At 42.2% G+C, this 72,089-nt stretch overlaps 1 protein-coding gene across 2 annotated transcripts; it reads left to right on the plus strand.

Annotated features, from left to right (window-relative positions):
* The first annotated feature begins 16,809 nt into the window (after window positions 1-16,809).
* Window positions 16,810-47,758, plus strand: LOC123754902 (5-hydroxyisourate hydrolase). Of its 2 annotated transcripts, XM_045737233.2 has the most exons (5): window positions 16,810-16,988; window positions 20,111-20,259; window positions 24,355-24,490; window positions 41,710-41,909; window positions 47,344-47,758. In XM_045737233.2, exons 1-5 carry the CDS (start codon window positions 16,929-16,931, stop codon window positions 47,435-47,437), a joined length of 639 nt encoding a protein of 212 aa, XP_045593189.1. In that variant the 5' UTR covers window positions 16,810-16,928; the 3' UTR covers window positions 47,438-47,758. The 2 variants fall into 2 exon arrangements, with proteins under 2 accessions (XP_045593189.1, XP_045593190.1); XM_045737234.2 differs by lacking the exon at window positions 41,710-41,909 and having other exon boundaries at window positions 16,824-16,988.
* The last annotated feature ends 24,331 nt before the right edge of the window (window positions 47,759-72,089 follow it).

Genomic DNA, 72,089 nt, shown 5'->3' on the forward strand with positions numbered 1-72,089 from the left:
TTTTTTACCTTTTGCTTTAAAATTGCACTGTATCTATTGCTACCCAATCTTTATGTACCCAATCCGAACATCTTTACCATTGTGATAATTGCTGTCTTCTTATATGTGCTATCAATCTGATGTATGGTGTCTATTAATCTTGTTTAAATTACCAATAAAGTTGTCAATGTAATCAATCAGAGCTTTAATATACAAGTGTGCTTTAATATACCTACTAATCTCTCTCATCTCATTTTTTCTTGCAATGTATCTGTTATAATTTTATTAATTCTGCTTGAATTTACCTACTTAAAATTATCTGTTAGATTTAGGACCTGCCCGAAACGCTGCACGTACTAGTGGCTTTACAAGATTGTAAATACTATGCTATGTATTCTCACAAACCCAATGTACCTTCTTGTATATAAATAAATAAAATAAATAAAATAAATAAAATATCAACTTGTGGTCTTTTTGTGGCGCACTTGGCCAGCTCACCGAGCTAGCCAAGTTGAGCACTATTCCAACACGAGATGGAATTCCAAGAGTTTTACTTTGTGTCCTTTTAGCTTTATTTCACTTATCCTTTTCTTACAATCCACGACCATAGAGAGGCAGATTGGATTCCGAGTATCTGATGAATCAAGTGCTCTTGGGTTATCGATAATTATGAAAACATCTTTTTCGCCTTGAGCTACTTCATCCAAACCAGCCAGAATGACTTGCAGTTCAGCTTGTGTAGATGAAATATAATTACTAATTCGAAGTTCAATTTCCTATTCTAATTACTAATTCGAAGTTCAATTTTCAATGTGTGGTGCCCTTATCAGGGCACCACACCCTCCCCTGCCATCTTCCGCCCCCCGACCAGCTCTCCTCCTCGCGAAGCGAATAGAAACTCAAGTATTAGTGTCAAGAACTCTATAATAAACACTGTAAATTGAATTCCATTTTTCATACTTCAGTCATTGCATTTCTTTGGCACCCAAGAATAAATCTTCATAACTTCGTTGTCTCATTTCCAGCCTTTTTATATTCAGCCTTGATCTGTGTGAGATACAACGGGCACTGCATAGTCTATCAGGGATGTAACATAGTCTATCAGGGATATAACATAGTCTATCAGGGATGTAACATAGTCTATCAGGGATATAACATAGTCTATGAGGAATGTAACATAGTCTATCAGGAATGTAACATAGTCTATCAGAGATATAACATAGTCTATCAGGAATGTAACATAGTCTATCAGGAATGTAACATAGTCTATCAGGAATATAACATAGTCTATCAGGGATATAACATAGTCTATCAGGGATATAACATAGTCTATCAAGGATGTAACAGTGCTGGTGATACGCACTGAGACAGGCATCCCGACGCCATTTCCAGACAATGGTAGCATCTTTAGATGAAGCAGCCAATCTTACATAAGATGCTGATACGATTTATTTCAGCGTTTTTACTTTCGTGCGTGTATCCAACACACTTGCCCAGACACTTCTGAACGCTCTTCACTGTCTTGCCATTTGGAGTAAGTGTTATATTTTTTCGTTTTCTCCGAACATATTTGTTTTTTCTTCACTTATAACTAAATGTAGTATACTTATAGTATACTACAAATAAATACTAAGTATACTCAGAGCGGGTTGGCAATGATTCTTTGAATAATAACACCAGAATATATGATAGTCATGAATCCTTCTTGAGGTTATCTTGAGATGATTTCGGGGCTTTTTTTTTAGTGTCCCCGCGGCCCGGTCCTCGACCAGGCCTCCACCCCCAGGAAGCAGCTCGTGGCAGCTGACTAACACCCAGGTACCTATTTTACTGCTAGGTAACAGGGGCATAGGGTGAAAGAAACTCTGCCCATTGTTTCTCGCCGGCGCCTGGGATCGAACCCAGAACCACAGGATCACAAGTCCAGCGTGCTGTCCGCTCGGCCGACCGGCTCCCATATACCCTTGAAGATATATCCCCAATGTTTTAATACAATGAATAAAATGGGGCTTGGATCTCGTCCCTCGAGGAGTGCCTGATATAACCATTCTCTCCTCTGACGTATATCCCCAGGAACATGTATATGATGGAGAGAGTTGCCCACGATCACAGAACCGGGGCGGAGGCAACGACCGACCTGCCCACACCCACACGCACGTACCCACACATCCACACACGCCCATACGCACCCACACATCCACACACCCATACCCTGAGTCCGTATCCCATAAAGCAGTTATAGCACTCTTCCCGATATTCCCAGATTGGCTAATTCGTATAAAATTACGTCCCCATTGGCTTCATCAAATGCACCTTGCAGATCAACAAATACTCTACACGTGTCTGCCACATTGGACAAACACTTTTGGACATAGTCCGCAGTACTTTATATAAATATATATGTTATTAGACATGTTAAATGATTTAGATTCAGGTTTGAGCAGCACCATTTGCAAATTTGCCGATGGTACAAAAATCGGTTGGGAAGTAAACACGGAAAAAGACTCACTATCACTTCAAGGTGACCTAAATAGGGTTTTGAAATGGTGAAAAGATTGACAGATGCAGTTTAATGCTGATAAATGTAAGGTTTTGAGGCTGGGTAGTGATGATGCAGTTACAAGATACGAGCTGGATGGTGTTGAGATTGCTGGAAGTCCGATTGCGAAAGGAATCTGGGAGTTATCTGTATTTGCAATTATCGATTCAAGTAACTTTCCCACAATAGACGTTAGGCTAACTGGCCGATAGTTTTTTTGATTCATTTATTATTTTTATAAAAGAAATACACAATATACAAAACAAACAATAGAAAACAACAAATCATACATATAAACAGGACAAATATAACAAAGTACGGAAACACGGATGCAAACTGAACATACACAACAAAACACCAAGAAAGAAAATACAGGATACAAGGCACACAATGAGAAAACCCCGAAACGGGCACTGGTGTTTACACACACACACACACACACACACACACACACACACACACACACACACACACACACACACACACACACACACACACACACACACACACACCCACACACACACACACACACACACACACACACACACACACACACACACACACACACACACACACACACACACACAAAAAAAAAAAAAAAAAAAACGTTACAAATAAATAACACAAGACATAAATAACATAAAACAGTCACATCCACAAAAAACGTAAGTACAGAAATACAGAAAGAAAACACACGAAACAAGCCCATCCCAACAACCCAAACACAGGTGCAGATTAGTGCATAACAACAACAAGCCTCCTAAACCACCGACACAGAGGCAAAAGTACAAAGCTACAAGAAACAACAAAAAATAAATACAGAAACAGTTAAATACATAAACAGGGAAATACAAACAGAGATAACAAACACAGAAATGCCGCACACATAATAAAGCAATGTCACAAGGACAAGAAAATAAACACACGCACACAAGCGACATACACAACCACACCGCCCGCCACCCCAACACAATATACAGGGCGAGCGCAACGACACGAAAGAAATAACACCAAACACCCACAACCGCACACAACTACAACACAAACACAACACAATCAAACACACCAAAGGCAAAGCACAAAACATACAACAAAACAGGCCACGCAGGGGCAAGAACAACACCCACACGCACAGACAAGGACACCCACCTGTGCACGCAGGCACCGGGGAAACATCACGCACAACACAGACAGAAACCAAACACACCAATAAACCAATCACTCATACTTCTCCGGGTTCTCCCGAGCTGGAAACCGTAAGCAATAAGCGCCCCAAACAAGTTGGTCACTTTCAGGAATCGGACACCCAGGAGTCGCAGTAGGCCGAGGCATCGAATTCGGCACTCCCGAGACAAAACACTGCGCTCGTGGAACCCAGATGGTAGATGGGCACCAGGGAACAGGACGCACCAGGTCATCACATTCAAAAGTCGCAGTTGCCGTAGATCTGTCGAGCATCTCGCCGGTCGGGAGGACGAAAGGGATGGGTTTCCCCCTAGGAAGCTGGTCACAGGGCCGCACAATTGGAAGCACACCTGACTGCACGGCAGGCAGCACACCGGCCAGCCCACTAAGGCGTGCACTCCGTTCGGTGCCGGGAACCGCACCGAGACCCGCGGAGGGTGGCTCCGCAGGGGCCCCAGTGCCCCCACCAACCGGAACAGGAGCAGAGGCCCCCCGCCGCACATCCTTCGACAACACCACCACAAGGTCGCGATCACCAGGGGCAACTGCCCACTGAGGGGAGCCACCAGCAGGAGGCACAGCGTCCAACCCAGAAGGCACCACAGGATGCAACACAGCGTCGGCCACAGCATCATCATCCATCGCATCACGCTCCTCTGCCCACGACCGGCGAGGTGACGCACCCCGAGCCGAGCGACGGCGCTTAAAAAGAGGCCGCTGATCGTCGGAACCGTCACCCCCAGCAAGCGGTGTCCCAGAAGAACCATCGGCAGGCGGCCCCAAAGCCGAGGCAGCACGATCACGCAGAACAGCAGCCTCAACAACGTGGGGCAAAAAGCCACCACTAGGAACGGAGACCGGAGTCGGAGAAGGAAGAGACATAGCAGGCGGAAGGGTAGACTCCAGCACACGTGAGGTATCCAGTGAGGGCGACGGAAGCTGCAGAAGAGAAGAGGTACTTGGCAACGAGGAAACTGCCAGAGGCGACGAGGTAGAGGACGTGGGTGGAGACACACATACCACCGTCCCGCCAGCCCCGGGAAGCACATGGCCTCCAGCAGAAGATGCAGGTGCCACCCCTGCAGCATCCCCCAAGGCCACCGGTTGCGGATGCACCTCCACAGTTATCGAACGACGAAGGTCCGAAACAGGCGCCCCCAGGTCCCCCGAGCTCACCGGCGGGGCAGACACATCAGGTCCAGACGTAGCGACATCCGGAACCGCTGCAGGATCCACACCATGCAGCTGCACAGAGCGAGGATCCGCTGGGAAATCCACACGCACAGATAAGCGAGGAAAATCATCCTCTAGGAAAACTGAAGGGGCTTCAGCATGAGGAGCGTCGCAACCGGCCACTACGTGGCCTTCAGCCCCACACCGGAAACACGTGCGGGTTTGACCCTGATAGAAGGTCCTCAGAGACAGCCCACGATACGAGACTCTGGACGGTATAGGGCTCGTGAGCCGCGTGACAAGCGTGCGTGAACCTAGCCGGACCCCCTTCAGCCGGCCCACACTCAAAGTGTTGAACTGATGCTTCACCACCGATCCAAACCGCGTAAACAAGGACATGAGGGCCGTTTCGGGGAAGGTCAACGGCACGCCGTGAACACTCACAAACGACAAGGGCCCCCAGGGATCCAAGATCTCCACAGACACAGCTGAAGCCAGAAGAGGAAGCGTGCGGCCAGTCCAGCGAGCCACAAACTCCCGGTAAACATGTGACGTGGCGAACGACACCGCAACACGGGTGGGCGACAACTTCTCGAGGCCCAGGAGCTCAGGGACGTCAACACGGAGGACGTCCAAGAGGACAACCTCTACAACGGGCCAGTCCACATCAGCAGAAAAGTTCAGCCGCACTGTGTCAATCCTCCGAATGCGGCTAGTACCAGCCGCGTCCATACCGGCAGGAGGGGCACCGACCAGCGGGCGCTCCACACCCCCCAACAGCAACCATTGGCCGATAGTTTGATGCAAGTGATCTATCTCCTTTCTTAAAAACTGGTACCACATTAGCAACCTTCCATGACTCTGGCACTCTGCCTAACTCTATTGATTTATTAAATATGGTAGACAGTGGCTCGCAAAGCTCCTCTTTGCATTCTTTAAGCACCCTGGCAAACACTTCATACGGCTCTGGGGATTTGTTTGGTTTGAGTCTTATTATTTGTTTAATTACATCCTCCCTGGTAACTGCTAAACTAGTCAACCTGTCCTCGTCCCCACCCACATAGACTTGTTCGGCTGAAGGCATATTGTTAAGTTCCTCTTTAGTAAATACAGATATAAAATATTTATTAAAAATACTACTCATCTCTTCATCACTATCTGTTATTTGACCTGTCTCAGATTTTAATGGACCTATCCTTTCCCTAATCTTTGTTCGGTATAACTAGAAAACCCCTTTAGGATTTGTCTTTGCTTGCTCTGCTATGCGAACTTCATAGTTTCTTTTTGCTTTCCTTATATCTTTTTTTAGTATTTCTAACCAGTTGTACGAATTCCCATTCTAAACTGACTTCCCCATTCTTAATCCTTTTGTACCACGCTCTCTTTTTACCTAGAAGGTTCTTCAGATCCTTTGTTATCCACTTTGGATCATTAGTATTCGAGCTATTCAATTTATATGGTATACTACATTCCTGGGCTTTGCTTAGAATATTTTTAAATAAGTTATATTTTGAATCCACATCGAAAACCCCTTTTACGTCACCTATCGTTGGGTTCACGTCTAGCTCCAAGACCGGCCCACACCCCATACCCAAGACTTTCCAATCTATTTGACCCAAAAAATTTCTTAGGCTATTGAAAACAGCTTTTCGAAAATCAGGCACTTTAACAGAATTTTCTCTTACAGGTCTATTCCATTCTGTGCTAAATCTGATTTCTTTGTGATCACTGTTCCCTAGCTCACTCCCTATTTCGATGTCATTAATTTGTATTTCCCTGTTAGTTAACACTAAATCTAAAGTATTATTTTCCCGCGTTGGTTCCTTAATGTGTTGGCTAAGAAAGCAATCGTCAATTAATTATAGAAAATCTTCTGCTTCATTATTCCCTGTTCTGTTACACCAATTTATTCCACTGAAATTAAAGTTACCCATGACACAAGTACTACTAGATCTAGATGCTATACATATTTCATCCCACAGGTGCTTTGCTTCCATCCTGTTTAAGTTTGGTGGCCTGTATATAACTCCTATTATAAGATTATTTGCTCTTTCGTTTAATTCTATCTAAATGTTTCTGTATGTGGCTCAGTTTTGATTCCTTCTTTGAGACTACATTTCACATTTTCCCTAACATATATGGCTACTCCCCCTCCTCGTCTAATATATATATCTGTGTGAAATAGTTTAAATCCATTTATTTGATATTCAGCTAATAGTTCTCTATTTTCTACATTCATCCACATTTCGGTAAGTGCAATAATATATATTTTTTATGTGCAGACAATAGCATTTAACGCGTTTATTTTGTTTCTTAGACTTCTACTGTTAGTGTAATATACCCTAAGCGAATTGTTATTTTGAGGCCCTTCTCTTTCCCTGATCATTTTGCCAATTTGTTTCTCCAACAAACACATACTTTTATTACCTCCTTTCTCCCTATCAATTCCCATACCACTTTCTACTAACAATTTAAACCCAAACAAATGCCTCTAACCACTGGTTCCAACGAGTTCGCAACAGCAACAACCCCAGCCCTCGATAGATCCACCGATCACGAGCATACATTTCATTTCTTCCATCGAAGTGTTCCCAGTTGTCTATGAAAGATATTGCATTTGATTTGCAATATCTTTCCAGCAGGCAATTGACACCAAGGGCCCTCGACATCCATTCATTCCCAACGCTCTTTCTTAGAAGAATGCCACATATGATCGGGATTCCTCCCATGCTTCTAACTAATTCTATGGCTTTGTTAAATTTCTGTATCAGTTCCTCATTCCTAACTCGTCCAACATAATTACCCTCTGCACTAATACAAATAATGGGTTTGTTCCCATTTCCCGTCATAATAACTTTCATGTTGTCAACAACATCTCCAATTCCAGCTCCCGGATAGCAAACCTGTTCCCCTATCTCTGGCACAAAACGTTCTGTCTAAATACCTCACCTGGGAATCTCCCATAACCAAAATTCTCTTAGGTACCTCTTTAACTTTCTGAGCACTTTCAGGGACCTGTGATTCGTTGCTCTTCGTTGATTTCCCTTTCGAGTGAACTGCAGGCTCACCACAGCACTCGTCTTCCAACACAGCAAATGAATTTGAAGTCCTAAAGGCGTCTGTAGGCGTCCTTGTCAAGGTCTTCTTAAGACCCCTGTCCTTTACGACTTTCTACGACGAGGTCTTTTTAATATTGGTCTCCTCCTTCGTTTCTCCTCGAGGGCCTTCTGCAGTTTTCTTGATGATGTCCTCAACAGGAGCTAAAAAAAAGTAATTGCAGAATTCCAGTTACCTAATGCCAGCACGACATAAAACTCTTATCATAATCAACGGGATTTGTAGATCAGTGTTTAAAGGTAAATTCGGAAGTACTGTAATAATAATACAGCTGATGCCATCTGTCGGCAGAAAAAACACTCATCAGGCCAGATCAACAGTAGGTACAAGATACAGCTTATGCCATCTATCGCCATTAAATTACACTATAAACAGGCCACCATATAAAATACAGCTTACGCCATCTGTTGAGTCGACTTTGCACTATCAATAGCCGAACAGCAACCCATAAGAAGGGTTGTTGTGCTGTAATAAGAATTCCAGCATTTCCATATCATTGGTAGAAATTCTTTATTGACATTCACCACAACAACCAATCAAAGGAAGGGATCAGCTTAAGGCTGCACCCACTTAATTAATCATCTTCGTTCAGCACCCCAACCCTGCTTATGACATTCTGCTTCAAATTTAATCTACCAAGAAAGTGAACTGTTAATAATCTAAAAAGAGTTCATTATGTGATAATTAAATATTACAGGATATAACAGGAGTTATAGAAAAACGGCCTGGCTACCTAACTTGTGATGTCATCAGTGGGTGTTGCCTCGAAACATATAATATCAATGATACGATGGTCCACCCTCTTTATTATTTGACTAAACTGCTCAGTTAGATGGAAGTATCAAGGTACAAAACAAACAGGTTGCTGTTCAAAAGGACGTATTTCTTAGTTTGTATTTCATTCATAGAATGAGTGTTGACATTCCTTGTAACAACCAATCACAGGAAGGTATTTGCAAAAACTCCGCCTCCTTATTGACGTCATCTGGAGCGGCCAGCACACACCGATCAAGTTTATGGCTTTAATTTTCATCTCCTGTATGTATATGCAAAATATGATTTTTTCGATTGCTATGATAATTAAAAATATGAGATATAAAAGTTGTTATACAAAATGGCTAAATTCTGCCATTAAATAATTCAAATGGACTCTCTTCTCTGGTACACACACAAATGTATATTACCTTTTTACCATTCATCCATTATTAATTACATATGTGATGTATATAGTTTTTCCACCTCACCATTACTTGGTGCAATATTTGCAAGCTACCTATTTATATATTAATCTGTCTATCTATAGATAGAACTAAACCCACACTTGCTGGGGCATCTGGCAATGTCAGGATCTGTCTCTCTCTCTCTCTCTCTCTCTCTCTCTCTCTCTCTCTCTCTCTCTCTCTCTCTCTCTCTCTCTCTCTCTCTCCACTCCTACACTATTACTAATAACACTATAGGAACACTTCATATCATCAAAGTTTCTTTTAGTTTAAAGGACAAGTATTATGAATATATTTTTGTTCTCAATTTTAGAGTGATCTGTGGCTAAAGTTTACAGTATGATGCAAAAGAAAACAAAATACACAATAATAATATTCGAAATCGAGTCATTATGGTATTGTGGGTTATTTTGTGGTTGCCACGTTGGGGCAGTGTTACATGGCACCCTTTTAATTGTAGCCAATTCCAATCCGCCCATGCTGGGCATATACCCAACAGCAATTACTGGGAAAAATGTCCTAAAGCTATCCCTAGGCGTCTGACCTCCAGCCCCAGACAGACAGACAAACAGACAGATATTTCCGTTTATAAATACAGACGAAGATAGAGCAGGCAGTGAATTATACCATGAGGAAGTATGTAATGATAGAGTGAGCCAAGAAAGACTAGCTAAATTGATTTTTGTCGCCGGAGGCGGCTAGTTTATTGTGCACTCCATACCCATCCTGTGAGCGGTAGCGCAAAAAGCATTACAGAGGGCACAGAAGGTCTTTATCAGACCTCAACGGACATTATTACATAAACAATTTCATCTATCCTTCACACTTTATAGTTACAATGTCACACCTTATAGTTACAGAGAATGTTCTATTTCAAGAGCTATATATTTACAGTAAGTCATTATACATTGATGGTAGGTCTAATCGCTAATACATAATTGTTTGAGCAATGGAGATATTACAGAATCATTGGGAAGCTGCTGTTTATTATTAGTTTTCACAATACACTACTTGTTTCTTAATCTCATATGTCGTTAATCTACTGGAAGCGAAATATGGATACAGTGCAAGGATTTCAGGTATTTTATCCTTGGTAATAAGATAGGTTGCCATATCATACAGCGTAAGCTTAGATTTATCTCTAAATGGCTCAAATTTAATACATTCCCAGATAAAGTGTTCAAGTGTGTGTCCCTGTCTTTGTCTACACACTTTACACTTTACTTCATCTAGATCCCTATATAAGCCGAACTGCCAGAGATACTTGCAGCCAAGTCTTATTCGAGCTGTGACAACGTCTGTCAGTCTGCTGACTTTGTTACTTGCCCCATACACCTGTTTTACTTCACACATTTTATTGTGATAAACAATGGGCCTGCTAGTTCCAGTTTGCACTGTTCCAATTTCTTCAAATTCATCCAAGAGTTCTCGTCTAATGACAATTTTAAGGAACCTATTTGATAACTCAAGATTCCGTTCAATACTATCTTTATTTAGTGCAACCTTAGCAAGGGCGTCAACTTCATCATGTTCCTGCAGGCCAATGTGAGACTCCTTATCTCACAGAACAGTTAGTCATATAGGGGTATGTGATCATCAGCCTGCATTGGCAGACTTTGGATGCTTTATGATGATATCAACAAGAGCTGGTAAGATAATTGTAGAGCTCCAAATACCTATTTCTTGTACAATGCACTATAATAAGCATATCAGTGTTTCAGGGAATTTTGAGGTAATTCAATACCATTTATCGGCAAAAAATTACTCTCAACATACCAGACCAACAGCAGTCATAAAATACAGCTGGTGCAATCTCTCGGTAAAAAATGACTATCAAATAGAAGATACAGCTGGTTTCATCTATTGGCATAACATTGCACTACCAACAGCAGCACATCAGGCTGAAGGAAAATTTCCATCGCTTGCATATCACTGGTAGAAATGTTTTGTTGACATTCACCACAACAGCCAATCACATGAAGGGATCAGGTAAAGGCTCCACTTACTTATTAATATCCTCGGTGTTCAGGACACCAGCCCTGCTTAAGCAGCCCGTCCTCCAAACAAAGATCCAAAATTGATTCCATCCACCCACCAAACCCCCTGTTTATGAATGAAAAACGGTTTACACACGACTCACAACTGCTGACGTTCGAACATATCCGGAACAAGTGCTTCACTGACGAATTGTGTTCGAATCACAACGCTATAAATGCTTCACCCACGTACTACAAATACAAATAATCGCCAACAGAACCTAAACACCTAACCTAACCTATCCTATACCTATATATGCACAATATGCTAATATATTATAATATTAATTTATACTTGCGAAAATTCCCGTTTTGAATGAACAGCATGTTAAAATTTATGAATGCGTCTGTGGGGTTGACCGCTGAATGTAATGGACTTGAGTCGAGGACGGGTTGGTTTAAGGCATTCTTTTTCAACTCCAATCTACCCAAAAAGTGAATTTTCAACCATTTTAAATTGTTAATTAAGTGATTACGAAACATTTTTAGGATATAATCGTTGTTATACAAAAATGTTATTGGCTACCTAACCTGGTTACGTAGGAAAACCACGACCTAAAAATAGAAAACCACGACCTAAAAATAGAAAACCACGACCTAAAAATAGAAAACCACGACCTAAAAATAGAAAACCACGACCTAACCTAACCGTTAGGTTAGGTTAGGCCGTGGTTTTCTATTCAGCTTTTCAGGTAAACTCAAATATTCGCAATATATTTGACAGTACGATTTAATACTAGGTGTAAATAATTACAATTCCTGCACTTATGGGGCTGTTATATTTACCTCTCCATTTTTGGAAGACGGGCTGAACCTGTGATATTACTTGGTGAGCTTTATGTTAAATTCTGCCGCAATAGATGGAACCTCTTCTTAAGTGCATGCACACACACATTTATTTATTTATTTATTTATTTATTTATTTATTTATTTATAGTACAATGAGGTACAATGGGTGTCCCCCCCCCCCTGTACCTCCGATGAGTACCTCCTCATCAAGGTACAATGAGTTTGTGAGATTCCATAATATTGGTAATTTTTACCTTCTTGCAAAGCCACTAACAAGCAACGCGTTTCCGACAGAACTTTTATCTAAAAGATCGTGTAAGATGAATAGATATATTGTAGCAAATATTTATATCAACATACAACTACAATATAAATTGACAGAGGTGATTACAATAGTGAAGATGTATGTCTTAAGTTCTAATACTGGGGAAGTGGGTAGCATAATTACAGCTAGTGTGAGTTTGAAGCACAAGGAAGGAAACTATGAGGATAAAATTTGTTACTTTTTGGTTTTACTTTTGAATAAGGCATAAGTTGGACAATTATTTAATTCATTGGGGTGTGAGTTCCATAGACTGGGTACTGTTATTTGCATGGAATGTTGGCACAGATTTAGTTTGACTCTGTGTATATCAAAAAGATAGTTATTTCTGGTGTGGTGCTCAAGGGTTCTATTACATCTATCAAGGAAAAGTTTCAGATTTCAGAGCATATAGGAGCAAGGTTTTGTACATGTAAATAGCACAAGAGAATGTGTGGAGTGAGTGTATGTTTATAGCATGTTAAGGGACTTAAACACAGGAGGCTGTGTGTTGTCTGAAGACAGAGTTTCTCATAGTTCTGATAGAAGATTTGTGCTGGGTGATGATGGACTTGAGGTAATTTGCAGTGGTTGAACCCCATGCACAGATATCGTATGTAAGATAGGGATAGATTAGCGCGTAGTATAATGAGAGGAGAGCAGAGTACAACACATATCTGATTTTAGAAAGGTATACCGACCGTTTTTGAGACTTTTTTGGCTATGTTGTATGTGATAAAAAGTAATGTGATGTAACTACAATATAAACTGACAGAGGTGATTAACCTGGTAAAGATATGTCTTAACTTAAACTTAAAGATAAAGTGTAAGATACAGTGTGAGTTTGAAACATAGTGTTTTGTTATCATTGTCTATTATTCTAATCTTTATTTTTGTTGACCTGTAAAAAAAAATTGTAAGTCTTACTGTAATTTATTTTGACCAGACCACACACTAGAAGGTGAAGGGACGACGATGTTTGAAGATATGTCTTAAGTACTAATATTGGGGAACTGTAATTTATTAATGTAATTTACTGTAAGTTATCTGCTTAAAATTACCTGCACCTGTACTTGTAAAGTAAAGCTGTAAAGTACCTATAAACATTTGTTGTCAATTCTACTGTAAATTATCTGTTAGTTTAAGGACTTGCCCGAAACGCTAATGCGTGCTAGTAGCTTTACAACACACACAGTTCATTTATTATGCACCCCATACCCATCTTGTGGGCGGTAGTGGAAAGGGTTACAGAGGCACATAATGGGCTCAGGGACTGAACCCCACAATTCATTTAGCTAAGCAAGTTACAATTTTGATGAGCTAGTTACAAATTTCAATATAAGTCGTCACATCATCAATGGGTTCGAGATCGATCACAAGTATAGTTTCTAAATTGAGCACCTGACATATGTGGAGAGTTAGTGTCACAGTTGATATGTTTGTCCTGCACCCCTTCCCCCCCATCCAGTGGGCAGCGGTGGATAGGTTACAGTCACTTAGTTACTACCTACAGTTAGCAAACTGGGGATATTTAGCTAAAATTTCTGATAGCAGATCATTTTGAATGATATATTTACACATCCTCACAGTGTACCCAAAATTGCCAGTGCAGGCTACTAAACATATGGCCCTGTATGACTAACCATCCTGCGAGATGGGGACTTTTATTACCACTGCTACCTTATTCACTCTTGTGTTGATGATATCCTCAAAATGCATCCGGAGTCTGTCAGTGCAGACTGCCTATCACATGCCTTTGTATGACTAACCATCCTGTGTGATGGGGATTTTTTAGCATCACCTAGTTAATATTTTTGACACACTGTACTCCACTTCATATAGTTTAGGGTAGCTGACCAGTTCACATACTAGAAGGTGAAGGGACGACGACATTTCGGTCCGTCCTGGACCATTCTCACAATTGACACTCCCTGCAATACCTCAAATCCTACCTTACTGACAGGCTCCAGTATGTTTCTGTGAATAATTCAATTTCTCCCACCCTACCCATCAACATTGGTGTTCCTCAGGGCAGCATACTTGGCCCTCTCCTCTTTCTCATCTACATTAATGACCTTCCAAATGCCTCCCAACACCTCAAACCAATTCTTTTTGCTGACGACACAACCTTCATTTACTCCAGTCCTGACCCCCTTGCTCTAAATGCCACAGTAAATACTGAGCTAAATAAAGTCCATCTTTGGCTAACTGCCAACAAACTCACCCTTAACATTGACAAAACTTTCTATATTCTGTTTGGCAATAAATCCTCTAATCAAATAAATCTCAAAATAAACAATACCCAAATTTGTAACAAATTAGATGGCAAATTCCTTGGCATTCTCATTGACCACAAGCTGAATTTCCAGGGACACATTCTAAATATATAAAAAAAAGTTTCAAAAACTGTTGGCATTCTTTCTAGGATCAGATATTATGTACCCCGCCCTGCCCTGGTGACTCTCTATTACTCCCTCATCTATCCATATCTCAACTATGGTATTTGTGCTTGGGGTTCTACTACCCAAAATCATTTACGTCCTCTAATTACTCAACACAAAGCTGCTATTAGGACAATATCCAACTCTGGCCCCAGACATCACTCGGTACCCCTACTCAAGTCTCTGAATATGTTAGACATTAAGTCACTGCACATTCTCTCATGTGTATTATACATAATATAAAACGCTAAACTGTAATGCCAATCCTGACCTCAAAAGCTTCATAGAAGATTGTAACAGAACCCATGAGCACCACACCAGAAATAAATACAGTTTTGATATTCCTAGAGTACGACTTAATCAAACTAGAAATGCTCTACAAATCAAGGGACCCAGATTGTGGAATGACCTTCCCAACCATGTTAAAGACTGTATCTCTCTCAACCAGTTTAAGATAAAAACGAAGCTATACCTAATAAATTCCCTGTAACCTACCTTACCCCTCTATTGTCAACCAATGTCTGTTTTTTTTTAAAGAGCGCTGTTTGTCGACAGAATTGTATTTGTGCTGCTTTTTCAGTTATGTTTTCATTCCATGTTTTCATTTTACTCTTTATCCTTAATTAGTATTAAGCTTTAGTCATTTAAGTTTTTCATGCCCGAAACGCTTTGCGTAATAGTGGCTTTAGGCATTGTATGGACTAGCCCTAACTATAAATCAATCACTCTTTGTAAAATCTCTTGTATGTATGTACCTTACCTAAATAAACATTTGATTTGATTTTGATTTTTTTTTTGACTTGAGAATGGTCCAGGACGGACCGAAACGTCGTCGTCCCTTCACCTTCTAGTGTGTGGTCTGGTCAACATACTTTAGCCACGTTATTGTGACTCATCGCCTGTCTAGGGTAGCTGCACAAATGCAGATGTACCTCATGTATTAATTAATAAAAAAAATCGTTGGAACATTCGTTATAGAATTGTCTCTGAATTCACGTATCTTTTCGCACTCCATCACATAGTGACGGAGGGTGTGCGAATAATTTTGTTGACACAGTTTACATTTGGTCAGGTCTACATCGGCGGATAATGAGAATTCCCAGAGATACTTGTAACCGCGTTTAAGCCGAGCAGTAGTAACATCTAGAAGTCTGCTGATTTTATTGGATGATCCATAGATGTGTGGCTCCTCTTGCATGATAGTATGATGATAGATGGAATTACTGGTGTCGATTTCACTTTGCCTCAGATCTACAAGATCTTGTTGAAGTTCTCGGTGTACTGCTGCTCTCAGATTGCTCATTGACAATCCAAGGTTACACTCAACGTCTTTTTTAAATGCAGAGTCTTTGGCTAACGTATCAGCTCTATCATACATTCGGAGGCCAACATGAGATGGAGACCATATGAAATGAACTCTTTCAAAGATTGTAAAATCAACATCATTCCTATGTTCTCTCTTAACCCCAATGTACCTTCTTGCATATAAATAAATAAATAAATAAATAAATAAATAAATAAATAAATAAATAAATAAATAAATAAATAAATAAATAAATAAATAAATAAATAAATAAATAAATAAATAAATAAATAAATAAATAAATTCATAAATCAAAGCGATATTTAAAGACAGGTGGAGACGTGGAGAAAGGCATGTTGCTTCTGACTTGGTTTTTATTAATTAATATTACGTGTTAGGCGTTTTCCTTTAATACATACTATTATATACAAGTAAAACTAACACACAGTAAATGTAAATAGGAATTTACCCAAAAACTATCTAAAGTCTAGTGTTTTGTGCGTTCGATCGTGTTTGTGAGCCTTCAACTGTGCACTATTGTAGTTGACGCTGGTCGGCGGCGTTCTTATGAATCCCGGATTATCTCCTATCACATCACTTAACTTCATTTAATAACTATATGCCTGTTAAATAGGAGATTTTAACAATTAATAACATTACATTATGGATTTAATTGACCAAATCATATATATATATATATACGAAACGAACAAATTGTGTGTCTGAAAAGGTAAGAACATAGGTAGACCCTTAACAGCACGTCATGGTGAGCGGGCGCTGCTTGGAGGCACCTGCAGGCACCCGCAGGCACTCAGTATAGGGGCCAAGGACAGCATACACCAGTGATGACTTGTGAATGTTCTCGACTCAAAGTAATTCAGAATCATTTTGAAGGAAAAAGAAAGGTTAGTTAATAGTGCACTTAGAGGTTTGCGGGTAACGTTCTGTGTAATAGTGGCTTCATTAGTTTTTTTTACTTATTTATTTAGTTAGTAATTAGTATGTGTAACTCCTCTCCCTGAAATTGCATATTACTCGTATGTTCTCTGTACGCATATTATTGTGAATATATATTGTTATTATTATTATTGTTATAATATAGGATATTATATATCCTATATTATAACAATTATTTCCTGCCCGAAACGCTTTGCGTAATAGTGGCTTTAGGCATTGTATGTACTAGCTCTATCTATAAAGCCAACAAACTTTGTAAAATCTCTTTATGTATGTACCTTACCTAAATAAAAATTATTATTATTATTATTATTATACAATACGTTCATGCAGAAATTGGGCAATGATTGGGTAGCTTGTATAAGGGGGTATTTTTTTTGTTAATTAACAAACTTATGTATATGTTCAGAAATGTGCTGCTACGTTATTCTATTTGGAGGATTACAAAATGTACATAAAAAGCTAGCTAAGAGTTTCAACTAACATCCCCATCTCACAGGACGGGTTAGTCATACATGGAGTCTGGGGTATGGTCAATTTATATGATAATGATAATGTTTATTTATACAATGAGTTATAAGCAGAATGTTGGATTTCTAGATTTGTATATGTTATGCCCAAATCTACTAATACGCACAGCATTTTGGGCATAATGTAATAATTTGTTTTGTCGAGGGACAGGCTGGCAGTAAGTATACACAGTGTATCTTTGGCTTATATCGAGGTCCTTCCCAGGGTCAAATTACTGACCCTTCCCAGGATCCAACCCCACAACTAGCTGGCTAATTCCTGAGTACCTATTTACTGCTAAGTGAACAGGTACATTAGGTGATAAGAGATGCGCCCAACCGCTTCTGTCCCGTCCAGAGTTCAAACCCGGAATTCTTGATTGTAAGTTGAGAAGAAACCCGACTACTACCGGGACCCTACTAACAGGAATTTGCGTATTGAAGCCTTTGACAAGGCTCTTTTCTGGTTCTTGAAAACCTATTATTGGCAGGTTATTATGTATTAGCCAGCCTATCCTCATTTATAAAGTCCAATAATAATTTCATGCAAGCATCAAATCTCTACTTTATGAATAAAAAATTTACACCATCATGTCCGCAGGCCAGGCTCATTAAATTAGCAGGATGTGTTCATAAATTGTATATATTGTATATTAAAAAAAGGATTGTTCTCATTTATGTATTAATATTAGGACATATTAAAGTTCTGTGTATAGTTAGGCATAGGGTAGAAGTTTAGGATCTATTGCCGATTATTTATATATGAAGCATTTGCTTGCTACCCTGTGATGAGTGTGTTGACACTGGTGGCGCGCTGTTTCAGTAGTCGGCTGATGAACTGTTACAGCTGTGGAGAACAGTGATCTCTGCTGATGCTCAAATACTCTTGGCAAAAGGGATTTTGTTTTTCTTTCTTCAAACCTTTTTAAATTTATAGAAAAAAAATATCAGTGAAGTGTATCCATGATGGAAAGGGTTAATTGTAACTGGACCCATTCTGACCTATTCAAGATTCCATTCTACTATCAAGTGTTTTGTAAAATTTTTGATTTTGCCAAATGTGTTTATTTTTCTTTACCACAAATGTTGGAACATCTCTTCACATATTTGCACACAAAAAAAAGTATGATAAATGTGAAATATTCCACACATTTCTCTTAGTGTAAAGGTAAGCTTCATTGAAGGTTGTAACAGAACCCATGAGCACCACACCAGAAATAAATACAGTTTTGATATTCCTAGAGTACGACTTAATCAAACTAGAAATGCTCTACAAATCAAGGGACCCAGAATGTGGAATGACCTTCCCAACCATGTTAAAGACTGTACCTCTCTCAACCAGTTTAAGATAAAAACTAAACACTACCTAATAAATTCCCTGTAACCTACCTCACTCCTCTATTGTCAACCCATGTCTGTTATTTTTTTTTTTTTAATCAACACTGTTTGTCATCCTATTGTATTTGTGCTGCTTTTTCAGTCATGTTCCCCCTTTTTTTTATCTTTATTTGTATTTGTTCTCAAACACTTTTTATTCTTTATGCTCAATTAGTATTAAGTTCTAGATATTAATGTTTTTCTTGCCCGAAACGCATTGCGTAATAGTGGCTTTAGGCATTGTATGTACTAGCTCTATCTATATATCAATCCATTAATGTAACGTCACTTGTATGTATGTACCTTACCTTAATAAACATATTTATTTATTTATTTATTTGTAAGCAGTCCCCATGGCGCAGTGGTAACCCACTTACCCCTCGCTTCTCGAGCGATTTGGTATGGGTTTGTATCCTGGCTGGGAAGGATTGACTAGGTGCCAATCCTTAACTGTACGCCTCTGGTCACCCAGCAGTGAATGGGTACCTGGTTCTTAAATGATTGGCAGATCATATTCCAGGGAAAATTTAAATTAAAGACCTGCCCAATACACTATGTGCACTACTGGCTTTACAAGAATGTAAGAGCTCTTGTGTATATAAATAAAATAACAAATAAAAAAAAGATTGATAAAAATTAAATTTTTTTACATTTCTGACAATCTGCCTTTCCATAAGGAATTATTGAAATTGTATGTTGATGCTATTCATGAAATTTATTAGAAAATTTTATTTAAAAAGTTCCAGCTGCACTGAACAATATATACAGTATCCACTCGACGAGCTGTGTTGGGCTATACGTAGGTTGTTAAATTTGCTAAATCCGAAGGTACTGTATTATTTGTTTAAAATTTTAAATTAAAACCAGTCTTCTTGTTAAATACAAGATTTTATCTGCATAACTTTTTAAATGCTTCTAAGTTATCATTGCTATTATTAAGTTTAAAGATATCTATCTGTACTGTATTTTCATTTTCACGAATCTCAGATAAAATACTTTTGTCACTAGAACTGTCTTGTCAGTTGCTTATCCTTCCATAAGTATAACAAAATTTCCATAGTGCTCATAACTAGAACATTTAGCCTGAACTTGCAACTCATCTTAATTTTGTCCATTTTTTCTAAAAAAAAAAAAAAAAAAAGTAATTGTACTCTACAGTATTTACTGAAGGACTAATATTCCAGGCATCATCTCTACTTCTGTCAAAAGTTAATATGTCAGACAATCCATTGACAAGTCATGTGCTGGACACTGCCACTGGAAGGCCAGCGGCCAATATGACCATCTCTCTGCATAGGTTACAAGATAGTGTCTGGCAGGAAGTGATAACTAAGTAAGTTAAATGAAACCCTGGATTATATAAAGCACTTAAAAAACAAAACTTTTCTGGTAAACCATTCTTTTTATATAATACATTTCACTACAAGTTGCTGATATCACATCTACCAGTATATAATAGTATTATTATTATCCAAAGAAGAAGCTTGAAACAAAATAATGTTCATTGTATTTATTGAATATCTAATGCAAAGCTGCTTCTGTTTTGTCACCATGCAAAGTTGCCTCTGTTTTGTCACCATGCAAAGCTGCTTCTGTTTTGTCACCATGCAAAGCTGCTTCTGCTCTGTCACCATGTAAAGCTGCTTCTGCTCTGTCACCCACGTTAGGCTGCTTCTGCTTTGTCACCATGTTAGGCTGCTTCTGCTTTGTCACCATGCATAGCTGCTTCTGCGTGGTCACCATGTAAAGCTGCTTCTGCTTTGTCACCACACAAAGCGGCTTCTACTTTGTCACCATGTTAGACTGCTTCTGCTTTGTAGCCATGCAAGGCTGCTGCTTCTTTGTCGTCATGCAAGGCTACTTCTGCTACTACTTGACACAGCAGCAGCAGCAGAGGAAGTTGCTGATCTACATAATGAAATCAATGCGGCTTCAGAAACCCAAGCCATAATAATGGGGGGGGACTTTTAACTATGAGACCATAGATTGGGTAAATCTATCATCACAAGAAGAACAATATCTAGACCTGGTACAGTACTCCTTTCTTATACAGCATGTGGTAGAGCCCACCCGAGATAACAGCATTCTAGATCTTGTGCTAACATCGGAAGAGGGCATGATTGATCAAATTCAGGTAGGGTAAAAGCTAACCCCCCCTCATATGATAACCATATTCTAAGATGGATTACAAATATAGTAACCCACATAAAGGTCCATGATGATGAATTTGTTGATTACCATCAAGGAGACTTATCAAGGATTGAGAGAGGAACTGCAAAACACCACCTGAAGGGAGCTTATAGGTGATCATGGCATGGAAGCATAGTGGACAAATTTCAAGGTCATTACATTACTCATTCAAAAATATAATTCATAGTTATAATTCATGATAATAATTCATTGTGTTGGGAGACAGGAAGCCAGAGTGTATTCATACATGTTTGGCTTTTATCGAGGTCCTCCCCAAAGCTGAATTACTGGCCCCACCCAGGATGCAACCCCACAACAAGCTGACTAACTCCTGAGTATCTACTCACTGCTAGGTGAACGGAGGCATTAAGTGAAAGAAAATGTGCCCCACCATTTCTGTCTCCCGCCTGGGATGCGAACCCAGAATTCTCGATTGTGTGTCGACAAGAAACCCAACTGTAGTACTGGGACCCTTATATGCCAAAGAGGAGAAAGAAAAGAAAAAGGGAAGTAGATGGGTGACAGTAAAAGAAGCATTGATAACTAAGCAGAACCTCTGTATAAGGTATAAATCCACAATGAACATGATTGATTATGAGATTCTGTATATAAAAGGGCACTAAACTCAGCCACCCAGGATAGATCAGCCAAAGCAAACTGAAACAAAACTTGCCCAAAACATAAAGAAAGACCCAAAATCTTTTTATGTCTATATATTAAGTTAAACCAAAGCAAAGGACTTGGCATAACCCCTTGAAAGAGGAGACTAAGTTAAAATGGATGATAAAAGGGCAGCAAACACCCTGAATGAATATTTTACATCCCATCACCTACACAAATGTTTGAAGGAAGTGAAGAGAATGAATTATGGGATATACTTATTACATGCAATATTATCAGGGAGAGCAGTGTTAAATTAACTTAATCTGTGTAAACATTCTATGCAAATTAAGGGACCTAGTCTATGGAACTCACTCCATAGTGAATTGAAAAGCTGTCAAACTTTTGCTTCATTTAAAAACAAAAACAAAAAGTACCTAATTTCATCTTCGTAGTTTCTTACACTGAGCTTTAAACTTGCTCTGTATCTAGTGTTACCCAATCTCCCAATCTTTATGTACTTAATCCAAACAACTTTATTATTGTGTTCATTGCTGTCTTCTTTTGTGCTAGCCATATGCTGCATTGTGCCTGCTAAGTTTTGTTAAACTACCATTCAAGCTGTCATTGCAATCATTCTGAGCTACCTATGCGCTTTAATATACCTACAATTTTTCTCTCATCTTTTATTTTTTTCATGCTATGTAACTTATCATTTTTATAAATTTTGCAAGTATTTACCTACTTATAAGTTTCTTAGATTAAGGACCTGCCCGAAACACTGCACGTACTAGTGGCTTTACAAGAATGTAATTACTATGCTATGTATCCTCACAATCCCAATGTACCTTCTTGTATATATATAAATAAATAAATAAATAAATTAGAAAAAAATCAAAAGCCCCAGGTGTGGATGGAGTTCAGTCCAAAGTCCAATAAAAACTGGCAGAAGAACTATACCTACTGCCAAAACTACTTTTCACTAAATCTCTGTACCAAGTTTAGTCCCCGCAGATCAAAAATATGCAAATGTCACCTCTTATTTTAAAAAACGTCAGAAAGAGCTCAACAGAAAACTACCATCCAATATACATGACCACACACATCTGCAAACTCACGGAGAGAAGCCTGAGGGAGGGAAACAATCTTGTAAAATCGATGCAACATTGGTTTAAAAATAGATCCTTCCTTAGAAACCTGCTTATATTTTTGGAAATGGTAACCAGCTACACGGACAAATGAATTCTGGTGGATGTAATATACGTGGATTTTGCTAAGCCTTCAATAAGGTATCACATGAAAGACTGGCAAGGAAATTACAAGCTTTTGGAATAAATGGTAGAAAATTAGAAAAATGGGTACAACAACGGTTAAAACGAGCAAAACAAAGGATTTGCTAAATGGGAATGAATCTGACTGGAGAAATGTGGTGAATGGGGTACCACAGGGGTCCATTTTGGGGCCAACCCTTTTCGTCATATACATCTAACCAAAGAACCGAAGCTCAATCCCCTTAAGCATAAGTAGGTGAGTACATCAGTGACTGATGAGAATATTACAAAGCACATCATCAAAGTTGCAAATGACACAAAGATTTAGGGTAGAGTAGGAAATGAAAATTATATTGAAGCCTTACAAAGAGATCTGTATAAACTCCACAAATGGTCAGAAGCCTGGCAAGTACATTTTAATATCAACAAATTTAAGATTAACATTTAAATTAATAATATTACCTAGTAACAGATTGATGAAGAAGAGGGCTTGGTAGTCAAAATCCACCATTCACCGAAAGTTGCACAACAGATGGGAGCAGCGGTAAAAAAAAAGCTAACCAAACCCTTGGAATATTCAAGCGCACCTTTGACTTTAAGGAAAAGAAGGTAGTGATCCAATTGTATAAATCTCTGGTGTGCCCTTATTTGGGTTACTGTGTTCAAGTATGGAGACCTCATCTTTAGAAGAGCATAGTTGCTCTGGAGAAAGTACATCACTGAGCAACAAAAATCATTCCAGAACAAAGTCAATTCTCGTTTCAGGAATGGTTAAGGGACTCAGGGCTAAAAACACTGCAAACCAGAGATGACAGGGCGGATCTCATTGAAACTTAAAATATTGAACAATTTGAAGGATGTTGATGCAGATAATTTTTTCAAAAGGTCAGATGTAGCACAAACAAGGAGCAGCAGTTTCAAGCTTAACAAGCTTGTTGAAGAATATTGGACTGAAAACAGGAGATACTTTTTCACCTACAAAGTTATAAACCCATTGAACTGCTACCCTCCAATGCCATAAATGCCAAAACTGTTAAATTTTAAAATCCAGTTTGAAAAAAATCATCAGGGCAAATGGTGAGACTTTTGACAAGCTGTCTGCTTCCTGTCCTTGTCAAGGCTACTCGAGTGTTAGTTGCCCTCAGGTAAATTTGGGTAGATGGCTAATTTTTCATGCTTGTTTTTAAATAATATTGTAAACTACTGTGTGTTAATTTTGCCAGGATCCCTAGATGTGGTCTGCAAGAACTAGTGTATTTGCACCAGATCATATACAAAAAGTGTATTTCTTTGTTCTTCATAGACCAGTACTGAAAGACAGTATGTATATGCAAAAATATGTGGTCACTGAAATTTTTCTTTCACAGAATTACAAATGATAATGGGCGTGCAGGAGAGTTTCTCAGACAAGAGGCCTTTGTGAAAGGAACTTACAAGATGTGTTTTGATACTGGAAATTATTTCAAGCAGTTGGGAACAAAAGGATTTTATCCATATGTTGAGGTGAGTTTGCCAGCCCCTGAATGTAGGTTTGGATTTCTTACTAAATTACAGTATTATACAAGAAAATGTGAATATATTTGCACAAAAAATAGATTTTTATTTGCATAGCTAGTAAAATATGAAACAACTTGAACACGTTGGTCAGATAGCGGCATTTAGGTGGCAAGTGGAGGAAGCATGTGATGAAGAATATTTAAGGACTTTGAAAGAGTATATAGCAGAGCAACTAGGGAAGGTCTGTAGAAAGTAATGAGCATATATAGAGATGGTGGAATGTTTTTAAATACTATGAGTGTAATGAGTGACGTGTTTGTTCTTGGACATTGAAAATTTAAATACAAATATGTGTATAGCATATAACCCTTAGACAGCAGTTATCGTCAATTGTTGATTCACAGGGTAATATGGTTATCATCGTATGAAGATTTTAAAAATTATTATCTGGGTTTTACATGTATGATGCAAATATGGATATAATGGGTCTGTGTGGATGTAATGGAGTTTACCTTGACCCGTGAAAATAACTAGGGTTGAATGTAATGAAATGCCAGTTTCTGGGTGAGTCCTGAAGGCTTCCTGAAGCTATCTTACTGATGAAGTGCCATAGTACTTGAGTGTCATCAGTCACAGAGTTCCTTGTAAGCCTACCAGGGACTATGAGCCAGAACCTGGCCCCCTCAGAGAGGTGAAGGGAGCAATGGCCCATGAACACTTTACATTTAAAGAATGTTATCTTACCATTGACCAGGTAAAAGGCAAATCAAAACAGACTACTGCCTGGTTGGAAAGTATGACCTACTTCCTCACAAGTACAATAGAACTCCCCAAGAACACAAGCAAACAAGCAAAACTTTTTTCCAATTAACTCCCCGCTCATTAGCTCCACCCCAGGGAAGGGGGGGAGGGGGGAAGTGAGTATTGTCAAGGAGCCTCCAGGGTTCACCCTGAAACTGGCATTTCATTGCAGTCAGAGGCTGGTTTTCTGTGGGGAATCCTGTAAGCTTCCTAAAGCTTACAGGCTTCCTAAACCCACAAGGAAGGAAAATGGGGAAGAACCTGGGTGGCGGCAGCTCCGCAGATCGCAACCTGACAAGACAGCCTTCTGCTTCAGAAGCCTCAAAACAGCACAAAGTCGCAGAGGATCTAGGACGGTCATGAGAGACCTGGCGGCCAGGACCGTGACCGACTCCCAAAACCCCCAAGTCTGAAAACTGTCCAAAGACAGCCGAAAGATCGGCATACTCCCGAACATCACTGGCACGAGGACTTTGACTTTGCGTCGGCAAAGTCAAGCACTAGGCGTTGGCAAGTGCCAGATGCAGACTTACAGAGTGCCTCCACCCAGTGAAACGATAAATATTCACTTATTTTCGTGTTTTTCTTATTTTCTGCATACAAATTAATAATTCCATAATGTAAAATTATTTTTTGGAATTTGTTTTATTTTTGTGCATAGATGAGTGTGACCATAGGGAAGGTAGAAATGAAAGAATTCCATTAGGGTGAAAGTAAACATATTCACCAAAATAATTAAATGATAGAAACTGGCCCAAAAGCCTCTTTCTCCATTACGTTGTGGGGCTGACCTCTGTGGATATGATGGGATTTGTGGTAGATATGTTTGTGGCATGTTTTGAAACTCCTAGATTATGATAAAAGCTGAAACGTTGCAACGAATGTATGTTTTGTGTGATTGAATAAGATTTACTTTACCCTTATTCTACCTGTGAAAAGTCGGGCTAAGCCAAATAATTTTTACTCTTATAATATCTTTTCATCCCTCCTTAGTGGGTGCCTCCTCACGTTATAAAAGTGAGAAATAGCAGTTTTGGTGATGATCAACTTGTTCACATTTGATTTTCCAAATTCAAGGGACATGAGAGCTCTTGATGTATTGAGGTTCTCTCCCTCCCCTCCACCCCTTCCCAGGACAAACTACTGATGACCTTTCCCAGCAGTCCATAATAGTTGCCTATCTCCCAAGTACATATTTACTGCTAGGTAAACAGAGGCTTCAGGTCAAAGGAAACGTGCCCAACTGTCTCACTCATGGATTAAACCCAGGATCCATGGTTGTGAGCAAAGGACATAGGTCCTTTGCTCACAACTTGGCTCACAATTTGGCTGGTGAGCCAAGCACAGCAGGACCCATATGTATAGTATTTCTCAGTAAATGCAATAATCAAACAAGTTGGAAAGAATATGACAAGGTGGGGAAATGCTGCTATTAAATGCAAATTTTGAACAGAGGCTTAAAAGATAATATAAACACTAAATGCAGTACTGTACTGTGCTTTAACAGATGTTAATACTTTGGCTCACTGCATGCGCGAGCCTCGCACTACCCCAGGTGGGTTTCAGTGTTTCACGGGAGTGCTCGGTAATTCTGAAGTATTTTCTCTTTCTCTTTTCAAAACTCTTTTCTTTGTCACCTCAATTCTCGTCCAAGATTTTTCAATTTGGTATCATTGTGTTCGCAATAGAATTCCCTACAGGACTAAAGGCATATAAAGTCCAAAAGCCCAGCGTACCATCCGCAACAAACAGAGAAAATGAGAGCGTGCAACCCAGCAGCGCGCAAGAGCGATAAAATGTGTTCACTCTTTTCACTTTGGTCACCTCAATTCTCGTCCTAGGTCTTTCATTTTGGTATCAATGTGTTCACAATTGAATTCACAACAGGAGTATATGCATATAATGTCAAAAACCGCAGCACACTCCACCCGCCAACAAGATGAAAGTGGACCAGAAAGAGAGAACTGCGCCACCCCAAGGCGCCTCTCATTACATTAGAGAGCGCGGTAATACTGAAAAGTATATACTCTTTTCCACTTTGTCATCTCAATTATCATCCTAGGTTTTTCAATTTGGTATCAATGTGTTCGCAATAGAATTCTCTACAGGACTAAATGCATATAAAGCCCAAAAGCCCAGCAAGAAAGTGAGAGCGTGTTACCCGGGAGCCCACAAGAACAATAAAATGTGTACACTCTCTTCACTTTGGACATCTCAATTTCGTTCTAAATCTTTCATTTTGGTATCATTGTGTTCGCAACAGAATTCCCTACAGGAGTATATGCAAATATAAAGTCCAAAAGCCTGGCGTACCACCCACAGCAAACGGAGAAAGTGATGGAGAGTAACCCCAGTGAGGGCTAATAAAATGGGTATACTCTTTTCAACTTTGTTACCTCAATTCTGGTCCTAGGTCTTTCATTTTGGTATCAATGTATTCACAATGAAATTCCCTACAGGAGTACAGTATATGCATACAATGTCCAAAACCGCTGCGCTCCCCTCCCGAAGCCGCCGCCGCCGATTCAATGCTGTGTCGTTACCGGAAGTCCATCTACTAAATTGGCGACGCAATGCTGCATCGTTACCGAACTAAAGTGTTAAATTAAGGAGTAAACATATATGAGGATTTGAAAAAGTAGAATGATGATTAATGTAACATGAAAATAAGAAAGCATTTTGTGTATGAAATATTTTTATTAGGTTTCAAAATGTAGTACTATAGTATAGATGTTTCTAATAATAAAATGAGTCACTTGCTATTGAGGTACAGTATAAAACATTTTGTTAAACATCTGTTGCAAAATTAAATTATTGTACTTTGAAGGGCATTTATAATTATTGGCATTTGTGCAGAAATGTTGTGATCAGAAAGTACTGATTTATTTACAAAATTCCTTTAGATTTAGTACCTTATTTCTGGGGGGAGCCCCGTCGACTCCCCGGAGCTATCCCAGGCTGATATGCTAATGTCAGACTTTGGCATCAGTCATGTGTATGGAGTTCTTAGGCCTACCGGGGACCACAGCCAGAACCGGGCTCCCTCAGAGAGGCAAGGGGAGCAATGGCCTATAGAAGCCCCCGTGTGGTTGGAAGCATTCTATGTCTGCCATCGACCGGAACAGGCACCCAGAAAGGTAAGTGCCTCAAAACAAACCCCTATTCTGGTTAAAATTTGCTACCAAAAGCCGAACTAGTGGATAGAACTCCCCAACAGAAAACAAGCAAACTAGTGTGACATCACACGCCGCCACGCCGCTGTCTGCGCAGCTCCCCCCTCCCCGGGAGGGGGAAGAGGGAGCCCCAGACCCTCCACGCCGGCTACCCACACCTCAGTTCTTGAGGCTGATGCTATAGGCGATGGTCGTGTGCTCTGGCTCCGGTGTCGCTACTGCACTGTGCTTTGCGTGTGGTGTTGGTTTTGTGGGTGCGAGAGCCAGGAGTTATCTTCAGTACTCGGGCTGCATGCGCCTAGGGCTGCCTTCCCTAGGTGCCCTGTAAGTACTGTCCTTGGGGCCACCTTCCACAGGCTCCTCGGGGTCTGCCTCTGCTGGTCTGTTTTACCTTTCGGTTTTTCGGCTGCCTGTTGGGCTCTTGGGTGTTCTGTTCTCCCTTATTACCGGCAGGTAAGAGGCAGTTTGCACTGGTAGGGGCGCAGGGTGCTGCACAGCTTGCATTCCCGACATAGCGGCCGGCTCTGTTCCTTGGGGTTCGCTGTCCTCTTGCGGGGTTTTGTTTTTCTTTTTGTTTTTGCCTGGTGGGGGGTTCTGTCATTTTATTCAGTTTGTTTTTGCCCTTCCACTGTTCTCCTCGGTGGCACCCCCTGCTAGGTCCCCGTGAGTGTACACGTCCCTGGGGTTCAGCTATAGAAGTTCGCTTGGTAGTTTTGGGCGTTGGTTTGCAGCACCCTGCCTGGGACTACCTGAGCGCGAGTCCTCTTAAAGTAAACGCTCAGGACCCTGGGAATCCTCTAAGGGGTGCGTGGGTTCGATGGATGTGACCCTGGAGTCCCCACTCGCTGTGTGCGAGTTTGAGGGTTGCTCGGTCCCCTTGTCTCAGGGTGACCCTCATTGTTTTTGCCTCTGCCACGTTGCCTGTTGGGTCGGTGATACTTTCGACCCTGAGTCCTGTGAGTGTTGCTGCTTGCTTGTGACTCAATTTACCCAATCCTCTGATGATTCTCTTCAGGGTACAGGCGGCGTGTGCGTTGCAGTCTAGGTTTCGTCTGTTGCAACGCGCTCGGTTGGTTGCTCACCCGGATGCCCCGGGGCTGCCCCGCTTTACTTTTCGAGACCCGGATTTGGGGGTGGGGGTCACTTCGATCCTGGTTCAGTCCGCACCTCCTCGTCCATCCCCTTCTGTTCGTTCTGGTCCCCCCCCCCTGCTTCCGGCTCCGAAGCGTCTGAGGGTTTTGGGGTCGGAGCAGGGGTTACTTGATCTTGAGACTCGGGCAGCTTCAGGGAAGTGCCCCTTACTGGGGGGCGGCAGAGGCATTCGAGTCTTGTCTCCCGGCCGAAGTTTCTGGGTCTAACCAGTGGGCCCCCCTTCCTCCAGCTTTTCCGGCTGCTCAGTCCTTGTCGTGTGGGGTCGGGGCTTGGGAAGAGGACTCGGCCTCGGGTCCTGTGGTGAAGGACCTCGAGGCTGGGGAGGGGCTGACTTGGGGGCCTTGGGCCCCGCTGGACCCCGCCTGGGTTTTTCTTCCCTCTGAGTGGGGCTTATTGTTACAAGGAGTGGGGTTTTCTTTTCCCCCCTCTGCGTACGAGTTGGATTTGGTGTCGGCCCCTCCCCGGGTTCGGTTCCGTGTTCCCCCGGGTACGTCGGTTCCGTCCTTCGGGAGGTTTTCGGCTTATCGCATCCAACCTAGTGTGGTGCGAGCGGCCTTTGCAGCTTACCTCCTGCGTGACCCGGATTATGCCTCGGAAATGGATCCGTCCGAATTCAGGTTTGGGACTTCGTTCCCTTTCTGGCTCCGTTACGAGGTTCCAGAGTCTTCCTGGTTAGTAGACTGCCCCTTGTTTGTTCTGGATTCCTGGCATTCCTTCTGTCGTTCCCGCACGCTGGAGTGGCGGGAAGCTTCCACGGTGCTTCAGGTTTTCCTGGGGGGCGAGCTTGAGTACCTGAATGAGTGCTTGTTTGCCCCTGCCCTTCCCCGCGATGTGGGCATTATTCAGCTTCATGTGCAGGTTCCCACCCTTTTGGCGGCGCTCGTTGCGGAGGACTTGCGCGCCCGGGGCCTTTTGGCTTCGGCCTTGTGGTTCTTTTTCCTCCTGGAGCTGTCCTCGGATTGGGTCGTGGAGGATGTGAGGTCGCTTGGGTTCGTCCCGGGGTCCGGCACCTTGTCCTCGGCTGCGCGTTCGTCGGCTGCCTTGTTGAAGCTGTTCACGCCGATTTTACGGGATGCGGTTTCCCTGTTTTATGCTTCCCGTCTCGCGTGTCGGCAGATGGTGCTGGGTTCCTCCATGGAATTTGCTTGGGCTCTGGCTCTTAGACGTTCTTCACCTTTTTGTCCTCTTCTGTTTGAGGAGTCGGCCGTGGTGCAGTTTATTCAGGCTGTGTCGGTAGCTTGTAGTCCGATGTCGGACTTGTTGGTTTTCTGGGGGTCCCGGGGTGGGTCTTCCCGGAAGGATCGTGCCAGGGCTCAGGGTTCCTCTCGTCGTGGTAGGCCTCTGGTGTCAGGTTCGGGTTTGGATCCTCCTGCGGACCCTCCCTCATCTGGTCGGCGCGGTGTTCGCTCTGTGTGGGATTCTGGGTCTCATAAGGGTCGCCGGCCCTTTCGCGGTTTGCCCCATTGACGGGGCGAAGGGGGGGCGGCTTGCACTGTTCGCCCGCGCCTGGTCCCACGATTCATGGGCCTTTCGGGTCGTGTCTCGTGGCCTGTGGTGGCCCCTTCCCCCTTCGGGGGGTCGGGGCTGGCAGAGCAGGTTTCTTCCCCTGCGGTCTGTCAAGTCGTCTTGGAGTGGGTACGCTTGGGCGTCGTTGAAACGACGTCGTCCTTCAGATGGGTTTCCCGTCTGTTTCCGGTTTCGAAACGGGACTGCGCGGACCTGCGGTTCATTCTGGACTTGTCCCGTCTGAACCCCTGGGTTCATTGCCCCTCCTTTCGGATGACTACGCTGTCTCAGGTTCGGCTCCTCTTGGAGCCGGGTGCTTGGATGGTGTCCATGGACCTCCGGAACGCTTATTGGCATGTCCCGATTTATCCACGGTTCAGGGACTGGCTCGGTTTTGTTGTGGGGCGTCTGAGTTACCGCTTTCGTTGTCTCCCATTCGGGTTGAACCTGGCACCTCGCGTGTTCACGCGCCTTACACTGGTTGTGGTGGCTCGTTTGCGTCTCCTAGGTGTTCAGGTGTTGGCCTACCTCGACGACTGGCTGGTTTCAGCTCCCAGCCGGTCAGCTTGCTTGCTAGCCAGGGATTTGGTTCTTTCCCAGCTCGCCGGGTTCGGGTTCTTGGTGAACTGGAGGAAGTCCCATCTGGTTCCCTCTCAGGTTCGGACTTGGCTGGGTCTCGTTTGGGACTCTCGAACCGCCTCCTTTTCTCTCCCTCCGGAGTCTCTCCTGCGGCTGCGGTCCCGCCTTCGTCTGTTTCTGGAGGGCCCTCGGGTCACCCGGCGGATGCTCGAGGAGCTGTGCGGGAGCCTGAATTTCGCGATGGTGGTCTACCCGCCGGGTCAGGTTTGGCTTCGTCGGCTGTTCTGGTTCCTTCGGGGTCCCCCCTTCCGCCTCTCTCGCGTTCGTAGAGTTCAATCCCCGGGGGCCTTGCGTCGGTTGCTGCGTCACTTGCTTTCTCTTCGGGTTTTTCGGGGTTCAGTGCCTTGGCGCCTACCCGAGCCCTCGCTCGATGTGTACACGGATGCGTCATCTCTCGACTGGGGTTTTGTGACCAGTGCTCACCAGGCCGGCCAGGGGCGTTGGGATCCGTCCTTCCGTCGAGCTCACAGCACGGTGTGGGAGTTCGCGGCAGTGTGGTTTGCTCTGGGGAGGATTCGGGTGGCCCGCGGATCGACGATTCGGCTCCATTCGGACTGCTCTCCGGTGGTTCATTGCCTGAACCGCGGGGGTTCGATGCGGTCCTTGTCTCTTTGGGGTTGGTAGCTTCGGGTGACTCGTCTGCTGATTTCTCGGGGTTTGGCTCTCCTGGCGGTTCACGTACGGGGCGTGTCCAACGTCTTGGCCGACGCCCTGTCTCGCTTCGTTCCCCTCTCCATGAAGTGGACAGTCGACGACAAGTCCTTCCATTGACTTTGCCAGACGTTCGGGTGCCCCAAGGTGGAGCTCTTCGCGTCGGCGTGGTCGCGGTGTCTTTCCGTTTATGCGGTGCCCTTCCCCAATTGCGAGGCCGTCGGAGTCGACGCCTTTCGGCTAGACTGGTCGAGGTGGGGGTTTCTGTACCTCTTTCCCCCAGTTCGGCTGTTGCTCCAGGTCCTGACTCACTTAGAGACTTACCAGGGGAGAGTTGTCCTTCTGGCCCCTTGGTGGCCGGCCCAGCCTTGGTTTCAGGCGCTGGTTGCTCGGTGTCCGAACCCGAGGGTTTTCCCGCGGCTCCGCCTCTTTCAGCAGATCGGGCCGGTACGTCACGTGGCTGGTTCGATCTTCTCCTCGAGTCTTCGCGTATGGCTTTTTTGACTCGAGTCTATCATCATCTCTATGGTGATCAGGTGGCCTCCTTGTTGGTGTCCCTCCTGAGGGCTTCTTCTAGGTTGCAGTATGAAGTTTCCTGGCGGTCCTTCTGTTTCTTTTTGCGTTTTCGTCGTGTTAGTTCCTTGTCTGTTCGGGTGGTCTTGGTCCTGAAACAACCATGAGAAGAAGGACGTCATCTTATGCCTAACACTGTCGCCTCGTATCGTGCGGCGCTGGCGGAGCCGCTTCAGCTTGCCTTCGGTATCGATGTTACGTCTGCGCCGTTTCGCAAGCTGTCTCGAGCATTGTTTCACCTCCGGCCTGCTCATGCGCCGCCTGAGCCGCCCTGGTCTTTGGACAGAGTGCTCGCTCTCCTTTCGTCTCCTCGTTTCGTTGTGGCCCCTTCGGTCCAGGATTGTTTTTCCAAGGCACTTTTCTTGTTGGCTCTGGCCTCTGGGGGTCGGGTAGGGGAGCTTCATGCTCTCCTCCGGCACAGGGGTTTCTGCTCTTTTGGTCGTGGTGATTGTTTTGTTCGCTTGCAGCCGTCTCCTTCTTTTCTGGCGAAGAATGAGACTGCTGCGTTCCGGAGGGGTCCATGGGTGGTTGATGCTTGGTTGGTCAGGCCGGGGGTGCATCATGTTTTGTGTCCGGTTGCGGCGCTTCGCTGTTATTTGCGCGCCACAGCTTCTGTGTCCGGGGACGTGCTGTGGGTTGATCCGGTTTCCCTTCTTCCCTGTTCGCGGGTTCGGGTCTCCCAGGTCGTCCGCAGGGTTATTAAGTCCAGCCAGCCTGCGGTCTATCCCCATGCCCATGACGTTCGTAAGTTCGCGGCTCTTGCTGCCGTCTTTGGGAATATGTCTTGGTCTGATATTCGGGCGCGGGGATTTTGGCGGTCGAACAGGGTCCTGGCTGCTCGTTACCTTGTGAATGTCCCTGGGCCCCGTCGGGCCTCTGTTTCTTTGGGTCGGCGGTTGCAGCCAGTTGTCTCGGCTTCGAGTTGAGGAGTGAGCGATGACCGCCTCCCGGGTAAGTCCCTCTTTTTCCGTCTGTGGGTAGTCAGCTCTGGGGAGCCGACGGGGCTCCCCCCAGAAAACCAGCGTTGAATGTAATGAAACGCCATTTTCTGGGTGAGTCCCGGAGGCTCCCCGGCATCCCTCCTTCCCTCCCTCCCTCCCTCCCTCCCTCCCTCCCTCCCTCCGGTCGGCGTTTTTTTGCGTTTTTGATATCCAGCCTAAAGAACTGAGGTGTGGGTAGCCAGCGTGGAGGGTCTGGGGCTCCCCCTTTCCCCTCCCGGGGAGGGGGGAGCTGTGCAGACAGCGGCGCGGCGGCGTGTGACGTCACATTAGTTTGCTTGTTTTCTGTTGGAGAGTTCTATCCACTAGTTCGGCTTTTGGTAGCAAATTTTAACCAGAATAGGGGTTTGTTTTGAGGCACTTACCTTTCTGGATGCCTGTTCCGGTCGATGGCAGACAAAGAATGCTTCCAACCACACGGGGGCTTCTATAGGCCATTGCTCCCCTTGCCTCTCTGAGGGGGCCCAGTTCTGGCCGTGGTCCCTGGTAGGCTTAAAAACTCCATACACATGACTGATGCCAAAGTCTGACATTAGCATATCAGCCTGGGATGGCTCCGGGAAGCCTCCAGGACTCACCCAGAAAATGGAGTTTCATTACATTCAATGCTGGTTTTTTATTTGAGAATTCCTCTTCTTGAGAGATTAACCCCCAAGAATGTTTTCCTCAAGCAATATTACACTTTATTTCGGTTTCCATTTATCTAATGGAGATGCATTAGTAGAGCTAACTTCCCATTTCCACCTGGCCCTAGGATAGAGCCGGCTCTCTTATCATTATCTTGAGTGGCTCTTGGTCATCTTGCCTTGCTTTTGCTGTGTTTGAAATTGTTAAACCGCTTCATTCCACTGCTCGCCACTAGCTTAGGGATCAGTATGTGAACTTCCCTTGACTTCAGGGATCTCCTCCTTTAGAGTACAGCATATCTGCTGGTATTTTGGGGGTTAGGTCCCCTGGCAGCCTTTTTCTTGGTCACTCAAGCTATTTGTCAATGCGTCCCAGTGTGGGCTATCGTTGTCTCCAGCCATCATCACCTGGGACAGGAGTTTTGAACTCTTATTTTGGTAAGGTCTCTCATCAATATCTGGGAGGTAAAGGAAACATGAAAATATGAAAGTATTTTGTGTATGAAATATTTTTATTAGGTTTCAGAATGTAGTACTATAGTATGGATGTTTCTAATAATAAAATGAATCACTTTCTATTGAGGTATGCATTATTGGATGTGTATTTTTCTAACAAGGTACTTGGCATTCTATTTGTGCTCAGATTGTGTTCTGGTTGTGCATTTTCTCAATTGGGGAAGGTGGAGGCTTATTCTGTTAATTTTCTTTGTGGTATTAGACTCTTCTTGGGTTTACAGTGGTTCACAATTGTTGTGTGTGGATTGTGTTTGTGGATTGTCTCAATATTTTTTGCCTGATTAGAAAAGAACGAGAGGTGGAGAAAGCCTAAGCCATATGGCGAAGTACATTTATTTTCATCCATGTGGAATCACAAGCTCCCTCATAACTGGAACCAGTGGGAGACTGTTTCCACCAGTCTGGTTGCTGATGCTAGTTATGTTAAAAAGTTGGAGTGTTTTGTGGGCTGCATAATAATGATCACTCCTCTTTGGCTAGTTTGACCCTGGTATCAGACTGTGCTCTTCCTGTGCCTTAAACTGTCTTTACTGGGGGAAATCCCCTTGTGGCTTCCAAAAGCTACAGTGCTGATGCAATGCAAAATTATTAGGTGCCATCAGTCGCGGAGTTCTTTTAAGTCTACCGGGGACCACAAGCCACAATTTGGCCCCTATTAAGAGGTGAAGAGACCAGTGGCACTGTGATAAAATTGTCAGTGAATTTAAATCATATCTGCCACCACCAGGAAAGCACCTACAAAGTCAGCAAAACAAAACAGACCACTAACGGTCTGTTTTGTTTTGCTGAGCAGAGATTATGCAACCTAAAACCAAGGCACACCAAGGTCGTCTTTCTTAGCCTCTGATGAGCTGGTTTGTCTTACTTATACCCGTTCACGTGTTAAAAAAACAAAAAAAAAAACAGGAAGACCTGTTTCCAAATCTGGGTTCTGGCATAGTGATCCCAGTGCCTGGAATTTTTGAAGGGCCATTTCCTGCAGACCCTGGAAAGGCCGGCCAACCATGGCGACGGATGGTGGTGCGCTCAGCATCTCTCCCATTGACATTCCCGATCCCTTTGAGGATTTTCAGGATTCATTGTTACTTGGCACGCCTTCCGATCACGTCATTCTCCCGGTTTTGGAGGGGGATCCTGAGAGTGTTTTCCTGGACAGTAAACATCATTGTAAGGCTAATAGATTGAAGGAGGAACGTCGCCAACGTCCTGAGGTAACCTGTGACCCTCCATGGCCTCCATTTCCACGCCCTCCACTCATTCGAGGTAGGACGAGTTCTCCTGGCCTACAAACTTTCATCATTGTCTTCGATGCCGATACGCCCATTGATTGGAGTGTTTTTGGAAATAGCAGGGTACAAAGTTTCCTTTTATCATGCCATTCCCTAGTTCTTTTAGATCAAAGTGCACGATATCATACCAAATAAACACATGAACTTGATTGCGGTGGACCACAATCACTCTGAGGATCTGGAGCTTTTGGACGTTATTGACATCTATGGTTACAAAGTACATTGTTACAAACCTTTGGGTCACTGTTCGGTACGATATGTGGTCCATCATGTTGTTGACATTAGTTGCAGACGACATCAAGGCGCAACTGCAGGATGCTGACATTTTGATCTTCGGTGTCGGGAAGTTTCTGTAATTACCTAAATGTAGTTACAGGATGAGAGCTACGCTCGTGGTGTCTCGTCTTCCCAGCACTCTTTGTCATATAACGCTTTGAAACTACTGACGGTCTTGGCCTCCACCACCTTCTCCCCTAACTTGTTTCAACCATCTACCACTCTGTTTGCGAAAGTGAATTTTCTTATATTTCTTCGGCATCTGTGTTTAGCTAGTTTATATCTATGACCTCTTGTTCTTAACGTTCCAGGTCTCAAGAAATCTTCCCTATCGATTTTATCAATTCCTGTTACTATTTTGTATGTAGTGATCATATCACCTCTTTTTCTTCTGTCTTCTAGTTGTGGCATATTTAATGGCTCTAACCTCTCCTCGTAGCTCTTGCCCTTCAGTTCTGGGAGCCACTTAGTAGCATGTCTTTGCACCTTTTCCAGTTTGTTGATGTGCTTCTTAAGATATGGGCACCACACAACTGCTGCATATTCTAGCTTTGGCCTAACAAAAGTCGTGAACAATTTCTTTAGTATATCGCCATCCATGTATTTAAAAGCAATTCTGAAGTTAGAAAGCGTGGCATAGGCTCCTCGCACAATATTTTTTATGTGGTCCTCGGGTGATAGTTTTCTATCTAGAACCACCCCTAGATCTCTTTCTTTATCAGAATTCTTTAAAGATTTCTCACATAATATATAGGTTGTGTAGGGTCTATGTTCTCCTATTCCACATTCCATAACATGGCATTTATTAACATTAAATTCCATTTGCCAAGTGGCACTCCATGTACTTATTTTGTCCAAGTCTTCTTGAAGGGCATGACAATCATCTAAGTTTCTTATCCTTCCTATTATCTTAGCATCATCAGCAAACATGTTCATATAATTCTGTATACCAACTGGTAGATCATTTATGTAGACAATAAACATCACTGGTGCAAGAACTGAACCCTGTGGTACTCCACTTGTGACATTTCTCCAGTCCGATACATTGCCTCTGATCACAGCCCTCATTTTCTATCAGTCAGAAAATTTTTCATCCATGTTAGAAGTGTACCTGTCACTCCTCCAATATTTTCCAGTTTCCAGAACAACCTCTTATGTGGAACTCTGTCGAAAGCCTTTCTTAGGTCCAGATAGATGCAGTCAACCCAACCATTTCTTTCCTGTAATATCTCTGTTTCTCGATCATAGAAACTGAGTAAATTCGATACACAGGATCTTCCAGATCGAAAACCATACTGTCTGTCTGATATTATATCATTTCTCTCCAGGTGTTCTACCCATTTAGTTTTAATTATTTTTTCCAATATTTTGACTATTACACTTGTCAATGATACCGGTCTATAATTAAGGGAGTCTTCCCTGCTTCCACTTTTGTAGATTGGAACTATGTTAGCCTTTTTCCACACATCAGCTACAACTCCTGTATACAGGGATGCCTGAAAAATCAGTTGAAGAGGAATGCTGAGCTCAGGTGCACATTCTCTCAGAACCCATGGTGAAACTCCATCTGGACCAACTGCTTTGTTCTTATTTAGCTCCTTGAGCATTTTTTCCACTTCGTCTCTGGACACCTCTATGTGCTCTATATTATTCTCTGGAATTCTTATTGTATCTGGTTCCCTGAAGATTTCATTTTGTACAAACACACTTTGGAACTTTTCGTTTAATGTTTCACACATTTCCTTTTCATTTTCCGTGAATCTATTTCCCATTTTCAACCTCTGAATATTATCCTTTACCTGCAATTTGTTGTTTATGAATTTATAGAACAGACCTGGTTCTGTTTTGCATTTGTCTGCAATCCCTTTTTCAAAATTTCTTTCTGCCTCTCTCCTCACTGCCGTGTAGTTGTTTCTCGCATCTTTGTATCGCTGGTATGTTTGGGGGTTCGGCCTCTTCCTGTATTGATTCCATTTTTGTGTCTTTTGGTCTCTGGCCCTCTCGCACTTTCTGTTGAACCAATCCTGTTTCCTAGTTCTGCTTCTCTGTTTTGGTATAAATTTTTTTGTGCCTTTATCATATATTTCACAAAACCTGACATACATCTCATTCACTTCCTTGCCTAGCAACAAGTCTGTCCAATTATACTCACTAAAAAAATTTCTAAGGTTGCCATAATGTCCTCTCCTAAAGTCAGGTTTTTCATATGCATCGACCGTCATATTTTCTTCCAGATTATAACGCATTGCATACTTTATTCCCAAAAAGACATGGTCACTTTTACCCAAGGGAGGAAGGTACTGAATGTCAAATATTTCTTCCTCCTTCCTGGTAAATATCAAATCTAGCATGGAGGGGACGTCCCCTTCCCTCATCCTCGTAGCTTGTTTAACATGTTGATACAAGAATGTTTCCAGGATGAGATCTACAAATTTACAGGTCCAGAAAAATTCTGTTTTAGCTTCACATGCTTCCCAGTCTATGGATTTCAAGTTGAAGTCGCCGACTATCAACAGTCGTGAACTATCGTTATCCACTCTCGCTATGATCTCTCTCATTATTGTTATAAGACCTTCTTGTTTACTATCTAGCTCCTCCTTTGACCATGTGCTGCTTAACGGTGGACTATATGCATTTATGATCATTAGTTTATCATCCTCATGGCAGATCTCTAGTGCTATTATGTCAACTTCTTGTGGATTGGCAGTCACTATTTTGTTCACCTTTAGGTGTTCTTTCACCAGCACAGCAATGCCACCGCCTTTCCTAATTTTTCTGTCCCGTCTCCAAATTGAGTAGCCCCTTGGGAATATGACCTCATTTAAAATAGCATCTTCAAGTTTTGTCTCCAAGAGTGCAACAATGTCTGGTATCTGCAGCTGTATTATATCACTTAACTCCAGTATCTTTGATCTTACTCCATTTATGTTGGTGTATGCAATCTTGAGGAACTTGTTCCCCCTCTTCTTATTTTTCACTCCCCCTTTCTCTAATGATTTTGTTGGTTTGCCTTTATGTACCACTTTACTGGCCTGCCTACCCCCTATCACTTTGTAGAAAAAAGAATTGATTTCTTCTTCATTCCTGCTCTCATTTAAAAGTTTTGCCTCAGCGAGGTTCAGTTTCAGCTTCTCTCTATCTTCTTTTGAAAGATCTCGTCTTAACGACCACACTTTCCCATCCTCATCACTTTGTAATTTTCTAGCATTCCTTAATACTTTTTCCATTTGTTTGGTACCATTTAGGGTGGTCCTCAAAGGTCGATCTTTCCCTTTTACATATCTGCCTATTCTCCTGTAGTCACAGACATTCTCTATGGTTGTAAGACCTTCCACGAGGCCAACAATTTTATCTACTACTTTTTCTTCTTCTACAGCTCTTTCTGACCTAGATGTTATCTCCTTTTCCTTGCAGCCAAAAATGATCAGGGACTTACTCTGATCAACTATGTTTTGCACCAACTTCGGGTTAGATGCCAATTCTTTCCTCACTTCTAGCCTAATGTTTGTTTTATCTTGGTTGCTGCAGTGTTTGACTTCCTTTACTGCTTCTTCTATTTTTTCCTTCTCCTTGGCCACTTGTGCATAAGTGAGTTGCATATCTTTCTTGCACTGTTCTATTCCCTGTGTAACTTCCTCCATCTGTGCTGACAAAAGCTGTTTCTCCTGTTGAAATTTCTTACCTAACCTATTGTAGTTATTTATGTTTAAATTTACTTTAACTTCTTCCAAAGCTATTTTTAAGAGTCTATTTTCTTCTTCCATGGCTTTGCAATTAGTTTCCAATTGAATCTTATCCTTGTGCAAGTCTTTCACTACACCCTCAAGACATACAACTTTGCTATTTAAATGGTCATTACTTTCTTTCAATTTACTAATTATTTCTACATGAGAGGTCACAATAGTATCTAATTTTACCACCTTGTTGTATAGACTGGTTATCTCAATGCTTTCTTCACTGAATCCAGCAAAATCAAGCTCTGTTTTGTATTTCCTCTTGCAGGCGGCCATCTTGAATGTTGTTCTCTGCACTGTAAACACTAGGGGTAACTTTTTCTCATCCACTATTTCACTTCCCTTGGCACATTCCTGTTATCTCACCTATTTTTCAAAAGCAATATACCTTTATGTTCTCTGGGACACCACTCACTATCATCATCCTGTACTACAATACTTAGGATTATTGAAATATGCTGGAGCTCCTCTTGTCTGCCTCTTGGGAAAGAACTTGGGATAGGTGACCTGTGACTAATGGTGTGTAGGTAGGACCACTGTGTAGGACTAATGGTGAACTGTGTGATTCCAGTACTGCCCTCCTTACTTTTCTTGACTCCTTTTTCCCTGATTGGGTTTGGATTAATGGCTTCCTCCATAAATTGGATGTATACATCCCCCCGTCCCATTCAGTGCTTTTGTTGTAAAGGTTTTCACTATACCTCACAAGGCTGCACCAATGACGTCAAATGTGGCAAATGCTCTGGTTCCCATTATACTCGTGACTGTGTGTCCGATATGCTCTGCTGCCCCAACTGTGGTGGTGATCATGCCATCACGTTCAAGCAATGTCCTTCCTATGTAGCGGCACTTACTAAGACTCTCCCCACCGTCACCCTGCCTTCCAGGGTGACGGTGCTTTGCTTCGTCCTGCCTGGTTCCTCATCACCCTCTGCCTCCCACTCTGCCGCCACCTTTGCCTGTGCCTGACCTGTCTGTTAATTATGTTCCTCTCACCCCTGAGACCTCTTCTCTCCCACACATCGTACAACTGAGTCCCGATCTTGTTGACATTATTGTCACTTGCATTGTGGAGGCCCTCGAGAAGGCGCTGGTCCGACTCCTCACTAAATTCTTTCCATTGTCCATCCTCCCCGTTCCTGAGGCTGACCAGATGCATCCCTCCTCCACTTATCCTATGGTTGACGTCCATCCTACCACAGCTGCCTCTGTTATCTCCAATGTGTTTGAAATGATGCTGGACAACGCCTTTCAGTACTTATTGGAGCGCCTTCCCCATGTCTTTCCCCAGGTTGCCTTGCCACAAATTTCTACCCCCGGAATTAAGAGGAAGCAATCCTCCATCGTCCCGACTTCCAAGCATCCTGCTACCTTGCCTGATGAGCCCCATAAACCACACTCTCCCATGACTTGTCCTCGTGCCTCTCCTAGGTCTTCCTCCCGTTGTTCTGCTGGGGCTTCTACGAAGACCGAGGCATTTGCATCCCAATCGTAAGGCTCCGGATTCCATCTACGTACCTTGCCCTGTCCTAACCTCACCTGTCCCGGATTCCGTGTACGTACCTTGCCCTGTCCTAACCTCACCTGTCCCGTCCTGACTTCCTCTGACCTTCTACACATTGACCCCTTGCACCTTTGCTCGCACCTCCCTTACTTTCTCATGTCTGCTTCGCACCTGCCTCCTACACATCCTTCGCCTCCCATCCTCCATCTCTTGCCTACATCCCTCGCTTTCATTAATGTGGTGATGCTTTGCGTTCGTCTTCTGTTCTCCTCATTATTCCCATTCTGCATCCCTTTCCTCTTGTTTGTTTCTTTTGCCTTTATCTTCACCCACATGGACGGTGTTGTTATCTTCCCAGCTCTGTCACATCGTGACCGTTTATGTGCTGCTGTGCATTGTAGCATCTGCATCTTTCTACATCACCACTCGTGCAGTCATCCGGAGGATACACCTTCATGCAAACTGCACTTATTGTGAAGAAGAAGAAAAAGACCCTGGAGAGCACATGGGTGCTAGGTGGTCCATTGGATATGTCAGCTGAACCTGCACTTGCCTTGAGCGAGTTCAAGAGTTATGCATCGTCTGTGCCACATGGCGATGCTCATACCTTTCTACCGCTGCCTTTCTGCCTGCTGGGTCAGTGACATCTAAAACCTTGAATCATGTGGAACTCGTTCTCTACATTTTGCTCGTTTAACAAACCCGATGATGATCTGGGTTTTCAGGCAGGCATCTTTATGCTTGGGATTTTCTGTTTTATGTCAGTCTGTGTTGTGTGCACGGTTTGATGTCCCGTTGGTGTTTAGTGTTTTGGAATTGTAAGTGTTGGTTAATAAAATTGTGGTTATATCCATACTTCCTCCTCCTTTCCCTTCAGGTGTGGTGCGCACTCCCACTTCTTACCCCCCCTTGTTTCTGGCCCTGATGCATCTGAGGGTTTTGGGTCAGGGGCTCGGTTTATCTCAGGATGTGGCTTGATCAGCTGTAGGGATTTGCTCCTTCACCTTGGGCTTAGAGGTAGTTGACCCTGATTATCCTGTTGAGTCTTTCTTTTTAGCCAACCCTAACCTTTTAAGCTTTTCCCTTGGAATCCTCTTCTCTATGCTGGGCATTAGGCATGGATCATGGCTCTGCCCTGGGGCCCCTTAGTTGTGATTACCAGAGCTTGGGGGAAATCAGCCATGAGTAATTGGGTCCCATTTAATCCTTCATGGATGCATCTTCCTTCTGTGGAGGGTCTTCTGTGCAGCATATGGGGAATTCATTTTCCCACCTCCTGTATGGGTTATGTTTGTGGGTCTCCCTATGGTTTGTTTCTGGGTGCCCTTCAGTTTCTCGGTTTCATATTTTCGGAGGTTTCTGGCATCCCGCCTTTCCTGGTAGAGGCTCGGGAGGTTCTCTGTGCAACCTGTGCAAATCCTGTGAAACCCGGATTTTTCCTCAGTCATGGTTGAACGCGTTATGAGGTTCCATAGTCATCCTGGCTGGTAGATACCCCTTTATTTTTTATTTTCTATAGAAAAAAAAGATAAATCAAATGAAATAGCTGGAGCTGCATTTGGCCTTACTCTCGGTAGTCATTGGGGCTCTCAGTGGTGCTCATCTTGCTGGGATTTTTGTCTCCACTGTGATGCTATCAGTGGCTCTTGTTTTATGCCCCTGTCCTTCGGGAGGCAGTGGTTGCAATTTTGCCTCCTAGCTCCCATGTCAGCAGGCTGTGCTGAAATCTTAGTTTCGGTGTGAACCCTTGCTCTTCTTTCCGCCTCTTCTTTTTCTCCGTTTTGGTTTCAGGAGAAGGTTATGGTACGAGGTCTTCCTCATGTTTGTGGCGGTTAGATAGGGCTAAGGGCATCACCTGTTTTGGTTGGGGTGGGCCAGTTTTGGAGCCAGTGGCTAGGCTTCTGTTGCTTCCTTAGACCAGTTCTTCATCTGGTCTGCGCTATGCTCCTCTTCAGATTTCCGGATTGGAGGGATTAGCGTTAGCCAGCTCTTTTTATGATTCACCACTTGGCAGGGCGATAGGGGGGGGGGGTGTCTTGTGGGGTTTTCCATTGCCTGGTTCCACAGTTTGTGGGCTTTTTGGGTCACTTCATGCAACTATCAATGGGGTTGGTTGGTCCCCTCTCTTTTTTCATAGGGTTTTATCAACTGGGTTATCAACTCTTATCGTCTTTGTCAGGTTATCTTGAATTGGGTGTTCAAGAGTGGTCGTTCCAGCCAGTTTTCTTCGGTTGGCTCTACCTTTTCCGGTCCTGCTTCGGATTCTCCAGGTGTCCAGTTCTTCCTCGCTCAGTCTGGGTTGAACTGGTGCCTTCCTTGTCCCTCCTCTCGGATGACCCAGTTGTTTCTGGTCTGTCTCATCTTCAAGTCAAACGTTTGTTGCTTCTCTGGACCTCCTGGATGCATTTTGGTGCACTTTTTATGTCTGGGGTTCAGGAATTGGTTAGCTTTGTCATAGAGGTTCTTGAGGTTATCTTGAGAGATTTCGGGGCTTTTTAGTGTCCCCGCGGCCCGGTCCTCGACCAGGCCTTCACCCCCAGGAAGCAGCCTGTGACAGCTGACTAACACCCAGGTACCTATTTTACTGCTAGGTAACAGGGGCATAGGGTGAAAGAAACTCTGCCCATTGTTTCTCGCCGGCCCCCGGGATCGAACCCGGGACCACAGGATCACAAGTCCAGCGTGCTGTCCGCTCGGCCGACCGGCTCCCCCATGGAATGACAGGTTCCTGTTTTCAAGTCCTCCTGTGTAGCCTCACCTCACATTGTTCGCATTTGGTTCAGGTCTTCATGGCCCATCCTTGTTTTCTTGGTGTTTGGATCCTGCCCAACCTTGGAGCCGGTCGGCCGAGCGGACGGCACGCTGGACTTGTGATCCTGTGGTCCTGGGTTCAATCCCGGGCGCCGGCGAGAAACAGTGGGCAGAGTTTCTTTCACCCTATGCCCCTGATACCTAGCAGTAAAATAGGTACCTGGGTGTTAGTCAGCCGTCACGGGCTGCTTCCTGGGGGTGGAGGCCTGGTCGAGGACCGGGCCGCGGGGACACTAAAAAGCCCCGAAATCATCTCAAGATAACCTCAAGATAACCTCAATGACCGTGTGTTCATGTGTCTGCTGGCCATGGTTTCTGTTTCTTCATGGGGTTCCTGGTGGACTGGGGAAAGTTCCATTGGTTCAGGCCCAGTTTTGGACTTGACTAGGTCTCGTTTGGGGCTCATGGTCAGCTTTGCCAACCCGTTCTCGCAAATTTAATAAGTCAATATTGACTTATTAAATATGTGCATAGGTGACATACTTAACATAATAGATACTCTTAAAAAGATTCATAGAAAACACCGACCTTACCTAACCTACTTAGTATGTTAAGATAAGCATCTTATTGCTTCGTAATTACAATTATTACCTAACCTATCATAGGTATAGGTTAAGTAATAATTGTAATTACGAAGCAATAAGATGCTTATCTTAAGATACTAACAAGGTTAGGTAAGGTCGGTGTTTTCTATGAATCTTTTTAAGGGTATCTATTATGTTAAGTATGTCACCTATGCACATATTTAATAAGTCAATATTGACTTATTAAATTTGCGAGAACGGGTTGGCTTTGCTGGCCCTGCCTCCAAGAGCTTTCCCTGATTGCAGCCCTGTCTTCTTTTGGTCTTGAGCAGTTGCCAGGTAACTCGGTGGTTGCATGAGCAGCTGTGCAGAAGCCTCAACTTTGTCTTCCTTGTGCTTCCTTCGAACAGGTTTTGACTTCGGAGGCTATTTTGCAATTGTGACTGCTGGGCACAGACTCCAGTAGCTCTTCTCTGGCTGTTGTGTCGCCGGTTTAGTCGTCTGGGATTCTTGGAGTTTGATTCCCTGGTGAATCCTCCGCCTTTGCTTGATGTCTTCCTGGTTGCCTCCGGTCTTCGTTGACTCTTCGTATCTAGTGTTCACTAGACCAGTCAGGGGCCATGGTATTTTCGTCTTCATTGGGCTCACAGTATTCGGCGGAAGAGTGTGGCTGTGTGGTTTGCACTGCAGAGGGTTTGGTTTTCCTCCAGGCTCCGTAGTCCAGCTCCATTTAAACTGTCTCCCCCTGGTTCATTGTCTCAACTGGGGGAGAGGGGTAAAGGCGGGGGGGCTTGAGACAATGTACTGTGTTCATCGGTACACAGTACACTTGAGAGTGAGGAAAATAAGTTGGTATTTAACAAGAGAACTGCTTCATGTAGTTCAACCCATTCTTGACTCAAGTCCATTACATCCAGCAGTTGACCCCACAGACGTATTCATAAATTTTTACATGCTGTTCATTCAAAACAGAAATTTTCTCAAATATGAATTAATATTATATTAGCATATTGTGCATATATAGGCATAGGTTTGGTTAGGTTAGGTGTTTAGGTTCTGTTGGCGATTATTTGTATTTGTGGTACGTGGGTGAAGCATTTACAGTGTTGTGGTGCGAGCAAAATTCGTCAGTGAAGCACTTGTTCCGGAAGTGTTCGGATGTCAACAGTTGAGTCATGTGTATACCGTTTTTCATTCATAAACGGGGTTTGGCGGGTGCATGGAATCACTTTTGGGTCTTTGAAGGACGGGCTGTGCAGTTTGCTATCTTTGCTCATTTTGGAGGATCATTATCTCATTTTCTATGATTTGTTTACCTTGTTGGTCATATGTTTTGGTTTGCCCACTTATCTGGTAGCCTTTTCTTGGTTAGGGTGATGTAGGGTCCATTATTCCTTGTGCCTCTTTCCAGCAGGGGTACCAGGTTTTTGCTTCTGGTCCCCAATAGGCTTACACTAATACAGGACTGGTGTGGATTGAATTGGGTGAGGCTGTCCAGGTAGCTAACACCAAGCAGCCACCAAGGAGCCACCAAGGAGCCACCAGAAAGAGGCATTTTATTATCTTCAGTATTTTTTTTTATATATATATATAAAGCAAAACCATATTTTACACCTTTAACCTTATCTTTACACACAGTTTTAGTTTACTAGTATGTTTTATGCAAAGTAATTCCTGTATATACAGTTTATGTATATAAATATATTGTTCTTCCATATAAGCTTCAAGTGCATTGGTAAAATCATAGTGTTTGTTTTGCATTCTGTACTGGCAATCTTTGATGTGTACAGGAACTGGAATTATTCATGTATGAGCCGACTCATATTTTATGGATATTTTATTCCAGAAGTTATTGTACACAGATATCTGGGGTTAAGAACATAACAACATAAGAATAGTGGGCTGCAGAAGCCTTATTTACACACACGAGGCAGTATCCTATTGATATCCACCCAAACTCAGTCATATATCTATGTCTAGTTTGTGCATGAAATAATCCAGCACTCACATTTTATAACCAGTACAGTATTTACCCAGATATTTTTTGGATCTTGAGGGCCTCTCTTTTTTTCTATTTTTCATGCAGATTGTGTTTGTTATCGAGAAGCCTGAAGAACATTACCACATCCCTCTTCTCATTAGCCCGTATGGTTACAGTACTTACCGTGGCAGTTAAGTGAGGTGGAGATGAGAATGTTCCTTGTTCAGTTCAAGACTAAATCATAAACACTTGCATTAATTAATCGTGGTTATTCTAATGTTGCACAGTATAATCATTCATGGCACTAATATGTTAAGGAAAGATTCTATAATGCAGCTGTGAGAGTTCTAGTTAACTCTTGCTGTGCACCAAGACATTCCTTATATGCTATTTTTATACAGAATAAAAGTTATAATATATAGTAATGCTAATATTTTAACATTTAGCTATGTTAATAAATTATGAAATTAAGATGCTGTAATAAATTATATATTCATCTGCAATAATTAACTATAAAAATGCAGTTCTTTTATTTTCCTGTTTTTCTCGATAATTCATATTGCTGTATAATTTTCCTAAGTATCTTTATCTTATGGTGACATACAGTATTATTAATGCCTAATGAGGGGCTGATGTACACCTTTTATAATTATTGATTATTTTTGGTGGGTACATTTATAAAGCATTGTTGCCTCTACTCTCTCACTTGTGTGGACTTGTACACTTTTTAGTCTTTCAGTACAGGGTTTCTTGTGTTGAAAAAAGTGGCGAGTGCCTTACTTGTGTGGCAGCTCAATCATCTTATGATATTCCTTGGAAAACCTTTCAAAATTCTTCAAAGAGAGAATATACTGTAGTATTCTCACTACTTTAAGTAGAGGATAATTGTATGTGTAGCTGTGCAAGGAAGTCACTGCTGTGTGAAGGACATTGTGCCTTGGTTTTACAATAGAGAATACAGATTCTCAAGGAAAATAAATAATGAATGAGAAAATTGTACTTTATTAATGATAGCTAGAAAGGCAAATTTTTATCTCTATTCATTCAAATCTAATTTTATCTGTTCAATGAAGAATCCATTTGAATGATAAATGTACATTACAGTTTATAGCAGGCATGTCAAACATGCGGCCCTTTGCAACTACACCTGAGGCCTACACAAAGGACACTGTAATTTGACCATTTAATGGCCAACATTGTAGTTTTTATAATTTAAACTATCTAAACCTTTGATGTTGCCTAGGCAGAAGAAAGCTTGCAGATAGAACTATTAGAAATGCAGTCAGATTCTGCACTCGGAGCAAAGTATCTTGAAGTGGGAATACCTGGTTTCTTTTCATACCTTCCTGAAAATTTCAGTTTAAAAAGTTCAGAAAGTTTGCCACAAGGATTATGGCAATATTCGGTTCTGCCTATGTGTGTAAACAGTTATTTTCCTTCATGAAATAAAAAAAAACGTTTTAGAGAACAAGGCTGACTGATCAACACTTGTCATTTCTGATCAAAGTGGGAACTGCACAGACATTTCAGCCAGACAGCAAAAATTGTCATTAAAAAGAGGTGTCAAGCCTCAGGACAAAACACTAAAACAGATTGACTAGTCGTAAATAAATGTTTATTTTGAACTGTTGTAATTTTTGTACAATGTATTTTGTTACTGTTGTATAGAAGTTTATGTTGCCATTTAAAAAAAAAAATCTTTTGTTAAACTACTTAATTACTTTGCATTTATGAATGTGGCTAGCCGCTAAACCAATTGTGTACACATTGTACGTTTCAAGGTTTAAGTAATACAAGCATTCTACAATAAATTTTATTAAATGACTTCAATAAGTTGTCGTGTATCGCCTTAATGACAACACAAATGTGACCCATATGGCCCTTGGGGACCCTCAGGTTGACATGCCTGGTTTATACAGTAAAATATATATATGTTGAACTAAGCTTCTTTTGTTTCTTTATGAGACATTTATTTAACCAAAGTTTACCTTTTAGACCCATATGCAGTACTGTACGTATTATGGATAAATATACATCTGATTATAAAAATAAATACTTATATTTTGCAAGTTTGGAAAAACATTGCCTTACATTGTATGACAAATGAATGACAACTTTATTAACTATTAGATAAATCTGTTACAGTAGTATCAAATATCATCAGCTGTGTCTAGTGGTGTAATTTGCTGAGCTAAACGAATTATGGGGTTTCGTTGCTTAGCCCTTTATGTGCCTGTGTAACCTTTCCACTTTGCTCACAGGATGGGCAGTGGGATACAATATAAATGATCGAAACTAAAATGTGTGTAGCTTATTTTCTTATTTTCATAGTATCTTCATTATGACCAACAACAAATTGCACATGTTAAGCATAGATAAAAAGGTGTTCCATGCCTATTGATGTTTGTTGCTTGGTAGCTGTGCTAGCTCACTGGTTGTCATCTGCATTTTCTCGACACCTTTAACATTTCAATCTGTTAGTGTGCTCCCAATCGTGAATGTTCCAAACATCTTAGGGTCCCACTCAGTGACTCCTAAAATGTTTATTCATTCTCAACATTTTCTTAGCTTTTTGGTTATTATAAATGTTGCATTTAAATGTTCACAAATGGATTTGCTAGAGTATAGAGGGAGAATAATGTGTGATTTGATAATAGAATTTGTGTGAGGGTGTTGAATATATACATTTTTGTTAACATTTCAACATTCCTTTCATTCCTCATATGTTTCTCAACATTCTTCATTCATTTTTTAACATAAAAAAACAGGATATGTTCACACATTGTAAGTCTATTATTATATAAAGACAGCAAACATAATTTTCATTACTTTTCTGACAGGCAATTTGCTAAGCATAGTAAATATTCTCACATGCAGAGCAATTATTGCTTTGAGTGACTGATAGTTAACTGAGGTGATCTCTAGGTAGTCCGCTGATGCTTTGGTTGGTACCCAGGTAAGCTATGTCCACACTGTGATCCAAAAATTAAAACGATTTTTGGGACTTTCAAGATGAATGATTCCTTTTAGCATCAAAAGTGTGTTAACTGTCGGAAAATGGGTGATGAATTTTAGTGTCATCAGAGCGTCTACAGTTGGGGGTATGGGTTATGGGTTTTAGTGTCAGCAGAGTCTACTGTCGGAGTATGGGTGATGGGTTTTAGTGTCATCAGAGCATCTACTGTCGGGGTATGGGTGATGGGTTTTAGTGTCATCAGAGCATCTACTGTTGGGATATGGGTGATTGGTTTTAGTGCCATCAGAACGTCTATTGTCGGGGTATGGGTGATTGGTTTTAGTGTCATCAGAATGTCTGTTGTCGGGGTATGGGTGATTGGTTTTAGTGTCATCAGAACGTCTACTGTCGAAGTATGCATTTTTAGCTTCATCAGAACACTAAAGAGTTAATAATGACACATATTAATATTGACCATTTTCCCAGTATCTCAATTTCCCCACTTTAATCATGTCTTTCAGTCATTCTGCCGTTCCTCTTGTAGCACAGTGGTCTATGTCCTTGGCTCACAACCGAGAATAGCACATTTACTTTCACCGGATGCCTTTGTTGACCTGGCAGTAAATAGGTAAAGTAGTGTGGGTTGCACCCTGGAAAGGACATCAGCAGTTGGCCTCGGTGGACCTCGATAAGCCTAACAGGCTTTCTGTCCACAACTGTAGGAAAGGGGCTGGCTGGCTGGCTGAGTAGACAGCGCTCTAGACTTGTGGACCTAGGGGGTTCGATCCCGGCAGCCGGCGGAAAAAAAGATCAGGGTTTCCTTCACCCTGATGCTCTTACGGGCTCACCATAGCCCGTGCTACTTGGAACTTTTTATTCCAAGTAGCGAATCTTGAACAACAACAACAATAATCTGATGCCCCTGTTACCTAGCAATAAATAGTTACCTGGGAGTTAGACAGCTGCTACGGGCTGCTTCCTGGAGGGGGGGGAGGTGTGAAAAAATTAATAATAATAATTAGTAGTTAGTAACAGTTGATTGATTGACAGTTGAAAGGTGGGCCGAAAGAGTAGAGCTCAACCCCTGCAGTATTCACCATCTAGGTGAATATATAGTTTGCCTCTGGTTGCAGGGAGAAATAAATTTATATATTTCAAAAGACTCAAAATTTGCATGTACCATATGCTGAAATTAAAATATTGTAGCTTTCTTGATTTTGCAACTGCAAAATTCTCTTCACATGCACCTAAAGTGTATAAGTTAAAGCATATAAACTAAGTAGATACATTAATTTTGTCAATTAAGACTGCTATTTCTGATGCACAACTATCATTTACAAGTTTTTTTCCAGGTTTGCTTGCAGGACTTGAGGTTCTTTGTACTGTCTATCCTTATAATCCAACTTATATGAGGTCCACTGCCATTCAAGTTAGCTGGACATTTGAGTTACCTGAATTTTTACCTGGAAAGTCCAGAAATGAAAAAAAAATTATTCAGGCTTTTGTTCACCAGAAATCTCGGTAACCAGAATTTATTTTTATTGAAGTTGAGCAGTCAAAAACTCGAACTTGAATATATTCGGATTACCTAAAGATTCGAGTTACTAGAATTCAGATTACCGAGTTCTTACTGTAGTTAGTAATGGGTTAGGTAATTGTTTGAGTTTTCATATCTCATGAAATCATTCTTCAAAATCTAAAAGTAGACTGTTAATGATTGGCACAGGTCTGCACGTGTATTCAACTCCAATTTTCTCTCTTGGAGAATTTGATTTGAACTGTGAAAGTATTGTAAAATTGCATTCTACATGGGCAATGTGAATACAAACTGATGATTGCATTGTATTTGTAATCTGCCTCTTGTATATTTTCTCCTATTTGTGATTGATATTCAGCTATACTTTCTAATGCATCAACAATTGTTCAGTAAGACTCCGTAATTGCATTTGTTGGCACTGTATGTTCCTTCCAATGTGTGTTAAAGAATGATTTTGACACATGATCATTGACCAAGTATGTTTTAAGAACTATCTATCAGTGTGCTAAGGCAGAGAAAAATGTAAAATGTAATTGAACTGTTGTGAAACTTGCTGCCGCCAGAGAAGCAACAGCACTGGACAGTAAGATTGTGTGGAGCACACAGTGTGAATGTAATTACCTAAGTGTAGTGGCATATTTTATCTGTTTTAAAAGCTGCTTCTGCTGCTACATTTTAATTTGATAACCTTGCATATTTGGTAGAATTATGTGAATGTCTTCTGCACTTTGAGAAATCTATTCTGCAAACTTGGCACAGATAATGCAGTTGATCAAAATATACATCAGGGACCAGTGGCTTAATGCATTTTAGAAAGTCTTATTTCATTTAAAAGCTCCAGTGCTGAATGTAAGTAATGTTACATTAATGAATGTTAGTAAGATCTCAGATCATTAAACTCCAGTGTTTGGTATGTTAAATAGTCTATAAATTCCAATGTTGGGTAAGTTGTCTAGTCCCTAAACCTTAACATTGTGCACATTACCTAATCACTCAACTCCAGTGTGCAATAATATACCTGTACATACCTAGTTTATAATGAACAAGTAACGTAAGTTTACGTGTACATGCTTTAAGTCATAAAACACAAAGGGTTTAGTGGTTTTATTTATTTATTTATTATAATCTTGGTTACAGTTGTCGGTTAGTTGGCAATGCAGTGAAGTGTCGTAGTAGTTGTTATGAAGCCTGAAGCAGGGCAGAGAGCTGAGTGAGGCTGGGAATAGACAGCAGCGCGGATGCTGGATGAGTGTGTAGAATGTTATCTCTCAAGCGTCTGTACTGAATCACTATCCAGTTGATGATCCAGTACCAGTTGAGAGGTGGGACCAAAGAGCCAAAGCTCAACCCCTGCAAGCACAACTAGGCGAGAATTATATGCGTTTCTTCAGCAATTTGCTGAAGAAGAGGGCTTATATTACACTCTTCCATCTCCCCTTGCCAAATTGACCACCATCTAGCAGGATGGGAAGAGATATTAACTGTAATTAGTTGTACACTTGGAAATTGTAATTAGTGTAGAGCTTCTATGAATGTGGAACACTTAGAAAAAGGTTATGTAGAATTAACAGATCCATCTTATTATCTGCAGTTAAGCTAATGAGAATGTGGAGTAAGTATATTACTTGTTACTAATGACATGAACTTTTACATTTGTTTTTAGTTTTGTGATTTGACTTTATAACTCAAGAAAATTGTCTTCCAGCTGTGTGGGTGAACATTGTGCTGAAGCTGCATTCTAATAATGTGAGTTGCTAGCATTATCTTAAGTTTTCCTCATCTTTAAATACACCAAAGTAGCCTTCCTGTGTTGTGAACTAGTGACACACGAGCATGTAGTCTAGTGGTGTGCGGTCATGGTATATTAAAGCAGTTTACTTGTATGAAGTTGGGGCACATCTAAGTAGTCGTCTAGTGGTTTGAGCTTGATACACCAAAGTAGCTTTTTAGTTTATAAGCTATGACATAGCAAGTTCAGAAAATATCTGGCTAATGTTTTTTTATATTAAAGGAATGTAAATAATGGAAAGTTGTGTCTGGGAATTTTTGTTATGGTTATATTGAAAGTTGTTGAAGTTAGGTCTTGTAGTATATAAATACAGTATTGTAAGCAAATCTCAAAAGAAACAAAAAAAAATGTAATAATGGAATTATATAACTTTTTATATATAATGGAAATAAATATATAATGGAAATTATATATAATGGAATAACTGAATTATAGTCTCCGTGGTGTAGTGGTAAGACACTCGCCTGGCGTTCCGCGAGCGCTATGTCATGGGTTCGTATCCTGGCCGGGGAGGATTTACTGGGCGCAATTCCTTAACTGTAGCCTCTGTTTAACGCAACAGTAAAATGTGTACTTGGATGAAAAAACGATTCTTCGCGGCAGGGGATCGTATTCCAGGGACCTGCCCGAAACGCTGCGCGTACTAGTGGCTGTACAAGAATGTAACAACTCTTGTATATATCTCAAAAAAAAAAAATAAATAAAAAATAACGTCTGTCAATTGAGTGTTAAGAAAACACTCGCTTGTTAGTGGTATGTAGGGGTAAAAATTCAAAAGGGAAAAGTAGGAGTATAATGCAAGGAAGTAAAACTGCCAGCCTTTCCTCATAAGCATTGAGAAATGAAAAGCAGGAATCGAATTGTCGAAGGATGCATACCTCTAAATATTGAGCCAAATCACTGCATGAATCTCTTAACTTTAATGTAACTATAATTGTACTGATATAGCATTAATTAATTAACTTGAATCGTATAGTTGGCAATATTTGACCCATTTGTGTTTTGTGACCTTTAACATAGAAAAGTTCTTGTTCACAATGCACCTTTTAATGACATTTATGAAATTTCACTTAATCTTAAATGACTCGTAAATCAAAGAATGAACAAATGAACAAGCAGACCGAAAAATGCACACATAATATACAAATTTTCATAGTAATTTCAGTGTTGTCAATTGGCAGTAGAGATAGCAGACTAAGTAGTGGTTCAGGGCTCTGAAGGATCCTGGAAGTCCCTGAACAGTTCACGTGGGAGGGCGGGGGGCACTATTTGCTTTTTATTATTATAAGGTACTGTTTATACATTTTAATTTTAATTTAATTCATAATTCACTGTGTCGAGGTACAGGAAACCAGAGTGTTTTTGTACACGTTTGGCTTTTATCGAGGTCCCCCCCCCCCACAGCTTAATTACTGACCCCACCCAGGCTGCAACTCCACAAGAAGCTGACTAACTCCTTAGTACTTACTCATTGCTAGGTGAACAGAGGCATTAGGTGAAAGGAAATGTCCCCCAACAATTTCTGTCCTGCCCAGGATTCGAACCTGGAATTCTCAATTATGCGTCGAGAACGAACCCGACTGTACTACCTGGACCCTAAAATTTATAATTTATACTTATTGTTGCTCATTTTATTAAATGTGGACTGGATAAAAAGTGTATTAGTATAGCATATGTTGTATGTGCTAGTCCAGTGGTCCAGAACTACCATTGAATTATGCGTTGGTTATACCCAGACCATAACTTAAGAATTGGACATGTTACAGTACTTAGCCTATAGCTTCAGCATTACATTTTTGTTGTCTTGGTTCATAAGCTTCAGCGTTGCATGTTACCTAGTCAACACCACCAGGGCTTGATATGTAACTTGGTCCAGATACTCTAGTAAAGTTTTTTTTTCCATTTTTGGAGGCGTCCCTTGGGGCTCCCTGAGGCTATCTCGCTGCGATGGCTCCCTACTACCAGTTCACATCTGTCACAGGAGCCTTGTTAGACCTACTGAAGACCAAAGGCAGTACCTGGCCCCCACTGAGGCACAGAAAGTAGGAAGTTGTTATTGTTACCCTCATTGGGAAAGCATCCAGAAAGTCAGCAAAGCTATGCAGACAACTGTAAGGTTCATAGAAAACAAAGTACCTGAACAGCCTAATGACTCCACAAACTTTCAGTTACAACAAGCAATTCATTCTAATTTGCATAAACTCATTAGTACCAATAGCCACTAACGTATTCAATTTTAATCTGTCTCCGTGGCACATTGGTAAAGCATTTGCCTGGCACTTTGCGAGCACTTTGGCCTGGGTTTGTATCCTGGCTGGGGAAGATTGACTAGGTGCCAATCCTTAACTGTAGCCTCTGTTCACCCAGCAGTGAATGGGCATTTGGTTGTTAAACGATTTGGCGGGTCATATTCTGGGAAAAAATTAGGATTAAGGATCTGCCTGAAATGCTGTGCATGCTGGTGGCTTTACAAGAATGTAAGAACTACACAGAGAAATTACATTAACGTAATTTATGTGACTGGAGTGCAGTAGTACCCCAGGTTGTAATTCTTTGACCATGTCGTGGTGCAGTCGACTAGAGCGTGCCTGGGAACACCCAGTGCATAGGTTCGAACCCTCATATCAAGGCTCCTATGGATTTATTCAATGTAAGAACTCTTGTATTTATATAAAAAGAAAATGGGTGTTAACATTAAAAGAGTACAGTATTGTGGTTTTGATGTTTATTTAAATATAGTTTGGTTACAACAGTTGGACATGTTTGATAGGTTGAGATGAAGGTGGTCGTCAGGTGCTGCTGGTGGAGTCAAGCAGGACATAGTGCTGAAGGCGGCCAGAAGCAGAAAGCTTGTGGAAGGGCTGGAGGCGAGAACAGAGAGCTTGAACAAAGGCGCGAGCACAGACTTTGGATAAGGGATTAGAGCTGGTATTTTGAATTAGGTCAGGATTGGCTGTCTGCTCTGTGGTGGGGCTTGTAGCATCTGATGTGAGGTTTGGAGCTAGACTCATCGAGTGTTACGTTGTATACTGATGAATATTGGTGATGTTGGAGAAGATATACGGTTTATCTACAGCAATTGTCACTGAATCACTGGTGGAGTTAGACTTGATGCCATGATTGAAGAAGATTAAGTAACCCAAGAGGTGGTATAGGCCTTAGTAATGATGATACTATCTACCTGATTTACCTGAAGGCACTAACACTAATGGCCTCGACGAGGACAGGAAGCCGGCGGCTTTTCAAAGGTCCTCACATTTGCCTTTATCATTTCCAGGTAGATTTTAAAACCTAAGAGTTTTGGAGTTTACAGCTTCTGTGGGTAGGCAGTTCCATGGGTTTATAACTCTGTGAGTGAAAAAGCATCTCCTGTTCTCAGTCCTATATTGAGATTTGTTGAGTTTGAAACCGTTACTCCTTGTGTGTGTTACATCTGACCTTTTGAAGGAATTGTCAGAATCAACATCCTAAAACTTGTTCAAAATTTTAAAAGTTTCAATGAGATCCTCCCTGTCTTGCCTGGTATGCAGTGTTGTTAGGCTTGTGGACCTCAACCGTTCCTGATACGAGAGATTTTTCTCTGGAATGACTTGTTGCCTGGTATTGCACTTTCTCTAGAGCAGCTTTGTCTTTTTAAAGATGAGGTCTCCATGCTTGGATACAGTAATCCAAATGGAGGCGCACCAGAGATATATACAGTTGAATCACCACCTTCCTTTCCTTAAAAGTCAAAGGTACGCTTGATTATTCCAAGGGTTTGGGTAGCTTTTCTGACTGCTGCTCCTACCTGTTGTGCAACTTTTAGCGAGTGGTAGATTTTGACTTTAGGGTAATTTTCTTCATCAATCTGCTGTAATGTAATGTTATTAATTGTAGTTGTGGCGTGGGTTATGCCCCCACATGCAAGGTCTTGCTTTTGTCGATATTATGTAGCATTTGCCAGTCTTCTGACCATTTGTGGAGTTCATGTAGATCTCCTTGTAAGGCTTCAATATCATTATCATTTCCCACTTTAGCATAAATCTTTGGATCATCGGCAAATTTGATGTGTTTGTAATATTCTCATCCATGTTATTAATGTATATGACAAAAAGGGTTGGTCCCAAAATGGACCCTTGTGGCACCCCACTTACCATATTTATCCATTCAGATTCATTCCCATTTAGCAAGACCCTTTGTTTTCTTTGTTTTGTCAATTCTAGTATTTTACACACAGACAGGGAGAGAGCCAGTGGCCGAGCGGACAGCACGCTGGACACGTGATTCTCTGGTCCCGGGTTCGATCCCGGGCGCCGGCCAGAAACGATGGGCAGAGTTTCTTTCACCCTATGCCCCTGTTTCCTAGCAGTAAATAGGTACCTGGGAGTTAGTCACATGTCACGGGCTGCTTCCTGGGGTGTGTGTGTGGGGTGTGGGGGAAAAAAGTAGTTAGTAAACAGTTGATTGACAGTTGAGAGGTGGGCCAAAAGAGCAAAGCTCAACACCCGGAAACACAACTAGGTGAATACAACTAGGTGAACACACACACACACACACACACACACACACACACACACACACACACACACACTTCTGACCAAAGAGCCAGAGCTCAATCCCCGCAAGCACAAATAGGTGAGTACACTTACATATACACTTCTGGAAAACAGAAGAGTAAGGAGAGACATGATAACCACCTACAAAATTCTCAGGTAAATTGACAGATTGGACAAAGACAAACTCTTCAGCACGGGTGGAACACGAATAAGGGGACACAGATGGAAATTTGAGTACCCAAATAAGGCGCAGAGACATTAGAAATATATTTTTCAGTGTCAGAGTAGTTAACAAATGGAATGCACCAGGAAATGATGTGGTGGAGGCTGACTCCATACACAGTTTCAAATGTATGTATGATAAAGCCCAGTAGGCTCAGGAATCTGTGCACCAGTTGATTGACAGTTGAGAGACGGGACCAAAGAGACAAAGCTCAATCCCCGCAAGCACAACTAGGTGAGTACATATATACATATGCACATATATACACAGAAACACATACATACGCATATACTGTACACACAATTTATATCACTCCCACTTTGACAGGATAAGGTAGCTGCTATATAAACTAGTGTGTTATTAAGCACCTAACCACTGAAGGTGATTAGGATGCTTTTACAAGCTCAGGTTATAGTTACATCACAAACATTGTATAACTGATGTATTACATAGTCAGTCTTGGGTACAAGTCCAAGTAGCTGAATCTAAAACAACAACAACAGTTAAACCTCACATCACTAGAAGAGAGAAAAACCACGCCTCAACCCTCTCCTCTTGATCCTCCTCCTTCCCCCGTACTCCCTGTGCCACCAGTCCCCGTGGCTCAGTGGTAAGACACTCGTCCGGCGCTTACCAAGCACTTTGGGTTGGGTTCGTATCCTGGCTGGGAAGGATTGACTGGGCGTCAAAGCTTAACTGCTTCCTCTGTTCACTCTGTAGTGAATGGGTACCTGGTTAAACGATTTGTCTGGTCATATTGCGGGGGAAAATTTGGATTAAAGACCTGCCCGAAACGCTTTGCTTGCTAGTGGCTGTACAAGAATGAAAGAACTCATATATATATATATATATATATATATATATATATATATATATATATATATATATATATATATATATATATAAACAAGACAGAAGACACATGATTACCACAAACAAAAATACTCAGGGGGAAATATTCAGGCCAGACAAAGACAGACTATTTAACATGGGCAGTACATGAACAAGGGGACATAGATGGAAACTTAGTACCCAAATGAGCCACAGAGAGAAATACATTTTCAGCTATAGGATTGTAAACAAATGGAATGCGCTGGGAACTGAAGTGATGGGGACCGACTGTATACATAAATTTAAATGTAAATATGACAGTCCAATAGGCTCTTGGACCCATGCAGGAGTGAAGGGTCGAGAGGTGGGAACCAAGAGCCAAGACTCGCCCCCATAAATACAACTAGGCAAATATTGGCAAAGACAGGTAGGAGAGAAGACACAAACACATTCCAGGCCCGCACATGTCTATTCATACCATCAAAAAGGTTCAGACACTTTGGCCAGCCCGTGTCCGTCCACATCATCAAGACATCGCCTACAGTCGAGAGGCGAGACCAAAGAGCCAAAGGTCAACCCCTGCAAGCACAACAAGGCGAGTACATCTCCACATGACCCCCCTTCCCCAGTGCTTCAGAGTACATTTGTGTACTCTGGCCCCCCCTCCCTGTCCGGCCCGTTGTCGTCGTGAGGGGGCTTGGTGGGCGCCTGCCTGTGTGTGATGCTCCATGGGACAGTCCTCTGTCCTTTTGTGGCCTTATGCTACTGCTGCAGTCTTTACAAATTATGGCGGATATCTTTTCCTTTTCCTTATGTTTAATTTTTCTCCCCTCCCCCCTCTTTTCCTTTCTAAATGTCATTTCCCGCCGTCCTTTTGCCAGTCTGGATTATTCTTTCGGACATCTTCTGTTTTGACGCCTGGGTGTTTGGGGAGGCGTAGTAGATCAGAGATCTAATATATGAGAGATCATATTTTGCCAATTCTCACATTTGCGCTATAGCTTGGATGGTAGCCTGCCACAGCCTTGAGAGCACGGAGCCTCTCTCTACATTGACGACCCAGTCTGGCTACATCATTGCGGTACAGTGGAACTTGAAGACCAAGGTATTTGTATCTGGTTACATGATCGAGCAGAGAATCATTATGCAGCTGCATCTAGCGAACAGCCCCCACCCCGTCTGGGTGGGCGTCGGTTCAGGCTCTTTGTTTTCTCTACTGAGATGACTAAGCCTAGTTCCTGACATGTGTGCAAGTTGGTATAACATTTTGGGTGTTGGTATACCTATTGGTGTGGATCAGTATATTATCCTCATAGGTAATGATGTGCTCGCTGGGCCTCCTAGTTAATGAGTTTAGGAGTGCATTGATTAACACATTGAACAGAGTAGGACTGAGGACACCTCCCTGTGGAGTGCCAAGTTCAAAATCAGTGTCGTCTCCTCACTCCTCTTCCAAAATCTCCTCACAAACAAGGAGCAACGGTTTCAAACTCAACAAGCCACATTGTAGGACTGAGAACAGGAGATGCTCTTTCACCCAGAGGGTTATAAACCCATAGAACCGCTCACCCACCGAAGCCGTAAATGCCAAAACTATGTTAAATTTGAAAATCCAACTGGAAAAGATCATCAAAGCAAATGGGGGGACCTTCGACAAGCCGCCGGCTTCCTGTCCTCGTCGAGGCCACTAGTGTTCGTGCCCCTCAGGTAAACAGGTAATAACAGTGGGGAGTTTAGCCCTTAACAAGCCACACTCCATCGAGGATACTAGAGATGGCGGCCCTCGGGTAAATTCCAGCAAAATAAGCAAAATTGTCCATAAACATGGGCGGCAGTGTCTCAAAAACAACATAGAATTTTGCAGTGTGTGTCATGAAATGTGCTACTCACAACATTCAGTCTTTCACTGCTGTGTCCCTCCATATTTCATGTGTTCAAGTACTCTATTGGGTCATATCATGCTTGATACTATTGCTCGTTGGAATTTCAAATATTTTAATCTAAAAGCACAGTATGTTGTTGCAGTCATGCTGTATTCTTATATATATATATATATATATATATATATATATATATATATATATATATATATATATATATATATATATATATATATATATATAAATGTCGTACCTATAGTAGCCAGAACTCACTTCTCAGCCAACTATGCATGGCCCGATTTGCCTAACAAGCCAAGTTTTCCTGAATTAATATATTTTCTCTAAATTTTTTCTTATGAAATGATAAAGCTACCCATTTCATAATGTATGAGGTCAATTTTTGTTCATTGAGTTAAAATTAACGTAGATATATGACCGAACCTAACCAACCCTACCTAACCTAACCTAACCTAACCTATCTCTATAGGTTAGGTTGGGTTATGTAGCCGAAAAAGTTATGTTAGGTTAGGTTAGGTAGGTTAGGTAGTCGAAAAACAATTAATTCATGAAAACTTGGCTTATTAGGCAAATCGGGCCTTGCATAGTAGGCTGAGAAGTGAGTTCTGGCTACTAGGTACGACATATATATATATATATATATATATATATATATATATATATATATATATATATATATATATATATATATATATATATATATATATATATATACTATATAGAAGGGGTACCACCTCTGGTGCAAGTGTAGGGACCCATAGCCTCGGAGAAGAAAATAAAGAGTACTCAGAGAAGACCTTGTGGATCCTCACTGAACACTTTGATATTTTCTTCTCCTACCACCCCTATTCTTTTGTTAAGTGTGTATATTTATCTAACTTTATTTGAAAATGTCATTACACAAAAAAGTTACAATATTGATTACATGCAGGGTACAAGGCTGCTTGTCACAAGTTGAACAGCTCCTCCAGCTCCTCAGATGGCGGGCAGGAACCGTGGATGCAGTGAGCATTTCCTCTCTGGATTGCCACACTAAGGCGCTGAAAAAGAAAACTGGCAGCTCTAGGGTCTCTAGTTGTTTCGATTAGCTTAGACCCCAACTCCTTCAAAAAGCTAGCAGCACTTTTACCCCAGGCACCAAGTGTCTCTGAGGCAATGGGGACAAAATTGTAGTGGTGCTCAAGGTCTCTGTATTTACGTGACTTGGCCACTTCCCGGTGATTGGCAGCTCCTCCTGCTTGTGTAGCACTGAAGTCAACATAGGTATTGGCTAAAGTTGAAACGCAAGTGTAGTCCCACACCAACTGTCTACCATTCTTCCAGGGGTTCACCGTAATTCCGTCTGGGCGACCGACGGGCTCATCAGAGTTGCGGGACATTAGGTAACGGGGCTCTCTCTCTGCTGGACAACCGGCTGTGGTAAGGCTTCTCTTAATAATATATATATATATATATATATATATATATATATATATATATATATATATATATATATATATATATATATATATATAATTCTACATGACACAGACTGTGGAAATCAGTACGGCTTCCGTTGTCTCATCTGTTATGGACCAGAGGGACCAGAGATAAAGACGCAACGAAATCGATAACATCATACACAGACTCAGACTTGATTACAAGTGCTGCTGGGAGGTAATAAACCCAATAGTTAAAGGGTGTCATATCTGTGGACAACCCGTTCTCGCAAATTTAATAAGTCAATATTGACTTATTAAATATGTGCATAGGTGACATACTTAACATAATAGATACCCTTAAAAAGATTCATAGAAAACACCGACCTTACCCTAACCTTGTTAGTATCTTAAGATAAGCATCTTATTGCTTCGTAATTTCAATTATTACCTAACCTATAATAGGTATAGGTTAAGTAATAATTGTAATTACGAAGCAACAAGATACTTATCTTAAGATACTAACAAGGTTAGGTAAGGTCGGTGTTTTCTATGAATCTTTTTAGGGGTATCTATTATGTTTAGTATATCACCTACGCACGTAGTTAATAAGTCAATATTGACTTTACGAATTTGCGAGAACGGGTTGAACTCGGTTATGGGCTCACCATAGCCCGTGCTACATGGACATTTTGTTCTGAGTAGCTAAATCTAAAACAACACCAACAACAGCTTGCAAGATTAAACAAGAAACTGATATACATATATGAGAGGTACCAAAAAAGACAACAATTCTTTACAACAACAAAAAGCAGTACATAAAAACAATTCCTCTGGCTTTGCAATAAGAGGGAAAATTGGCGGCAAAATCCAGTGCGGCTTAAACACTCCCGACTTTTAATGGGATTTCTTTTTTAGCTTCCCAGATTGGTGCCTTTGGCCAAGACTTCCCCACGAGATGGTCTGAGGGTGAGAGTGACACGTAACTTCCCCCTGTAGGAAGGGAGTGATCGTGATCATGCACAACTTTCCTCCCCTTAACGGCTGCATTAATATAATATTAACGAAAATATAAACTGGAATTTGTCGCGTGCGTTCTTCCATATGTACATGCTGCTATGGCGGTGTGTCCACTCACAAGATGAGTGGCGCTACCCAATAAACTCGCCCCTCGGGGCAAAATATAAAAACTTTAAAATTCCATATTATATACTTAATGATGAGTATTTTATCTAAATTTACCTGAAGGCCACGTCCATCTCTCTAGGGGCCTCGATGGGGGCGGGAAGCCGGTGATTTGTCAATGTCCGCCCCCCTTCCCCCTCACACACAATGTTTCTGGAAACGTTTTCTAAGTGGATTTTGAACTCATAAGCAACCTCCTTGATTTGATTTTGATTGTTGCCGCTGAAGGCGGCTAGTTTATTGTGCACCCCATACCCATCCTGTGAGCGGAGCGCAAAAAGCATTACAGAGGGCACAAAAGGTCTTTATCAGACCTCATCTTAGATTATTACATCAACAATTTCATCTATCCTTCACACCTTATAATTACAATGTCAACTAGTTACAGAAAAAGTGCTATTTCAAGAGCAATATATTTACAGTAAGTCATCATACATTAATGGTAGGTCTTATCGCTAATACATAATAGTTTGACCAATGGGGATATTACAGTCATAGGGGAGCTTCTGTTTATTATTAGTCCTCACAATACACTACTTGTTTCTGAATCTCATATGTCGTTTATCTACTGGAAGCGAAATGTGGGTACAGTGCAAGGATTTCAGGTAATTTATCCCGGGTAATAAGATAGGTTGCCATATCATACAGAGTGAGCTTAGATTTATCTCTAAATGGCTCAATTTTACTACAATCCAAGATATAGTGTTCGAGTGTGTGTCCCTGTCTTTGTCCACACACTTTACAATTTGCTTCATCTAGATCCCTATACAAGCCGAACTGCCAGAGATACTTGTAGCCAAGTCTTATTCGGGCTGTGGCAACATCTGTTAGTCTACTGACTTTGTTACTTGCCTCATACACATGTTTTACCTCTCACATTTCATTGTGATGAACAATGGACCTGCTAGTTCCAGTTTGCACTGTTCTACTTCCCTCAAATTCATCCAGGAGTTCTCGTCTAATGGCACTTTTAAGAGACCTATTTGATAACTCAAGATTTCGTTCAATACTGTCTTTATTTACTGCAGCCTTAGCAAGGGCGTCAACTTTGTCATGTTCCTGCATGCCAATGTGAGAAGGGATCCACAACATTTTTATATTTACCCTCTTGCTAAGTATTCTTATATATCTACGTCTAGCTTCCAAGACAAGCACGTTATTACTTGATTTCAAACTGTTTATTGCTCGTAGTGAGGAAAGGGAGTCAGAAATAATTAAGCTGTCTACTTCATTGTTGTCAATAATTTCGAGTGCTACCAGCATTGCTACCAACTCGGCTTGCATTGTGGACGCCCAGTTACTAATTCGGATATACCTTTGAATTGTGCTGCCTCCTATTGTAAAGTTCATCAGTTATAACAACACTGCTCACCTCAGCCCCCGTAGTAGGGATCGTACACAGTCCACAAGATACTTGGCTGTTTAATCCTGAACATGTGAGAACTGAAGGCTTTGTCAGTGAGGCTTCCCCGGTCCCTAGTGCTGTCTTTTCATAATGGCCGGCTTCTGAAGTTCGGAAATGTGTGTGTGTATTCACCTAGTTATGCTTGCGGGGGTTGAGCTCTGCTCCTTCGGCCCGCCTCTCAACTGTCAATCAGTCAACTCTAAAAAAAAAATTTACACACACACACACACACACACACACACACACACACACACACACACACACACACACACACACACACACACACACACACACACACACACACAGGAAGCAGCCCGTAGCAGTTGTCTAACTACCAGGTACCTATTTACTGCTATGACAACAGGCGCATCAGGGTGAAAGAAACTTTGCCCATTTGACTGAGCTCTGTCGACTAAGGCAGCGTCTGGGATGCTCTCTGACGTAGGCTCGAATCCTCGTCACGCCCCTTGTGGATTTGTCAACCCGTTCTAGCAAATTTAATAAGTCAATATTGACTTATTAAATATGTGCATAGGTGACATACTTAACATAATAGATACCCTTAAAAAGATTCATAGAAAACACCGACCTTACCTAACCTACTTAGTATGTTAAGATAAGCATCTTATTGCTTCGTAATTACAATTATTACCTAACCTATAATAGGTATAGGTTAAGTAATAATTGTAATTACGAAGCAATAAGATGCTTATCTTAAGATACTAACAAGGTTAGGTAAGGTCGGTGTTTTCTATGAATCTTTTTAGGGGTATCTATTATGTTTAGTATATCACCTATGCACGAAGTTAATAAGTCAATATTGACTTTACGAATTTGCGAGAACGGGTTGGGATTTGTTCATTTGCCCATTTGCTTCCCCAGGAAGAGATCGAGTCAATTTCCAGTGGAACGTTGTCTGACTCGTTTCATCTATTCAGTTCCCTGTGAAGACTCTTATTCTTCCACGGCTAATATGAGGGTTCAGTTTTATTCCTAATAGACATATGAGACACAGAAAATATCTTCGGTGAAAGGGTAAACAAGAAAAAGAACTGGAATAAGCCATTGAATGATGCAGAAGAAACTCCCTACCTGAGTTTGTGTGTACTCACCTAGTTGAGCTTGCAGTGGTTGAGTTCTAGCTCTTTGGTGTGTGTGTGTGTGTGTGTGTAATTACCTAAGTGTGGTAATCTTAGTTACCTAAGTGTAGTTACAGGATGAGAGCTACATTCGCGGTGTCCCATCTTCCCAGTCCTCTTTGCCGTATAACGCTTTGAAACTACTGACGGTTTTGGCCTCCACCACCTTCTCACTTAACTTGTTCCAGCCGTCTACCACTCTCTTCGTGAAAGAAAACTTTCTAATATACTTTTTCGGCACCTTTGTTTCCTTAACTTGAATCTATGACTTCTTGTTTTTAAGTTTGCCGGTTTCAGGAATTACTCTTTGTCAATTTGGTCAATTCTCGTTATTATTTTGTAAGTGGAGATCATATCACATCTTTTTCTTCTATCTTCTAGCTTTGGTATATTTTACGCCTCTTTTCATAACTCTTGCTTTTCAGTTCCGGAAGCCATTTTGTAGCAAGCCTTTGCACGCGTGTATGCGCGCGTGTGCGTGTGTGTGCGTCTCATCATGTGGTTGAGCGGTGTATACTCACGTATGACTAACACGTATTTTCCACAGGTGGTCTTTATCATCATACTTAGTTCCAGCATCATGCTTGTCGGTGTGTGTGTATTCACCCTTTCACCTATTTGTACTCACTTATTTGTGCTTGCGGGGGTTGAGCTCTGGCTCTTTGGTCCCGCCTCTCAACTGTCAGTCAACTGGTGTACAGGTTCCTGAGCCTACTGGGCTCTATCATATCTATATTTGAAACTGTGTATGGAGTCAGCCTCCACCACATCACTTCCTAATGCATTCCATTTGTCAACCACTCTGACACTAAAAAAGTTCCTTCTAATATCTCTGTGGCTCATTTGGGCACTCAGTTTTCACCTGTGTCCCCTTGTGCGTGTGCCCCTTGTGTTAAATAGCCTGTCTTTGTCTACCATATCAATTCCCTTGAGAATCTTGAATGTGGTGATTATGTCCCCCCTAACTCTTCTGTTTTCCAGCGACGTGAGGTTTAATTCCTCGTAGCCCATACCTCTCAGCTCGGGTACTATTCTGGTGGCAAATCTTTGAACCTTTTCCAGTTTAGTCTTATCCTTGACTAGATATGGACTCCATGCTGGGACTGCATACTCCAGGATTGGCCTGACATATGTGGTATACAAAGTTCTGAATGATTCCTTACACAAGTTTCTAAATGCCGTTCTTATGTTGGCTAGCCTGGCATATGTCGCTGATGTTATCCTCTTGATATGGGCTGCAGGGGACAGGTCTGGCGTGATATCAACCCCCAGGTCTTTTTCTCTCTCTCTGACTCTTGAAGTATTTCATCTCCCAAGTGATACCTTGTATCTGGCCTCCTGCTCCCTACACCTATCTTCATTACATTACATTTGCTTGGGTTAAACTGTAACAACCATTTGTTCGACCATTCCTGCAGCTTGTCCAGGTCTTCTTGAAGCCTCAAGCTGTCCTCCTCTGTCTTAATCCTTCTCATAATTTTTGGCATCGTCATTTTGGGGTCGTCATACACACACACTTATGTGTGTGTGTGTGTGTGTGTGTGTGTGTGTGTGTGTGTGTGTGTGTGTGTGTGTGTGTGCGTGCGTGCGTGCGTGCGTGTGCGTATGTAATTACCTAAATGTAATTACCTAAGTGTAATTACCTAAGTGTAATTGCCTAAATGTAATTACCTAAGTGTAATTACCTAAGTGTGGTAATCTTAGCCGGTAAAACGAATCAGAGGAAGAGTGGGAGAAGCAACTGTTGCGACACTCCTATAGATCACGACGTGCGATAATAAGATGGTGGTAACACACACACACACACACACACACACACACACACACACACACACACACACACACACACACACACACACACACACACACACACACACACACACAAATAGTAATAATAACAGAACGAGGGGACATGGGTGGAAGCTGGAAACTCAGATGAGTCACAGAGATGTTAGGAAGTTTTCTTTCAGCGTGAGAGTAGTGGGAAAATGGAATGCACTTAAGGAACAGGTTGTGGAAGCAAATACTATTCATAATTTTAAAAACTAGGTATGATAGGGAAATAGGACCGGAGTCATTGCTGTAAACAACCGATGGCTCGAAAGGCGGGATCCAAGTGTCAAAGCTCGATCCTGCAGGCACAAATAGGAGAGTACAAATAGGTGAGTTCATATTTGTGTGTAATCACCTAGTTGTACTCACCTAGTTGTGCTTGCGGGGGTTGAGCCTTAGCTCTTTGGTCCCGCCTCTCAACCGTCAATCAACAGGTGTACAGGTTCCTGAGCCTACTGGGCTCTATCATATCTACACTTGAAACCGTGTATGGAGTCAGCCTCCACCATATCACTTCCTGATGCATTCCATTTGTCAAAACGTGAGGTTCACACATTTGTGTGTGTGTGTGCGTGCGTGTGTGTGTGTGTGTGTGTGTGTGTGTGTGTGTGTGTGTGTGTGTGTGTGTGTGTGTGTGTGTGTGTGTGTGTGTGTGTGTGTGTCACCACCACCTTACCATCGCACGTCGTGATCTGTAGGAGTGTCGCAACAGTTGCTCCTCCCACTCTTCCTCTGAGTCGTTCCCATGTCCTCGTGACCCTCGATGACTGTCATTCGTATATCAACACACGACCTACGTCTTGAGCTCTTGTACTGACATTCTAAGTCATATCTGTGAATGATTGAACATTCTGTGATACAGAACGTGCAACATAGCCTTCCAGGGGCCTAGCGCTTTCTTTTGATTATCATATACCTTGGAGACCAGGCCACACACTAGAAGTTGAAGGGACGACGACGTTTCGGTCCGTCCTGGACCATTCTCAAGTCGATTGTGAGACTTGAGAATGGTCCAGGACGGACCGAAACGTCGCCGTCCCTTCAACTTCTAGTGTGTGGTCTGGTCAACATACTTCAGCCACGTTATTGTGACTCATCGCCTGCATATACCTTGGAGCTTAATAAGGATGAGGTCAATAGATTACTTGTACAGGAAGGAGTTTGTAGTTTAACACAAAGATGTGTTCAGTGAAGGAAAATCCTGCCTGGTGAACGTGCAGTAGTTCACGACAGGATGACTGCTATCAGAGAGGAAAGTGCAGGCTTTCTTCACACGTCTAGACTAACAGTTCGTTTGGACCAAGTTGCACCGGAAACTGCAGGATAAACACAGGAACCGAGATGGTGTAACAGGAGTGTCAGGATGCAACAGGAGGTCTGTACATAATGAAGAGGATATACATTCACAAATCAGAAAAGCAAAATAGCCTCGAATAAAAGGCACGAGGCCGAGCCTGGAACCAGAGGAACACATAAACAATCAATTCAGTCATCAACAAAGAGGTTTTCCGAGGTCATAGTGTGTGTAAAGATGACAAGGGTCAAGATATTATTCGTAAGTTGCCTTCAAGTTCTCTCAAAACTTGAGAGAACTGAGCACCGAGGAAGGATTGAGAGGTTATCTTGAGATGATTTTTGTGGCTTAGCGTCCTCGCGGCCCGGTCCTCGACCAGGCCTCCTTTTTGTTACACACACACCCCCGGGAAGCAGCCCGTAGCAGCTGTCTAACTCCCAGGTACCTATTTACTGCTAGGTAACAGGGGCATCAGGGTGAAAGAAACATTTAGCCCATTTGTTTCCGCCTCCACCGGGAATCGAACCCGGAACCTCTGGACTACGAATCCGAAGCGCTGTCCACCCAGGTGTCAGGAGCACCAGACTTGTCAAAGGTAGAGAAGAGAAGCGACGAAGGTGACACTGTGTGTCTATAGGAGCCTTAGAGTCACTGATATAAACTGCATTATAAGTAGGAACTTGAAGAGAGTAGACGGTTGGAGCCATGAGTAACGGAGATGTGAGGAAGCATTTACTCACTATGGGGCAAGACAGCAAAATGGAATGAGCTAGACGGAAAGACAGAGGAAGCTCATTCCATACACTATATCAGGATATGATCAGACGCAAGAGAGCCGAAATAATTTAATCAGACAGCTAGAACGGCTGAAGCTCGACCCTGCAAGCACAGCTAGGTGAGTACACACACAAGTATGGGGAAGGGGGGAGGGAACTATCAGGGGAAAGCGCCAAGCCATTGCGACTATATAGCACTTGGAGGGGGGTCAGGATAAGGATTTGGGATGGGACGTGGGGAAGGAATGCCCCTTGTGTTAAATAGTCTGTCTTTATCTACCCTATCAATTCCTTTGGGAATCTTGTATGTGGGGATCATGTTCCCCCTAACTCTTCTGTCTTCCGGGGAAGTGAGGTTTAATTCCCGTAGTCTCTCCTCGTAGCTCATGCCTCTCAGTTCGGGTTTAGTCTGGTGGCAAACTTTTGAACCTTTTCCACTTTAGTTATGCTTGACTAGATATGGACTCCATGCTGGAGCTGCATACTCCAGGATTGGTCTGTCATATGTGGTATACAAAGTTCTGAATGATTTCTTAAACAAGTTTCTAAAGGCCGTTCTTATGTTGCCAACCTGGCATATGCCGCTGATGTTATTCTCTTGATATGAGCTTCATGGGACAGGTCTGGCGTGATATCAACCCCCAGGTCTTTCTCTCTCTCTGACTCTTGAAGAATTTCATCTCCCAAATGATACCTTGTATCTGGCCTCCTACTCCCTACACCTATCTTCATTACATTACATTTGCTTGGGTTAAACTCTAACAACCATTTGTTCGACTATTCCTTCAGTTTGTCCAGGTCTTCTTGAAGCCTCAAGCGTTCCTCCTCTGTCTTAATCCTTCTCATAATTTTGGCATCGTCAGCAAACATTGAGAGGAATGAGTCTATACCCTCCGGGAGATCATTTACTTTATCAGAAACAGGATAGGTTCGAGTACAGAGCCCTGTGGGACTCCACTAGTGACTTCACGCCAATCTGAGGTCTCATCTCTCACTGGAACTCTCTGCTTCCTATTGCTTAGGTGCTCCCTTATCCACTGGAGCACCTTACCAGTTACTCCTACCTCTCTCTCCAGCTTATATACCAGTCTCTTAGGGGTTACTGTGCCAAAGGCTTTCCGACAGTCCAAGAAAATGCAGTCCGCAATCTTTCTCTTTCTTGCTTAATCATTGTCACCTGATCATAGAATTCTATTAAGCCTGTAAGGCAAGATTTACCCTCCCTGAACCCATGTTGATGGGTTGTCACGAAGTCCCGTCTCTCCAGATGTGTTACTAGATTTTTTCTCACGATCTTCTCCATCACCTTGCATGGTATACAAGTTAAGGACACTGACCTGTAGTTCAGTGCCTCTTGTCTGCCACCCTTTTTGTATATTGTGACTACATTAGCTGTCTTCTATATTTCTGGTAGGTATCCCGTCTCCAGTGACCTACTATACACTATGGAGAGTTGCAAGGAAAGTGCTTCTGTACACTCTTTCAGTAACCATAGTGAGATCCCGTCTGGACCAACAACCTTATTCACGTCCATATCCAACAGCTGTCTCTTGACCTCATCTCTTGTAATTTCGAACCTTTCTAAGGCCGCCTGGTTTACTGCCACCTCATCAAGCGCAACGGCCTCACCTCGTTCTGGTGTGAAGACTTCCTGAAACCCTCTTGTTAAGTTCTTCACACACCTCTTTGTCATTCTATGTATACCTGTCCTGATCCGTTCTAAGTTTCATCACCTGTTCTTTCACTGTTGTTTTCCTCCTGATGTGACCTGTGGAGTAGCTTTAGTTCGGTCTTGGCTTTATTTGCTATATAATTTTCACAATTTTTCTCAACTTCTCTTCTCACACTAACATACTCATTCCTGGTTCTCTGGTATCTCTCTCTCTGCTTTCTGGTGTTCTGTTATTTGGAAGTTCCTCCACGCTCTTTTGTTCAGTTCCTTTACTTTCATACATGCTCTATTAAACCCCGGATTCTTCTTTTGTTTATCTGATTTTTCCTTTTGGGCCGGGATGTATCTGCTTATTGCCTC

The sequence above is a fragment of the Procambarus clarkii genome, chromosome 28 (genome assembly GCF_040958095.1).
Source record: "Procambarus clarkii isolate CNS0578487 chromosome 28, FALCON_Pclarkii_2.0, whole genome shotgun sequence".
NCBI classification, from domain to species: Eukaryota; Metazoa; Arthropoda; class Malacostraca; order Decapoda; family Cambaridae; genus Procambarus; species Procambarus clarkii.

Coding starts and splice junctions, on each gene's coding strand:
- LOC123754902 (XM_045737233.2), top strand. CDS start 16,929: ATGACTTGTGAATGTTCTCGACTCAAAGTAATTCAGAATCATTTTGAA. Junction 16,989..20,110: donor ATTTTGAAGGAAAAAGAAAG/GTTAGTTAATAG, acceptor CTAATATTCCAG/GCATCATCTCTACTTCTGTC. Junction 20,260..24,354: donor TGGCAGGAAGTGATAACTAA/GTAAGTTAAATG, acceptor TTTCTTTCACAG/AATTACAAATGATAATGGGC.